We start from the raw sequence: 71,939 nt of genomic DNA, 5'->3' as shown, positions 1-71,939 counted from the left end.
GGAACTAACCTAGTCATTCAACCGTGGGGGGTTGGTGAAATAAGACAGAAACATGAAGGGGAAGCTCGGAATCTGGTAAAACCTCACTGTAGAAAAGCATTGAATGGCATGAATAAAGACTCACAATGTTTTGAGTTTGTATTTTTCACAGAGCTGGTTACAAATCATGGCCCAAAAACTCTTTATGTTTGTAAACAAGCACTCCACATTTGGCAGGTGTGGACTGGACGGCGCATCTTGGCCATGTCAAGGGAGGAATAGTGGGTCATGCTGGTGTCTCATTGCCTGTATTTTCATAGTGTATGTGTGTTACTTCTCTGATGAAATTACATGACAGAAAGCTCCATACTATTCTCACCTCGCAATATTGTTCTGAGAGCCAACAGAGAGAGACCGTATGAAAATATCTACAAAATTCCAACCGTGACAGGAGTGTGCAACACAACCACACATGCCTCAAAATAGCAGTGCTTCTAGGACTTGGTGAATACTAAGCTCATCCATGTCCACATGAGGTTCTCATCTGAGAGATTTTGCTCAATCCCAGGGAAACTTTTAACTGGTGAACTCCTACTCATCTCACAAGGCCCAGCTCACTGAACTGGCCTTCTTCAGGGAAGTCTCCCTCCCCACCATGCCTGGAATAGAAACAGAGGACTCCTTTCTTTGCTCTCTAAAAGCATTAACTCATTCTTAAATTGGAAAGTTCATCTATTCTGTTCCTTCTACACCAGTCTGAGTCCTCTGGAAGGCTGGGATTGTGATATTTTCCTCTGAGTCCCAGGTTCCTGGTACACACTAGGTGCTCAATAATTGCTCTTTGAAAAGGTACATGAATGAATGACGTGCATACCAGCTCCCTTTATTCAAGCAAGACCTTCCAAAAGCATGTGTGTATTTCCAAGCTATAAATTGATTGGTATTTTTAAACACACTAGGAGAACTTGCTATTTAAAGGAATCCTGATGTAAATCCTTTTTATAAAACGAAGACATCTTGAGGAATGTGAATAATTGCTCCTTGACATATCTATTTATAAACTGAGACTTTTAAGGATCAGGAAGGACTGGTATATTTTTTAAAAGAATTCATTTGACATTCTCTATGCCAGGCTTTGTGTTGGAGTGGGCATGATTTCAGGGGGGTCCCGAACCTTAAGGATGCACAAGCCCAGTTATAACTCATTGGTAAAGTTGTCTTCGGGGCTAAATGAAAATCCTGCCTACCTGCCTTCCAGCTGCGTGTCCCCGGGGCACGCACTTAGTCTCTCTGAGCATCAGCTCCCGCGTGTGTCAGCTGAGGTTGATGAAAGTACCTCCCTCTTGCCAGTCAGGATGGTGAACAGGGGAGGCGTGCCACAACTGCTTGAAAGATTTCCTGGTCCAAAACCCTTTCACTTTTATCATTAGAAGGCAAATTGAAGCTGGGCTTGGCAGTGCCTGTAATCTAGGGGGCTGAGGCAGGAAGGATCCACATGTTCCATCCAGCCCAGGCAATTTAACTACCTAACAAGACCCTGTCTCAAAATAAAAAATAAAAAAAGCGCTGGGGAATTCCCAGTACTACAAAAGAGTTTTTTTTAAAAGCCAAGTTAGGAAAATATCTGTTGTGCACTCCATGGGAGATCTTTGGCCACTAAAGGCTGAGATCTAGGCAGCTCTACTTCATCAGACCAGCAGAGATCCTGTGCCTCAGTTTCCCCATCTGCAAAATCAAGGTTATAAAACCTATGTAATGAAGACCAGACATGTTGAACTCAAAAAAGCAAGGAATGACAAACACATGAGATAATCTAAGGAGTGATCTTGCTTCTTGTCTCTGCAGTCAAAAGATCATTAGCGGATGGCTATTCCCCTCTGCCCCTCGGCTCCTTACTCGCCGCCCACAGGGAGGACTTCTGGGTGCTTGGAGTCCTATGTCCCAGAGTGACAGAAGTGCATGCTGGGTGCACAGAGGGCCCAAGGGGTAGAGGTGGCTTCTTAGCAGCGGTGCTCATGGGAGACAACCAGGCTGCTGCCTGGCCCTTGTGTGAGGGTTTCAGACACTGATGGCAATCTTTTGCCTCCATCTTGTGGACGGGGAAACTGAGGCTTGAAATCTCACAGTTGTGCCAAAGAAGCAAAGCTGCACCCCTCTGCGATACTTGGGAAGTAGCTCGGACAGCGCAGGTTTCTCTTTATAAAACCTTGGCTCTCAGGGGAGCAGGGCCTTGCAGGACATAGAGAGCCTGTATTTTCCAGTTGCTGCCTTCCAAGAGAGCAGAGGGCAGGACTGGGGTTAGATTGGACACTGGGGCTCCCACCTGCTGGTCCTCTCTGCACCCCTGAAGGCTGGACACGGCACCTGTGGGAAATTTAGGCCCTGTTCCTATATTTGCTTAACGAACAAGGTGGATCACCTGACTCTTCTAGATTTTCTCCAGGTACTCGCTCATGTCATCCTAGTTGGAGCGACCACGGTGACACATGCCTGTCATTGCAGCACTCTGGGAGGCTAAGACAAGAGGGTCACAAGTTGGAGCTCAGCCTGCCAACTTAGCAGGACCCTATCTCAAAATTTTAAATAATAATAATAATAATATTAATAATAAAGCAGAGGATGCAGTGTAGGGCAAAGACCCTGGGTTCAATTGTTAGTATAGGAACATCACAAAAAATTATGGACCATTATTGTTCCCATTTCACGGATGTGTTAACTGAGGCACAGGGAGTTATGTCTTTGGTCAAGGTCACACGCAGAGTGGTCCGGGGTCTCCGCTCCTCACAGCTGCACCATGCCACACGGCCTGTCCTGAGCAGGCACGCGCTCCCTGTTGCCTTCTCTCCCACGGTCTTCTGGCTTCACCCTCTTGGTGCAGCCTGTGTCTAACCCCTCCCCAGTGCTCACTAACATTTTTTAACAAAGAGAGTGGGCCTCAGGCTCATTGCCTTCCTGGCAGCAGCTGTGCTTCAGAGTTTGTGTTTCTAAGGTTTGGAATTTAGTCCGGGGCCAAGTTTGGGCAATGCTGCTCTTGCTAGAAACCGATTCCAGGGCATTCAGATGCTTGCTCAAGGTTCTCACAGCAAGCAGGTCACTCGGCAATGACTAAAAAAAATTGATCTTTTGACCGCCTGCCATCTCCAGCTCTTCCAAACCAATGCAGTTCAAAACCCATTCAACAAACAAACAGCTTAAGAGCGACTGGCAAGAGGCTTCACGCATATGGGACGCAGAGGACCGCCAACATTACATGGATGGGACGTGTCGTGATTTTATTATTTTTTATTTGGGGAGATTATTCCTTTAGATCTACTTCTTTTCCCTCAGACATGGTATCCTGGAAAGGGTTACAATCTCCAAAAAAGCTTTTTCGTAAGCACAAAGAACTGATATTAGCAGATTGGGCTTTCTGTAAATATTCATTGTAATCTGTGACTTGGTGAGCATCGAATTCCACCCTCCCGAAAGCTGCACATTTATAACTTGTGAATTCATAAATATTTACGAATTCACACAATCATCACTGACAAATTATTTCATCTGACAGTTCCACACAGGCTCTGCCCGGCTTTGTGCAATTCTGATCAAATCTTGCGTAAACTTCCCGGGTGACAGGCAGAGACAGAACACAGCTAAAATCATAACCAGATCCCACAGATTCTAACGGGTCAGTCACTGTATTTATAACAACAACAGCAACCCGAGTAAGGGAGACTTTGTTATATGGTGGGTTGCCAGATGTTCCCAACAACTGTACATGTATGTACAGCAACGTATCTTTGAGGGTGTCAAAAACAGGCCTCGTCAGGTGGAGGGACATGAGTGTGTTATGGAAAAGGGTGGCACTCGGGAGAAGGACAGGTGAGCCTTGAATCCAGAGGATCAGCATGGCTTTTTTCCACAGGATTCCTCCCTGAACTTCAGTTTCCTAGTTTTGAATTTGATAAAATGAAAACATCGTTATCATTGTAACAATGACAGCTGCTGCTGTTGAAGTCCCCAGTTCAGGGTCGGCCCCATAGTCAGTGGTTCAACAAATCTTGGTTTTTCTAATACTGTTGTGAGTAGCTGCCTGGATAATCACGATCTCCAATGTGACTAGGCTCCTGGGTTCTTGAATGTTCATAGAGAAGGAGCCCTTTTCCTATGTTTCTATTTGGTTTTCATTACTGGGCCCTAAGAAAGAAGCCATCTGCCTCCCCCTCCCCAAACTTAGTCACCCCAAGGTCCACCTACCCATTGGGACTATTCTGCCATCCATGCCTACATGCAGGACAAGGAATAACTTGCCTTTTTTTCACTTTCTTTTTCCATTTTGAGGACTGGATGTTATGCTGGTGAATAGGACCTTGTCTCCATATGAGCTGGAATAAACTCCTGCTGCTGCTGATCAGGGTTGAATCAGACATCACCACTGTAGGTGGAGGAGGGAACCCCACTTTGGAGATGGGCTGGGCCAGTCCATCCTTCAGCTGTTCAGCCAGATGGATGGAGGCTGTCCAATGTATCCAGTGATTACAGTTGAGTTTAGATCTGTCATGAAACAGGGCTCCTGCCGGGTGGTCATAAAGGCTAAACCAGCCCGTGTTATTTCTTGGCTTAAAATACTGTAGCAATTTCCCAGAGCTCCTCAAGACAGCACTAGAATCCTTCTATTTGTTGACCAACTCTGTTTGGCTGTGCCTCAGGGCTCTTGCCCTTGCTGTGGCCTCTGCCTGGAAGGCCCTTCTCTCCTGAGTCTATCCAAACTGGCCTGGTCCTGCCACCCAGTTCTCCTGTGCCATCTCCTCGGAGACCCTTTCCTGAGCCTTGACCCTCTCTCTATATAACACCCCCCTCACCACTTGCACTTCTTTTTCTTACTCTCATGTAATTTTCTTCATATGCATAATTTTCATATATAAGTGGTACTGAAGATTGAACCCAGGGCCTTCAGACTGTGCCACATGCCCAGCCTTTTTTCAGTATTTTTTTTTGTTGAGACACAATCTTGCTAGGTTGCTAAGTTACCTGGGCTGAGCTCAATCTTGCTATCCTCCTGCCTCAGCCTCTCAGAGTTCTGGGATTACAGGTGAATGACACTATACTCAGCTTCTTTTTTTTTAAATTTTCCATCTTCATTCACAAAGACGGGGTCTTGGCTGTCTTACACACTGGGTATAACTTCTGCCTAGACCAGCAACAGGCATATACTAGGTGCTCAATAAATATTTATTTGCTTGAACAAATGAATGAGACAAAAGCAGGATTCAAATAGAAGATAGGGAGAGTCTGGACTCTACCCTTGCTTTGCTTTGTGACCTTGGGCAACCTCATCTGTAAAAAAAAGCGGGGGGGGGGGGATGGAAAGGAGTCATAAATGGACTCAGTCTCATTGGTTGCATCATGAGACGTGAGGCCCCAGACCCTTAAAGTACCCAGCATAGGCCCAGGCTCGGAGGAGTCATATATGGTTGGTGACTTCATACTGGGATCAAAAGGAACCCCGGGTTTGGGCGTCCATGTTATAGGGGCTTAACTGTGGCACTGTATGAATCCTCTGGCCTTTTCTTCCACCCTTTTCCTCCCCGCAACTTCTGAGGCTGTTTCTGGAGAAACCTGCATGTATTTCAGGGAAACACCCTTGTAAATCCCTTGGCAGTGACAGGGCTCCCACCATGGGAGGGCCTTGGGCCTGAAGGCGCTCAGATGTCACCAGTGGTGCTGACTGCCAGGTTGAAGAGGCGCCAGCACTCGGGAGAGGGATCAACCACTGGCTTGAAGTTTTGCGTAGTGACCTTTTGCAGCTGTGGACAAAGCCCATGATCATTCCGTGTGTGTGTGTGTGTGTGTGTGTGTGTGTGTGTGTGTAGCAGTGGCACATCTATGCACAAACGTGTGTCCAGAGCTTACACACACACACGTGGTACCTAAAGTTGCTTTTAGCAAAAAATTAAAGCAAAAAGATTTGCTTCTTCCTAAACCTTTGCAATTTAGGTATCTGCCCATCTGAGTAAATTTGACAAGCACTATCTCTTTTGTCTTCTCTCTCCTGTATGCCCCACCCTCCTCCAAACCCAGAAATTCCACGCAGTGTTTTTAAGAGTGCTAACCGACAAGTGTACACATGCCGTCCAGAGCCAGGGAGCGAGCAGCGCAGTCGCTAACTTGTTAGACAGGAGTTAGATTACAATCATAAATAAATGATTTGCTGTCTCCTCGCATTCAGACTTGTAGCTTTTAAAGTGTGCCTGTCATCGCCGAATCAGATTTAGTCAAATGCTGTGTAACTGCAAAATTATCCTCTTCTTACCTTTTTATTCTCCTTATAATGGACAGTTAAATTGGATTTTCAAATTTGAAGTGCATATGTTTTTCAAATCCCCAGAGGCTGTCTATTTTTTCATTTCTAAAGCAACTCACTAATGTTTATCATTACCACACAGAAATATTACAATTCTTAAGGGGCGCCTTACAAAATCAGCGCAGGAGAAATGTGCTTTATCGTCTCAAAATGAAACCAATTTCTCAGCTGATTTGCAATTTATTTACATGTTAGCATTTGATTTCCGGCTGATTTATAACCCCACATGGCTCTGTCTCGGGGTTTATTTAGAAAGCAGACAACGGTGGTTGGGAAGGCGGCAGAGCACCGCGCGCTACAGGATGTCGGTTTTCCCGGGCTGGAATTGGTACTCCGGACTTGAGTCTTCCACTTTAGTCTGATGGTCAGAGAATGCAAGCCCCCCACCCTTGCAGACACACAGGATGCCAGGCCCGGCTGCTGTCATGTGGAGAAGGGTGCTGGTGGGCAGCCTTGCACCAGGGCTGGAGTGCTAGATCCTCAGAGTGGGCAGGGAGAGGGTGGAGGAAGTGGAGACGCTGGGATATGTGGGGCTCATGCATGAACTTAACAACTTGTGTGATGCCTGGACTGAGGGAAGTATAGGAAAGACAGTGAAGAATCTATTGTGGCTTATTTCCTCGTTTACTGGTTCACTGATCCATTCGTCCAGCATCCTTCTGGCTTCCTTCCATCCTAACAATGCATCCTCCATATTTTCCTCCTCCGATCCATCCATCCATCCGTTTTCCACCACCTGTCCACCTATTTACCTATCAATTCTTTCATCTAATCACCCAACTACAGATCCATCCGTTCATCCACCCACCCATTTTCCTACCTACTTACCCAGCTATTCACCTTTCAACCTATTCCCCTACCCACTCATCCAGCGAACTTCCAATCCATCTATTCATCCACACATATTCCCAATCTGCTCACCCACCCATCTACCTACCAATCCATTCCCCCCACCACCCATTCAACTGTCCATCCATCCAACCATCCATCCATCCAACATACTAATATAGGCCTTGGGATTGAGCACTAGGGATTTAGAAATCACCATGAATCTTACATGATATTTACAAAGCTCATGGTTAAGTGAAGGAGACAAACACATACCTCTCAGGGTCATTGTGAAGCCCAAATAACTTATTTCACATTACAGTGGTTAATAAAGTGCCAACCCCCCTAGAAATATATCATCAGTATGGAATATGTCATAGGTCTGAGCATAGGCTTCTTTCCGGCCAGCTCACTTACTTCTCACTCTGGGGCACAAACAAGCAACCATCTCACTGGGGCTTCAGCTCCCCATCTGGAAAGTGGGATACTAAGAATTTTGATGCCTTTTTGCAGAGACATTGGGAGAATTTGATGAGATTATTCAGACAAAGTGCTTAGTGCAGAGCTGAAGCCATAGTCAGCACTTCTAAGCATCCTGCTTCTTCTACTTACTATTTTTGATTGTTGCTTTAATTATAGGGACAAAGGAGAAAAGAGCAATTATATCAGACTGTGGAGATGAGAAGTGATGCAGCAGAGGAAGTGACTTCTCGATGGGATTTATAGAAAAAGGACACTTTCCCCCGGTGTCCGAGAGACCAGCATATTCAACAGAGAAGCTGCTTGTACAAGATCTGCAGCCTTAAGCATTGTACAACAGCTGGGGGTGAGGCTGGAGTGTGGGACCCATGGGGACTGAGAGGCAGAGGAAGGCCTGCTGAGGTTACTCTCAGGGCCTCAAACATGAGGCTAGGGAGCCCTTGTTTGGGCTTGGGGACCACAGAAAGCCATAGGAAGGGCTTAATCAAGGCCATGGTCTCATCTAAGTGGCATTTAGGAAGCTCTGCCATACAGGGCACAAACATGGAAGCAGGATCCTGCTACCGGGCTGGAGAAATAGCTCTCCTGAAAGGCAGGACCCAGAATGACCCTGCAGGGCTCACAAAATGACTAATTCAAGAGATGGATTTTTAAGTAGAGTCAGCCAAGGACTTGGGGACCTATTGGTAAGGAGGAGGAGGAGTAAGGAGGCCTTTGCCGGCATCTCCAGAAGCACCTTATCAGAGGCCAAATCCCCAAGACTGAGATGAATTTTTCTCCTCACTTTGCTTATATCTGCCCATGCCACGCAGAGCTGCTGTGAATAAATTTGCATGTATTTATGCTGCAGGCAGCCAGCGCTAAAAGGAGCATCTCTCCCTCTCTCTGCTCTCTCTGAATGTGAACTCACATCCAGCTCGATTCCTCTGCTGGAAGCCAGGAACTCCTGGGACTTCCCAGGGAACTTGGACATGTCCTTTACTCTCTCAGGCTCTAGGATCTTAACTCTAGCCCAGTGAGAGGAGAAGCTGGCAGATATCTGCTCCCCTGATTTATAACTAGCACATCAACTTGTGTTCCAAAGATCAGGGAACATGATTCAGATTGGGTTTGAAGTAAAGGGTCTGGGCCCATGTACCGTAAAAGCAAAAGGTTTCCACTATCAGGTGAGGCTGGGTCCAGCAGCTCCATGACTTCCATTGAGGATACATTATTTTCTGTGTCATTGTTTCCTGGGTGTCAGCTTCATTCTAAGTCTGGTTTCTTTCATGGCAGCGTCCTATCCATTGCATAGCTTCTAACCACCTGCTTCTGTGTTCCTACAGAGCTGGGAGGAAAGGGAGGGTCTCAATCTGAGCACTACAGAAAGCCTCAAGATCCACTCTGGTTGGACCACTCATTTCCGGTGTACTCTTCTGTCTCTGTGGTCAGAGGTGGATATGCTCATAGACTTCTGAAAGCTCGTGCCTCCAACACATGAATCAGGACTTTCTACTTTCTTTGTTTCAAGGAAAGAGGAGGCAGCTTCAAAACCAGACACAGTCTCTGGGAAAACTTCCTGGTCCTTCATATAAAGTGGATGGGAAAAGTCAAGGGATAAGTAGTGCTCGGCTCAGGGACTCTAAGTGTACAAGGGCCCACAAGGAAGTCAGGATAGTCAGTATCCTCCCAGAAGTCTCTTGCCTTGTGGTGTCCACTTGATGACCCAGCCCAGGCTGCTGGGACCCTTATTGGCCACAAGCATCAGCCATCATATTGCTGGAGATTTGGAGCAGCAGGCAGGAGCACAGTGGGGCTTAGAGGAGGTGGGTGGGATTCCAAGCTGGTTGCATTAGACAAGATTGGTCAGGTTATGCTGCAGTAACAAAAACTAAAACTAAAACCAAAACCAAAACCAAAAAAAACCAACTTCCCCAAATCTTAGTGGCTGAACAGAGTCAATGCTTACTTTTTATTTGCAGTTCACACTGAGTTTGAGTGACTCTCCAGGGAAGCTCTCCTTTGCTTGCAAGTCAACAAGCTAGGGAGATTTATATACATGTGCTTCTACAGCAGGGAAGGAAAGGAGATTGTGCCACAGCTGTTAATTTCTTCTGCCAGGAAGTGACACACGTCCTTTCTGCTTATGTGACCATGCTCAACATCAAGTAAACCTCTAGAGGTCCTCCCTGCAGGAGAGGAGAGTTGGAAATAGCAGGGTGAAGGAAGGGCATCTGCCTTGAGAGAGGGAAGCACTTGGCACCTAACTCATATCATTTGCTGTGTGTTCCATGTCCACCTCAAAGAAGAAATCATCTCTTTTTATCTGATCTCTACCTGGTGCTTGGATTAAGGGATGAACTGCCTTCTAGCAATTCACATTCAACATGGGGAAGCAGAGCCAAGGAAGGGATATTTTTTTGAACCTGCTTCTTGAGCTTTATGGGAGAATAAAAGGAGATGAAGCATCTGAAGCCATTGGCATGTTGCCCAGGAAGAATAAGAGTTCTATAAATATAAGGCGCTATTGCCATTTTACAGATGGTGCTACTGAGGCTCATGGTGGTAGAGTGAATCTCAAGGTCACCCAGGGATGGTGTTCCAGAGATTGGGTGCCCATGGAGCCCTCTGTGAGTGATACGACCCTTGACCTCATTTATGTTCTTGCATGTGAGGATTCTCTTTCTCTTGTAGCACTCATTCCTAGTCTGTTGGGATTTCCTGGCCAGCTCCATGCCCTGTAAATGACTCCAATGGTGGTGACTCTTTGCACCATGTCCCTAAATTAATATTGATGGCCACTGACCTTCATGGGTCCCAAAGTGAAATGTCCTGCTATTCACTTGCCCCTTTATCTAGGTCTGGGTCCTGTATTACCCTGAGCTGAGCCCTTCCTGTGTGTGTGTGGGGGGGTAGTCTGAAGGTAGCAGTTGCCATATCAAACTGAAGAGGGACACATCCCATTTCAGAATCACAATTCTGTGGGCAGTCAATGGAACTAAGATGTCAATATTCTAGAGTTACAAACCCAATATTTCTAAGATTCCACCATTGCTTGGCTCTAGAATTCTTGACTCAAATTCTAAGACTCTAGATGGGTACTGCCCAAAAGAAAGTTCCACTCTCCATGGGGGTGGTGTAGCACGGTTCCCACAAGCTGATGTGGCTATGCAGTATTGAAATGTGGCCAGTGTAAAGGAGGAACTGATTTTTAATTTTAGTTTGCAACCAATTGAGTCTAAGACCCTCTGGTCTAGAGTTACAAGAACTCTGGACCCTCTTGTCCCAGTTTTCATGATGGTTTGGATCCTGCTCACCTACATCGGCCATGACAGAAGAGTTTCTCAGCAGCACAACAGCCCCAATTTGGGTTTCTTGCTCTAGAATTTGTTGAAGAAATATGAATCTCCCATGTATCACTCAGGACAGAAGAGGTTACACTGTAGTAACAAGCAAACCTCCCAACTGGGGCTTGAGGCAACAAATGTTTGTTTCTTGCTCATGCTGTATATTCACGACAGATGGGCAGGAAGGTCTGCTCATCACAGTCACTTGGGTACCCAAACAGTAGATGGTCACCCTCTAGAAGCACTGAGTCCAAGGGCCAGAGGAGATGTGAGCTGTGACAGCCCTCACACTAGCTATTCTAGCTACCCAGCATGGACACACACTGGTTCTGCCAACTCCTGGGCCACGTCCTTCCCCCCTACAGGGGTCTGGGGTGTAGGAAGGGCATTCGGCATGAGGGGAGGGAAGAAAATCAGAAATATTTGATAATCTACACCAATGGCTGCACAGGATGCAAAGCCAAAGGCTGGGATCAGAGTGGAAGGAGAATGCCATGTCTGGGGGAAAGACAGCATAGCATGGGGTAGTTGAAAGGGTGCTGGACTTGGAGTTCACACATGGACGCCAGTCCTGAGTTTGCCATGGACTTTGTGATGATCCAATGCCCCTCCTTCTCCCTGGAGGGTCAGCTTCACTCTGAATCAAACTGCTGGGTTTAACCTTGTTGGTTATAGCACACCCACACCTATACACTTCTGTTACACAGCTGTACTTTTACACTCATTACCCTTCTTTGCCTGATTAAGGAAGAACCTCAGGAGTGTGGATTAGTCTTATGGTCTGGGCTACTATGGGTTACTCATATCCATTCATCTCTTCTTCATACCCAGAGACTATTTATTGGTGGTGAGGGTGAGTAATGTTTTAAAATTTAAAAATTATATTTTCCAGCCTTGCTAGCACAGGGGATGGCCATGTAACAGCTTCTGTCTACTAACTTGTAAGTAGGAATCATTAAGCACATCTTCCAGAAAAGCTTTCTTACAAAGGATGCAATGTGTATTAATACTTATCTCTTAATCACGTGCGCGCACACACACACACACACACACACACACACCCCTCTTCTTCTCTGGTAGGTAGATCTGATGGTTGGAGCCCTGGCAATTATTTTGAGGCCACTGGGATGCAGGTCACACTTTAAGGATGGTTGCCCAACAGTTCCAAAGGACCTAGGCCCCTGAGGGCATCATAGAACTACCAACCTTCTGCCTTCTTCTACATGAGGGAAAAGTGATTCTCTACATTGTTTAAATCATTTATTCTTGAATATTTGATTACACACATCTCATCCTTGATTAATATAACATTACGGAAAGTTGATGACTTTCCTCATGACCAAGAGAACCAGCTCTCTTGAGGGGTGAAAGGAGAATACACACATGGGAACTGTGCAGACCCGAGTTCTTATGCTGTTGTTTGCCACCCCTGTGACCTATGGGAAGGACTGAGCCCCTCTGAGCCCCTCATTTGTAGAACAGGATTAGGAAGCTTCCCAAGGGTGTCTGTGTGGAGTCCACAAGATGACAGCATGGGGTTCTTGGGGTTCCGTACACAGCAGGTGCTCAATAACAGCACTCAGGGCTGGGGGGGCTTCACACATCAACTCTCTTCGCAGGCACTGAGCCCTGGGATGGGACGGGGTGACCACCCCCAATTTCCAGGTGAGGAAACGCAAACGAGAGAGCCGTGACAACTTGAGCGCCATGCTGAGCACATTATACAGTGCACGAGGGGTCCTGAGCCCCGGTCCTTCTGCACTGTGCCTCCCTGGACTTCACCTTGCCTAGCACCTTCTCATGGTGACTGTTTCCTTAACAGTGTTTTTTCACTTCATTTTATATAGAATCATTTTTAAAAATCATATCTTCATTCTAAGCAATAAACTATGCCTGGAAAACCACCGTGTGTTCTGTATGTACTGCCTACTATATATACATTTGCTACAAGAACATATGGTGCAACCTATCAGAGCTGAACATGCGTTTATGCTCTATGTCTGTCTGCTTTAGGCCAGCGAGTCCAGCACTTGATACATCAAGTATGAAAATGTGCTACAATCACCAAAAGACACAAGAGCAAATTGCATAGCAGCTCTTTTCTGGGACAACTGGAAGCCAGCAATAGTGCAGAGGGTAAGTGCTTGGTGACATGTGCATGCCAGGCCTCAACTCTATGGCTCTGCAAACACCCAGCCTGCCTCCCTTTCCAGACCCATAATCCTGCAGCTCCATGGAGCTCAGCCTTTGCTTCTGTCCCATACTGAGTGCTAAGCAGACTTTGGTACTTGAGGGAAATTCTCTCCTTCACTGAGCCCAGGGGCTAGAGAGCAAAAGGAAGAAAGGGAAGATGGGGACAAGGAGACAGGGTCCCCATGAATGTCTGCTACTCTAGGGAGCCACCCGGTGGGAGGAATGGCCGTGCAGTCTGTGCGGCACCTCTTCCCGCACTGGGAGCCTCTGAGTCCTCCCAAGCTTCCATTTGCCCATTTCCAAAAGGGGAATAGAAACACCCACCCAATCGGTCTCATAAAGACGAGGGTCCCAGATTTTAAAGACATGGTGAATCTTAAATCACTGTACAATCAATCATCTGGATTTAAAGAATGAACAAAGAGAATCCTAAAGAAAACAAATGAATCTATCAGGGACTCTGAATTCTCCTTATGGGCAAATTATTTCAGTAGGGAAATCAACCAAGAGGGGAAATCAACTTTTAGGGGCAAAATCTAAGGTCAATAAAGAAGATGACTTTTAGAGTTTGGACCTTAAAAGTCCCCCAAGGGCTCCTGTGAGGGAGGCGTGGTCCCCAGCTTGGCACTGGGGGGAGGTAGGGCTCATGGGAGGTCTTAGGTCACTGGGGTGTCCTTGAAGGAGATGTGGGACTGTCTCTTCCCCTTCTCTCTCTTTATTTCATCCTGGCAATGAGGGGAGCAGTCTTGCTCCACCCCATGCTCCCATGAAAAGGCCTAAAAGCAAGGATCCCAGCTGATCCCAGGCTGGAACCTTCAAAACTGTGGGCCCGAAGAAACCTTTCCTCCTTAGACCTTGATATCCTGGGTATTTGTCAGAGCAGAGGAAAGCTAATTTGATGGTGAAATGCACATGCAGGATGGGGGAGGGCAAGCAGGAGTCCCTATCTCTTTTTTTAAAATTTCTGTTCACAGTTGTATTCTTAGGACCTATGTGAACCACTTGCACCTAGTAGGTGCTCAATAAATGTATGTAGACTAAATATTAAGTTGTAATAGTACCTAGCATTTTACTGAGCACCTGGTAGATAGCAGCGACTTCTTTCTTCAGGGCTCATCCATTCTTCACAATGACCACTTGTTTAGTTACATTTATTACCCCCATTTCACAGATGAGGAAACCTAGGGTCCAAGAGACAAAGCACCCTCCCACACTAACCTAGGTAGAGAGCGGCAGGGCCAGGATTTGTCGCTAGAAATTCCTGACTTCGGGGTTAGCCTCTACGCTTGATGCTCCTATTGCTTCCCTCTCCATAAAGGGACACAGAGGTAAGGAAGGGACTTGTGGTGGTGTGGCATTGCTCTAGCAGGTGTCACATCAGGACAAGAAGGCACCACCTTCTGGATGAGCCAAGGCATCCTGCCCTTTCCCAGTCTGCCAATAGCCCAACACCAGGCTGTACCAACTTGCGGCAAACTTTGCAGCTTAAAGCGAGACATCTATTCTCCCACAGTCCTGGGGCCAGAAGTAGACATGAAGACCACTAAGCCCACATCTCGGTGGTGTATTCCTGCCTGAGGGTCTGACAGGCACCTGTGACTGGCTTCCTGCTGCTGCTGGTGGCCTCCATGTCCCTTGGCTCAGGGCTGCACCCTCCAGTCTGCCTCAGGTCACCTGGCTTCTCCTTTGTGCCCACAGAGTCTCCCTTTGCCTGTCTCCCTCGGGCCCATGTAGATAACCCAGGACAATCTCCCCATCAGGTTCCTTCATCACACCTGTGCAGCCCTTTCTCCTTCTCAGCAGCACCACAGATTCCGGAGATGAAGACCCGATATCTCAGCCTTGTGCATGATACCAAAGTTTTATCTGGAATCCTCGTCATAGACAGTTCCTTCTTCTCCTGCCTGAAAAGGACCCTTCTTCCCTGTCATCTGGCCCCTGCGTTCTCCCATACCAGCAGCAGAGCTGGAGAGGAGACTGACCAGGCAGAGTCCCCCAACTTGTGTTGCATCTGTAACCTGCCCTGCACACAGCCTGATCACATTTAAGTCCAGGTTTGGGCCAAACGCCCAGAGAGGGCCCAGGTCTGACCAGAGACACACAGAAAACCCTGTCTTTACTCAACAAACCTTCAGGAGATCCCTTCTGTGTCAACCTTTGTTCTGGCTGCTGGAGACAGAGAGACAACCAAATCTCTCAGTGTCATTCCTGAATCTGCAGTCTAGTGAGATAGATAGAGAGAGAGAGAGAGGAAGTTAAGTTGGTCACACGTTTCTGAACACACATCGCTAATGTGAAAATATGGCAGAGGAGGCTGGTGGCTTGCAAGGAGAGTAATTCAGCCTTCAGGGCCTGGAAAGGGTCTAACCCCAGATATCCCAGGGGGAAGGTGGCACCTGGCCTGGGTAGGTTCACTAGGGGAGAAGGGACATCCCGGCAGAGGATGGAGTTCGTAGCTGAAAGCTGGGGTGTCCAAGAGAGTGAGGTTAGTAGAGGCCCTGTGTCTGGTGAGCCCATCTCACTGGGTCCTCCAGATGCTCCACGAACTGCCATTACTACCCCCGTTTCCAGATGGCAACACTGAGGCCTCTGCCACAGAGGAACTTGCCTAAGATCACATAGCTACCCAGACTCCTTGTGGGCTTCACACTTCCTTCCTCCCATCCAGAACTCATGATCTTGTCAGCCTTATGGTCTCACTCCATGCATTCTGGTCCTCCCCTCTCCCTCTCAAGGGTCCACTGCTCCCCCAGCTCCAGGAGCAGGAGACTCTCCCCCTCCTGTTCCAGGAGTGGCTCTGACGATATACATGCTGGTGGGAGCCACTTCGGTGGCTGCGTTAAGGTTGTATGCTCTGGGATTGATTAGCAATGTCTGCCTCAGACACTAGGTGAAGCAGCAGCAAGGACAGCTTGCTATGGATGCTCTAAGTCTGGCTTCACGGCTTCAATAAAGAATCCCATTTATCCCTGGGCTTTCAGAACAAAATCTTCTACCCCTGATTGACCTTCATTATGCAGTAAGGAAGTGGAGGTATTTTTACAAAGAAAGGTAACCTGGGAATCACAGAAGGACTGCTTTGCAACCCACTTGGGCCCTGATTTTGGAAGGTGCCTCAGGTCATCTAGCCGAGTCCCCTTCGCCAGGCTTGGAGGCTTTCTGATCCTGCTTAAGAGGAGCTTCTCCCCCACCCCACTGAGCGAGGTCCCAGCGCAGAAAGCCACTGGCCTGCCCCCTTCTAATGGGCATCAGGCCTGAAGGAAAAGGACAATACTTCCAGCCCGCCTCCTGCCTGTGCCCCTCCCCACGTCCTCTGGGTGATTTCTCCAAGGAAGGGGGAGCCTCCGAGAAAGCTGGCCTCGCTCTTCCCACGTCTGGCTCCATACCCCAAGTGGCAAACCAGCACACACCATCACAAAAAAATTCTAACAAGACATTAATAGATAAATAAAAATAGCTTCCACAAGAAACGATGAGGAGTCACGCAACAAAATGATTTCTTTCTGTGCGCATAAACTCATGAATAATCAAATACACAGTTCCCAAATGAGCTGAGTGCTGTGCTTGTCAGCCTCCTCCCAGTCTCCTCCTGGAAGGTCACCTCAAACCTTTGCAGCCTGGTGACTCTGCCCCTCAGGCTGGCGACTCTGCCCCTCAGGCTGGCTCCCCCACGCCCCTCCCAGGATCCCCCCCAACACACACACACGGAGGGGAGAAATTAATTCCTGGGTGCAATGGAGACAGACATGCATAATATCTGAATGGAAGGAGGCCAGGCCAGTGCTCCGGAATCACCAGGCAGGAAGGGAAGCTTGATAAAATATTGGGAAGGGGGGTCCCCAGGCCATGGCTTTGTGAGCTGAACCAGAGCCCTGGCTTCAAGTTTTTTTGCTGTCACATTTTAACCTAGCAGCTGCCTTGAGGAGCAAGATGATCGTCTCTGCCTTTCTTCTTCTTCTTCTTCTTCTTCTTCTTCCTTTAAAGATTATTTTTTTTATTTTTTTATTTTCCCTCATGTGCTCAGGGAGGAAACAGTGACAGGGACAAGTGACAGCTCGCTAATTATTCCCTTACTGCCACTGCTGTTCTGGCTTTGGACGCATTGCTCATTTCTCCCCGTCTTCGCACTGAATAATGCATGGGTCCCTATCTGTATTCACGCGGCACCTCGGGGACTGCAGCCTAACTAGCTGATAACTGATTCAGTTTGTAAGCAGGGCCGCTGGGAGTTGCAAGGAAAAGTAGCCAAGAACAAATTTAACACTTCTTTCTCATTTCTTGGGAACATCAAGGACAGGCCGGGTGGAAAGGGGGTGGAGGTACACACCTGGTCCTAGAAGGGCACTTGACCCCCAAGTAAGAAAGAAAGAATTCTGGCTGTGACTGGGGGAGTGGCTATAATGAAGACGATAATGACACAAAAATAATAAAAAGCGTGGTAAAGCAAGTGGGAGGCTTACAACAGTAACATATAGCTTAACGACAGGGTTATGATCTGAGAAATGCATCCTTACTTCATTTTGTCACTGTGTGAATGTGATAGATTATAGTGAAGATGGTTACAATGTGGCTAAGTGATGCAATCTTCTGAGACCACCCTCCCATGTGCCCGTCTATGACCAGAACACTGTTACATGGCACCCGACTGTGCATGCCTACCATTGTACTAGACAGGTGACATGCATAATCACTTTTAGCCATCCTAAGAAGCCCTGAGTGGCAGGACACTAGTGGATGTATCAGTTAGCTAATGGTGTGTAACAAATGTGCTATATGGTAGTGTAGTTGACCATAACACCTATTTATATTTTTTGCTCAGGGAAAGTCAGTCTTACACTGATTTCACCTGTGCCAAGCTGGGCTTGGCTGTGGGCTGCAGGTCTGGGCCAGGTTTCCCCCATGCATCTCACTAGGACCAGGCTGCAGGGCAGGGCTAGCTGAGGCAGAAGTGAGGCGTGCTTCCTTCCTCCACCTACACTGTGTCTGCTAAGGGGCTATTGGACAAGTCCAACATCAAGAGCTGGGGAAGTAGCTCTGCCCACCATGAGTCCAGGACAGGCTGGAGAATTCTCATACTATTACAGGGTGAAGAGTCAGAGACTAGGAAGGCGTTTGCAGAACAATCCCTTTCAGGAATCAGCACCCCTCACTACCCCACTACCAAAAAAGAAATGCAACTTTTGCCAAGAGACTTGTACCCTTTGATCTCAAGATTGTGCTGTTCATTAACGATGCCAGCTACAAATGGTCATGATATTCAGAATGGCAAATCCTTTCCCAGTGTCTACAGTGCCAAATACTATTCTAAGTGCTTTGCATGCATAGACTTATTTTCCTCTCCTAATACCCCCACAAGTTAGGCACTATTATTATCCCTGTTTCACAGATGACCAAACAGGCACAGAGAGGGAAGGTAATTTTCCTGAGGCCGCATAGCTGCTTAGAGCTCAAGCCAGAATTTGGACCCAGGCTGCCCTACAGAGCACGTTCTGGCCCACTATGGCTGACACTGGATTGTAATGCACACATTTCAATTTTGGATCCAGATGTACACTTCTGATACAAGAGTGCAGTCGGCTTTGAGAAATAGACTTGGGCAGGGGCAGGGTAGTGGCAGGGCTGGGCCTGACCAGTCTCTGAGGTTCTGGACATGCTGGAGAAGAGTCACCCTCTCTCGGGTTTACTCTGGGGACAGAGCCTCCTGCTCTCTCACCCGAGTCGCCTGAGATGCCTCAGCATACACTCTAGTTCCTGACAATGAGTGGCCCTTTCTGGAACCAGGCTTCAGTGGGAACCATAGGCCACCGTAGCACACCAGGCTTTCTACCACGAAGGGCTGCCCTGGCTCCATGGAGACTGGAGCCACCATGATCCTTTTCTTACTCTCTTTCCCCCCGAGGTCTAGGGGTGACATGCAGCAGCCACAAATCAGCCTCTTGCTTTAAGAACAAGCACAAGCCAGGGACGTAGCTCAGTGGTTCTGTGCCTGCCTGGTAAGGGCAAGGTCCCGAGTTTAATTTCTGGTACAAAACCCAAACAAACAAACAAATAAAAAAGAACAAGCACAAGAGTGGGTAACATTTGGCCTGTATTATTACAGTTATTATTATTATTACTATTGCTATTATGCTGGGGATGCATCCTAGGGCCTGTGCATGCTAGGAAGTGCTCCACTACTGGGCTGCACCCTCAGCCCACAAGATCAGTGGCCTGTAATGGTGTCCACTGTGAGAATGACCACTGTCCCGAGGCTCTACATGCCCATATGGCCTTGCTTTCCTAGAGTCTTGCATGTGTCTGGCACATAGTAGGTGCTCAGTGACCTGTGAATGAATGAATCCAGGTGAACAAATGCCGTATACCTGAGAAGCACATGCTGAGAGGAAAGAAGCAATGTAGCAAGGACCATTCCTCTTATCCTCTGCCTACTCACTGAGGACCTACTGTGTGCCATCCACTGTGCCAAGGCCTCTACCTGTGTCTGTGACAGGTAATCTTGTTTGTAAACTTAACTGGGTTGAGAGACACCTAGGGGGCCAAGTAAAGCACACTTCTTAGTGTGTCTGGGTGGGTCACAAGGGTGTAGCCTTGGGGACTACGTATATCTGGTCCCTCAACCCTTCCTCTCTGGACTTTTCCCTTGCTCTCTGCTTCCTGGTTGCCATGAGGTGAGCAGCTTTCCTCTGCCAGGCCCTTCCATCATGATGTTCCTGCCCTGGAGCCAGCTGACCATGGACTGAATTCCCTGAACCATGAGCCAAAATAACCCTTTCCTCCCTTAAGTCATGGGTGTCAGATATTTTGTTCCAGCAATGGAAAGGTAACTAATAATGGTTCGACAAATACTTAGTGCGATGTCAGGCAGTGTGACATAGAGCAGGATAAGGATAGGGCCATAGCAAAGGTGAGCAGTGGGCAGTGAGATGCCATCGCCCACCTCAGGCGCCTGCTCTGTGCCGGCACTGTGCTGACATCTCTCACTGCTGACCTCATGAGAGTCCCCCAGGGTCCGTGTGAGACCAGGCCCTGCTTTCCATTGTTGTGTCCACTGATCAGATGAGAACTGAGGCTCTCACTGTCACACTGTGAGGCAGTGGGGCCAGGGACCAGCATCCATGTCACAGGCTGGTGGAGTCCCTTGAGGCCCCTGGGGAGGCTGGTATTGGGGGAAGGAGGCAGGTGCTAGGGAGAGAGGGGAGTTCGGGGTCCTCACAGCTGTCACCTGCCTGGGATTGTGCCTGCATCCAGCCACCCAGCGCTGCCTGCTGGGGGACATTGGGCTCCCTGTCAGAGACACATGTCACAGAAGCGGCGGGGGCAGCAGGCAGGCTGTTGGCAGGAGGTTTAAAATAGCAACGTGGCATCCTCAAGGCGTCAGAAGCTGGTGCTGAAAGCCCCAAGACAGGAGACTCGGGAGGAGCCACCCCAGCACTGCAGCTGCCCCAATCTACTCCTCCGAGAGGGGAGGAGAGGAGTCTGGGCTGGGAAGACAGTGACACCTGCAGCCCCGGGTTGTCCTGCACGGCCCCTCCGCACTCTGCGCCCCTCACATGCCTGCCTCTGTTCACCCTTCTGCACTCAAAACTTGCTCAGCTGATGTTCCTTGTCCCTTGGCTGTGGCACTTTCAGCCACGTCCCCCACCTGGGAAATACATAGTAGACAGTAGGTGCTCAATGTGTGCCCATTGGATCCACATGCCCATCCATGTTGAACTCTTTCACGTCATTCTGCTCAGTTCCCTTCTCAGGACCCTGAGACTTCTAGGTCCCCCAGGAGAGGGATCTTTCCTTCCTCCAAGTCATGCAGCCCGTGTGACTCTCCATCCTGCCCACTAGCCTGGCGGGCTGCACCCCTACTCCAACAGGGCTGCCTGATAAGTGGCAGATATGGCTAATCAATCACAGCACCATTTCCCTCTAAGCTCTGGAGCCTGCAGGCAGCCACGAGCAATCTGCTGGAGTTGGCACCAAGGTGGTGCCCTCATGGGTCCTCTCTGCAATGCCACCAACTGCAGGCTGTAGATGAACGGCCTCCAGAAACCTGTCTCTGTGGCTGCTGTGCCTTCCACTTGGGAGGCTCTTCAGGGCATGGTAATGCATTTATTTAAGCCCCCACTTCATGGCACAGGGCCTGGTCCACACTGGGTGCTGGAAATCACAAGGGGTGCAGGAGTCTGGGAGCAGGGAGCCCGCCCGGGCTGTGCAGGCAGAAGCAGACAGCACACGGAGGCTCCTCCAGATGCTGCTTCCCAGTCCCAGAGAGGAAGTCAAGGCCTGAGAAGCCACACCAGGAACTCAGGCTGTTTCAGAGAAAACAGACAACACGATGGCTGGTGGCACGGACACAGGGGCAAGGTTAAGAGGCCGCAGCGCAGCCCAAGTGGTGAGAGACAGTGGGGCCCGGTGCCTGCCCCACCCTGAGCCTCAGCGAGGGCCTCATGAAGGATTCCTACCCCACGGGGCTGGCATGAGACGATTCAAGGAAGGCACGGACAGTCACTGATATCGCGTCCGCATCACAGCGCTCACAGGGCCTCCCGGGGAGGGAGAAAGCCTGGCCCCGGCTTTCCCTGATCCCCAACCCCTGCGGCCCCCATCCCTAGGTGAGGTCTCAGGAAGGAGGCAGGGTTCCCAGAAGAGCAGGGGGCCCTTCTCCTGGGGATGGCACCACTACATTATCACTCCTAGTCCCGTTTCACAAATGGGGAAACTGAGACCAGAGGAACAGGGAGGCTAGCTGGGCCTCATAGAGGAACAAGTGTGTGGATTTGATCCCACAGTCTGCTGGGCTTTGCATAGAGCCATCTACTTTGTTGGAGAATCTCCACATTGATCGCTTACTTACTCATTCACCCACTCTCTCTGGTTTCGCTGAGTATGCTCCAAAACAGTCCGCGGTTCAGTCATGGCAACAGGGTACGGGCTGACATACTGTTAGATTATTTCAGTATCATAGGAAGTGGGTTTGAGCTCAGTTTGGGGAAGATGTCACAGAACCTGTGTTGTGTAAGTTTTGCAGTGTGAATAGGAGTTCATTAGGTGGCAAAATACAAGAATAAGATTTCAACACCAACACATGGCTCCAACTCACACAAATTGAGCACCTACTGTATTCAATGTATTTTCCAGGTGGAGAAGGTGGCTGGGAGGCCTTGCTAGCCAGATCAGCTGCCACAAATGCAGAAGATGAGTGGGTAAAGCCAGGGCCTGGAGATCTTCCCATGGCCTTTGGCTTCTCCCTGTGGACAGGGAAATGCCAGGCTGGACCCAGTCCAGCTGCCCACACCCCTCGCCCTCAGCTTCCTGGCCCAGGATGCTCTCATCCTGGTCAAAGGAGACCCTGGGACGGGGTGGAAATAAGTATGTGCCACGCTGCTCCCCTGGAAATGATCATGCCTAACTTCCCATCCAGACTCAGAAGCGCAGAAGCCCACTGTTACAATGGCTTCACCTCGGGGTCCTGAAAGCCACGATCTGAATTACTTGGGAAACAAAGTGGCCAAGCCCCTAGCGTATCAGTCAGTTATTGCTTCAAAACAAACAGCCCCAAACTCAGTGGCTCCATCAACACTAACTTTTCCTTCCTTCCTCCCTTCCCTCCTTCCTTCCTTCCCTCCTTCCTTCCTTCCCTCCTTCCTTCCTTCCTTCCCTCCTTCCTTCCTTCTCTCCTTCCTTCTTTTCACCCTTCTCTTTTTTTTAGTGCTGAAGATTGAACCCAGGACCTTTGCACTGAACTGCATTCCCATCTTTTTTTTTTTTTTAATTTTGATGCAAGGTCTAAGTCATTAAGTTGCCCAGGCTAGGCTTGAACCTGAGATCCTCCTGCCTCAGTCTCCCAGAGTGCTGGGACTACATGCCTGGACCACCATACCCAGCTAACAGTACCAGCTGTTGGCTGTGCCTTGCTTCTGCACCAGCAACTCAACCAGAGGCCCTGGACATCCCCAGGGGTGTCAGGGTGGGCTCCATCCAGGGCCTCTGTCACTTCCTCTGGCCCAGCAGGCTGGACATCAGCAGTGGGGAAAGGCAGGAAGTGCAGAGTGCATGTGGCTGTGAGAAGCTACAGATCTGTACCCAGCTGTTTCCTCCATGGCTCCCTGGGACACGTGAAGGAGGGAGCTGACGGCCTCAGCCTGGGTCTGGACGAAGCATCCAGAGCAGCAGGCCACAGCCATGTCTGCGACAGTACCCACCCTCCTTTGGTCCAGCAACTCCTATTGTCCAGGGGAGGCTAGAGGCGGGGTCCACCTTGTCCAGTGGTCCACCCCCGGCGCAGCTCCACTTTGCTCAGACCCCACCCTCAGAGCATCTTTCCAAGGGTGCTCAGACCAGCCTGGGAACGAGTGAATGAGCGAGATCCCCCTCTTTGCTCAGTGGCAACCCCCTAGGGGAGGAGGGAGCAGCGAGCAGAACGGTGCTATTTACAAGCTTTCAAATGGGTTATTGAATCATAAACTGAAATCGCAGGCTGTAACCAAATCAGCAAGGACCAGATTCAATAAGGTGCGAAGGGAGACGGGGGATAAAAGTCCCTCCAGAAGCTTGTTAAGCTTCGCCTGCCTCTCTGGGCCCTGGTTTCTTGGCGTCTCATAGTTCCTGGTGAGTAAACTGGGCCTCGTCTGGTTTGACGCTGCTGCTCTTCATTCATCTGTGCCTTATGAGCAGAGGTAGCAAAGGCCACCAGCCAGTGCCCAAGGGCTGCACCTCGCTGGAGGGATCCGGTCGCCGGCACCAGTGCCTTGGCTGAGTCGCTGACACCTCTGACAAATTCCTGTTCCTGGAGAGGCGTGGGGGTGGCGCACACCCAGCCACCTGGAGGTGACCCAAGGCCTCCGTGCCCAGGCTCTGCCGCCTGCACAGGACCTGACTCTGCCTGTGAAGCTCCTCCGTGTGCTCTCTGACCCTGAGCTCAGAGCACCAGAACAGGGCCCACCCAAGGGGCTGCCAGCTCGGAGTGGTCCTACTCTTCCTGTTTCTGTTCCTATTCATTGCAGGCTGGCAGGACTGAACTTCCTGGGAGGCGGCAGTGAGGACACCGGAACTCAGACTTACCCATGGGCATCTGCGGGAGGAAGGCAGCTCTGGGAGCGACCTGAGAGGCTGGGCACCTCTCACTGTCACCTCTGAGGAATAAACTGAGGCCAGAGAGGTTTGGTGGCTGGGCCTCAGGGACACGTTGCCTTTTTCTGAGCTAACTTCACATGCTCTCACATCAGTGTTGGAAGGCTCTAGGAGCTGACCACCATGTCACTTCAAAGATGGGTAAACTGAGGCTCGGATTTACTAGTGCCTTGGCCAGGAGGTGGTCAGAGCTGGGATTTGAACCCATGGCTGCCTGTTTCTGGAACTTGTGTTCCAACTGCGGAAGAACAACTGAGGTACCTGACACAGCCAGTTCTGCTGGGGGAGGCTGACTGGGTCATTTCTCAGCTTGAAACTGGGTCCCCAGTCTGGAACCACCTGCCTGGAGCCTGGATCTCCAGGTTGAGATCACACGCAGTGTAGCAGACCAGCTATAAGTTCGGGACCCGGGCCTACCAGCCCCAGCCCTGCGCCTGTGGTTCTGTTGAAAGCTCTGGCTCCTTGCTCTTGAAAATAGAGATGATCACAGCCAGGCCCTTCCCGTGGGGTGAGAAGGGTGGCAGCATCCACACTCTGCTCATATTCAGTGAGCGCCCACCAAGGGCCATGTACTCTCCCCAGCGCTTGGCCTGTGTTGCTTCCCCTGATCCCAGCCACATCTCATTTTAGAAAGGAGAGAAGCAGGAGAGCAGGGTGGCATCAGGGTTCATTCCCAGGCGGGCGTGCTGCACGGCCCCACTGCTGCCCACCCTCCCCTGCCTCTTGGTCGAATGAGGTCATATAGGGAGAGTCAGCACGTAGGAGAAGCTATGAACACCATGTGCCTTTGGGATCCGGGTTGTAACCGTGCAAAGGAAGGCTCCTGTTAACAGAAGGAACATGAAAGACCACCACCAACAGAACTCATCTGATATTCTAGGAAGTGGGCTTCCAGTGGGCTGTGTGAGCACTAAGGTTCACTCTCCATAGCATGGCCCTCTGACTGGGGCTCCAGGTCAGCCCCACTTCCAGGAACTTCTGCTCCAGTCAAAGCACCACTTCTTTCATTCATGAATGCACTTTACTGCCCCAGGGCCTTTGCACATAGCTTCTCGAAGCTCAACTCTTTCTCTACCCTTTGGACTACCAGCAAACACTGAGAGAATGAACTAGAAAAGTAATTCCTTCCTGACCTTTCATTCTGCACAACACGGTTTTGGTTTTCTCGCTTTCCTGAAGCGGTAGCAAGTACAGTACGTGTGCTCCAGACTCAGCCATCACCCTGGCTGCCTGGCAGGTCTATGTGTCTGTCTCCCCCAGAACTACTGGAAGGAAGGGACAGGAACACACTCATCTAATCAAAGCGTGCTTACTGAGTAAACGGAAATGGACGTGTGAACCAATGAAGCTTCCTATTCCTGCTGGCCTCCAGCGACTGTCCCCGAGGCAGCCCCACAGGTCCCGGATCCCAGTCCTGCAGGGAGGGGCTCCCTCCACACCTTAGGGAGGTATGTTGCTGGGGGCGACTCAGTTTCCACCTCTGTCGTGACCAGGGTGGGGACTGCTGGCCCCCACGGGCATCGTGCGGCTGTGGGTCTTTCTCTCCTCACTCCTCCCAGCGTCCCTGTCTCGGGCCTGGGCCCCGTGAGCCATCCTGCACCCTCCTCCCCCTGCCCAGCCCTCATGACCAGCAGCTTCTGGATCTTCCCCTGCCTCCATGCTCTGGAACTGTCTCCTCTCCCTCAACCCCTTCTCCCTCATTCCTCTCCACTCCACCTCCCAAGCCCCGCCTTCCACTCCCCAGATCCACTGCACTCTCTGGATACACCCTGTCCTGGTCACCCTGCCAGGCCCCTTCCTCCTGTCCCCAGGGATGGAGCAGTGTCCTTCCTGTCTGGTGAGTGTGGCCCCAGCCCCGCACCCCACCCCACCCCACTCCGGCTGTCTTGGCTGCTCTGCTCTGCTGACCTCTGCTCTGTGATTGGTGCTACCCTGGTGGGGGCCCCATGTTTGCCATCCCCTTGGGGTTCCAGCTGCCTGGAAAATTTTCCACCCCAGCCCAGCCAGGTTTCAGCCCCACTGGGGAAGTATTAATCTGAGAGGGGCAGAGGGGCTGCTATGGTCTGCGTAAGCGGGGAGTGCAGCCCCCAGGGCTTCCTGTGTGGGATCCCCAAGGCAAAGAATTAAGAGGGTGGAGATTTAATGGGACTGTAGTGTCTAGAGGTGGGGGCTTTGGAGCGATTAGGGTTAGACAAAGTCATCAGGGTGGAGTCCTGGTGGCTTCTTGAGAAGAGGCAGGAACCAGGTAGATAGACACCTGCTCTGGCTCACCACGTGGTCCCTGAGCCACTCTGCCAGCAAGAAGCCCACTGCCTAAGGCAGATGCCACTGAGCTGCTTGTGGTTTCAGCCTATGTCAGGCAGCTGCCCCAACACTGACCAAACACCTGAGAGAAACAACTTAGGCAGGAAAGGTCTGACCTGACTCATGGTTTCCAAAGTCACAGTCCATGGCTGTTTAGCCCTGCAGCCACAAAGTACACGATGGATGGTGGGAGCAGGTGGCACAGGAGCCCCCTAACCTCATGGTGGCCAGAAACAGACAGAGAGGAAGAGGAAGAGGAAGGGGGCTCCCAGCCCCCTCCAAGGGCACAGCCCCAGTGCCCTGTCTGCCACCAGGCCCCACCTCCTCCTAAAGTGTCCACCACCTCTCGGTAGGGCCACTCTGAGGACCGGGCCTTGGACACGTGGGCCTTTGAACACATTCCAGATCCAAATGTGGCAACGTCTAAGGCTGTGGGCTAAATAAACCTCTTTTTTTCCTAGAGTTCCCCAGGTCAAAATGTGTACACACAGTACGGAAAGACACACAGAAGCCTTCTGGGGCCTCCCCAGTTAGCACAGCATCCCTACTCTGTCAGTCCAAGGCTCCTCTTTCTTATCTCCACAGTCTTATCCCGGTTCCCAATGTGCACTGCCTGGGTGGGCGTTTCTACACATTGGTCTCCATCCTGGAGCATGAGGCAGGTAAAGGTGAACTCCCTGAGAGAACTCCCCGGGTCCCCTTCTGCCCTGTCCCATCTCCAGCTCTCCGCCTTGTGTCCGGCAAGACGCTCACCTCGCACACACCCGGAGTAGGAGGCCATCTGCTTTCCAGCTCTGGGAAGTGGGCAATGGTCCATGGTCTGTGTCTGTTGCTTGGGCCTCAATTTCTCTACCTGGCCCGGGGTGTTGCATCCCTTGGGGTGACTCCAGGAAGATCTTGAGTAGAACAGGGCGCTCCTGAGTCGGCGAGGGGCCTCCGGTGCCAGGACGTCTGTGTCAGCCCCAGTGTGAGCAATGGTCTTTCCAGCCGAGAGCTGGCAGCAAGGGGTAGGTCCCCAGGTGCTGGGCAGGGTTTGGAGAACAAGGTGCTCAGAGGGACCTGCCAAGGGACAGAGCCTCCTCGCCGCGTCCTGACTGTGGCACTTGGAGGGGACACTGAGGGGCTGAGAAGAAACTGCAGAGGTTGTGGTTTGCCCCCAAGGTGGGCTCCATAGAGACTTTCCGGGAGAACTGTGGCTTTTCAAAGGGGGCCTCAGAAGCCAGGCTTTGTCCGTCCAGGGAGAACCCTCTCCTGGTCCCAGCCATTTAAGGAACCTCATATGTACGTGCTCATGTGTATCTGGGGTACTCCTGCATGGTCATCTCCTGAGTTGCTGTGGGCCCTGGGCTGGCCCGGGGGGTCCCCATGGACAGACAGGGCAGTGTCCCCTGCCAGGTTGGGAGAAGCCAAGATAGAGAAACAGGTGCTACTGGGGGCTGAGAGCGAAAAGGGAATCAGAGCCCATCTGGGCAACAGCTCATCTGGGGCTGTGCCAGGGGATCACAGACACCCCCATAAAGCAGTGATGCTTCTACTGTGATCAAAGAGACATGACAGGAAATTTACCTTCCTCGTCGTCAGATATGTCGATTCGGGAGGGGCGTTGAGTGCACGTGACTTTGTCGTGCCAGTACCTCCAGCACCCATCCACAGAACTCTTATGAAACAGTAGCTCCCCAGCCCCTGGGACTCCCATTCCCACTATTTCTGTGAGTTTGACTCTTCCGTGCACTAGTATGTAAGTGGAATCACGAAATAATTTGTCCTTTTGTGACTTTTTTCCCCAGCACCATCATGTTCTCAACTTTCATCCGTTTTGTAGCACTGGTCAAAATTCCTGTCATTTTTAAGGTTGCATAGTATTCCACTGTAAGGATATGTCATTGCTTGTCCATGGATCCATAGGCTGTGGCCACCTTTTGCCTTTGACATCTAAGCAGGACCCTGACACTTCAGAAGGAGACATTAACATTCACTGTAAAAAGGCAATGACATGTGGGAGAGGCTCTAGGATTAGACCCGGGTCTAAATCTTGCTATTGACACTTCCTGGCTGTGCAATCTCAGGTGAATCATTTGAGCTCTCTGAGCTTTCATTTCCTCATCTCTAAGCAGAGGGAGAAAGTAAGGTGTGGTTGTGCATACCCGTAATTCCAGCTACTTGGGAGGCTTAAGAGGAGAATTGCAAGTTTGTGGCCAGCCTGGGCAACTTAGCAAGACCTTGTTTCAAAATAAAAACTAAAAAGCGTGGAAATGTAGCTCAGTGGTAGAGGGTCCCTGGGTTCAACCCCCAGTACCAATAAGAAGAAGAGGAGGAAGGGGGGACCTCATTTTCATCATGTTGATCTGAAGTTCTGAGTCCCGAGGGCAGAGTAGGCACTCAGGAATGTACTGGGCAGGTCTACTCATTTGTGCTCCCGCCTGGAACTGCCCTGTGCAGTTACACGTGTTGTCCACTGTCCAAGGGCATCAGGTCTGGGTGCTCAATTTACCAATCTGAATCCAGGGCCCAGTTCCTGCCCAGAGGGGAGTTCTTGGTCCTAGCCACACAAAGGCACCTATGTGCTAGTGTGCCCTGCACCCCCGATCAAGGAGGATCATCAACCAGTCTAAGGCCACACAGCAGTCTCGAGATCCCTTGGGGATGAGTACCTGGCTGCAGGCCCAAAGAACGGAGCAAAATACACCGCCATGAGTCAGGAGCAGAGGAGAACCTGGGCACTGCCCTTCAGCCCTCCCCTCCTCCTGGCCCTCCAGTCCAGTCATAGTCAGGCTTCACTGTGGGGGAGGGGCCTCAGCGGCCGGACACAGGCCCCGTGCTGTGTACAGTGCCCCTCCTAGCCCTTCCAACCTTGCCCCTTCCATCCCTGGATTGTTTAGCAGACGGCCAGCCCACCAGACTATTTAGTCTGAGTTTGGTGACCCCGTGACTGGCAGCAGGAGCGCTCAGGTTTCCAGGCCTCCTGCTACAATCACTGGGCCCTCCACCCGCTGGCCTGGCGTCTTACACAAACACCCACCTTCAGGCCCACTTCCTGCCACGCCAGCTGCAGAGCTGTCAGCCGTTGGCTCCCAGGAGGCAGTGTGGACAACGGCTCACTATGTGTCCCTCGGGCTTGGGTCCTGTGGGCCCCTCATCCCTCTCACACCCCCCACACAGCTGGGTTACATTGTTTCCATCTCCCCAGACTCCACCCCTTAGGCCCTGAGGACTGGCCAGTGGAATTCGAGAAAAGAAAATAATCATACATATCACAGCGTGTTTCCACCAGTGGACACATGCTAGGTCTCTATGTCTTGGGTGGGGAAACTTGAGGCCCCAGAGAGGAAAAGGAACGGGCCCAAGTCCTCAAGGCGGCAAAGGCAGGAACTGAACTCAGATCTTTGGGCTGGGCACAGGCATGTCATCGCAGCTCTGATGCAATTCCATTTTATTCTCTTGTGCCTTCTCCATTCTGGGTTCTGGAGATGTCAGGAAATCTGGTCTCTGGAGGCTGGCGCTGCCGTATTTAGCGTCTTGCTTGGGTGCTGAGGAGTGCTGAGGGTGACGTTTGTGGCACTCGCTGCATCCTGGGGGCTTTGATGCTACCCAGGTCAAGTGTACTTAGCATCTCTCGAAAGGAACCGAGTGGATGGGTCCGCTCTGCCACCCTCACCACACACCAGGCACAACGCAGAGTCCTGTCCTGCCGCTGTCTCACGAGGTCGGGGGGCAGTGTTGCCTCTACCCTCCATCCCACAGTCAAAGATACTGAAGCCCCGGGTGGGCAAGAGACGCAGCAAAAGTCACACAGGGAGCCATCAAAGGAGCCGCCCTTCCCTGCCAGAGCTTTCCACTTCTGGGTCTGCCCTTGTGGGGGGAGAGGGAGGCCACAGGTCTTTTACATATTTCTGTATCAATCATTTTATTTTCATGAACGTGAACAATACCAAGACAAAACATGCAGCACCAAACATGACGATTCGTACGACACCCTTTCAACTTTCCTCACTTCCGCCTCCACGCGCACACCAGGGCCAGCTTTCCTTGATGGCTTGATGTGTGTTCTTGTGGATTTCCTTGCCTTTATCAAATGCTCATATATCCTAAGCCTTACATATTTTCAATAATTGATTTTTAAGAATCCATAACAAATGTATTGCTTTTGTGATTGGGGAAAGGATAAAGATATTAGAAATTGAACCAGAATCACATTTAAAAACATCCGCAGGTTGAGCATTTTGAAGTTGCAAAGTCAAAGTTCTATTCAGGAAAGTTCCGCACCAGCGAAGCTGGATTCCCCGCAGGGCTGCTGAGATCCGGCGGGCTGTTGTATTTGGCTGGAGGCAGGGAAGAAAGGAGGCCTCTAATTCCCACCAGCTCCATCGACACCCCCCTCCCCACATGTGCATTGTGCTGGGTTTGTCGACTCAGCAAAATAGGCTGCCCGCTCCCTGCCAGCTCGGATTGGAAGGTGATTGCCTACTAGCCAATTAATTCTGATTTAATTGCTCAGACTCTAAAATGCAGGCCTGAACAGCTAATCTGGTGGAGGGTGGTTAGGCTGGCAGATGCTGCCCTACCCACTCTAGGGAGATGCTGCGAGAGACAGGAAAAACAATGGTTCTCCAAAGGGCCCTTGGGTGTTCTAGGGGAAATGCTCCTTAGAACTACAGAGGACGTAGTCCAGAAAATGGGCCCAAGATGTGGCTACCAGGACTACTCAGAGAGCAGAGCGAGGGCTGGGTCTACACAGTCTCACTGCAGGCTCAAGTCACCGCCAGCCCTCAGCCTGCTGTTCCCCTCCTGGGAGTGGCCCTCCCCACCCCACTGTCAGCCGCTGAGGAAAGGCCTTGTGTCTGGCATAGAGTGGGTGCTGGCTAAATAGTGGTTGATTTCATGGATGTAGAATCCTTTCCTAGCCATCTTCAGCCTGCCACAGCTCAGGAAGGGCCATGAGAATTACAAGAGATGAATGGGAAATTGAGGCCGAGACAGGGCTTGGTTGACTCAGGCCAGTGCCTGGCTCTAACTGCTGTCCAACTTTGCTCCCTAGAAGCAGCCCTTTCCGGGGTGCTGCCTGATTCTCACTGAGGGAGGCCTTCGGGGAAGTGGGAGCAGGCTCACACAACACTTTCTTCCGTCATCGGCTCTGTGTTAAGCAGACCATCGACCTGGCAGCTGGCTCACCAAGTGCTGTTCTCCTCTCCTCTGTCTGCACCTGGGGGGCTACTCAGAAGTGGCTCTCCTGGGGATCAGCAGCTCCGACCCTGGAGAGGAAAATGATATGTATCTAAGCTCTGACCTTCCAAGGAGGACAGGAATTCATCAAGGATTCTAACGGAGGGGGGAGGCTGCTCACCTGGGGCCTCACCAGCCTCCATCCTCATCTCTGGTCACTCCTGGCTGCTACAGATGCTCTCCAGGGTGGTGGCCAGCAGGACAGGGGGCCACCAGGAGGAGGCAGGAGGGAGCCCAGACAAGAGCCAGGGAGGCAGGATGGGAAGGGCTGGGAGGGAAGATAATAGATAGGGGACAGCAGCCCACCGGAAGTTCAGGAGGGAACTGGAAAGGAAAAACAGAGACAGAAATAAAGGGGAAGAAGAAACTAAATAGAGCTTGCAGCAAAGCCAAGGAGGAAACAAAGGGTAAGGAAGAAAACAGGCAGAAGGAGATGCAGCAGCACAAACATGAGGGAGAAGGCTGAGGAAGTTTCTAGAATGTCAGCTGCTCTTCCTGAGGGGCAAGCTGGGCAAACAGCAGGGCCCCGGGCTTGCCCTAGTCTCTCAGCCCATCCCTAGTACCCACCTGCTCCCAGGAGCCTTTGGGGCAGACAGCCAGGCATACTCCTTCTTCCCCAACACTGACTGCTCTGACTGGCCAGTCCAGAAGGGCAGCAAGGTGAGCCACGCCCACCCATCTTTGCTGGGCAGAGGAGGCAGAAGCCCCAGAGAGTCTCAGGCTTCCTGAAGTGTTCCCAGCCACCCCAAGTTCTCCCTCCCCCTCCTTCCCCACCACCTAGAAAGCTGTCCAAGTGGAACAGCCTGCAGCTATTACAATAAACACCTCAGCCGCAACCTGTCTCTCATTTGCATATTAGCAGCCTTAATTCTGATGAAATATGCAAATGTATGCAAAATGAAATTCATCTCATAATGACACAAGGCGATTAAACAATTTTTATGCTTAAATATTCTGTTTAATGAAATCAAACAGACCTGCACGTGTGACAAATTCTCCACAGCATGGAGAAATTAGTGGGAATATATGTATGCCTGTGTGCAACATATATATGTGTGTATATATATATATATATATATATATATATATATATATATATGAATGAATATCAAGTCTCTAGCACCCTCAGAATATCCTAGATCTGCTTTCTTTTTGGTAAGAAGAGAGAAAAACAGTGTGTTTTTGATAACCAAATGAACTGAAAATTATATTACTGAAAACTGCTAAAATAAGTTAGAAGCAATATGCCTTTGTTTCCAGCTCCTGCCAGGATACGGGCTCCGCCCTGCCTCAGCACAGCCTGCCAGAAGGTATCTCTGCGCCTCCCATTGCTCCGGGCCAGGGTTGTGGGCAGCGGGGGAGGCTGTTCAGCCACAACCTCAGGCCGGAAATGGAGCGAGGAGCCCTCTGTGTGCTGTCCCCAGGGGTGGCTGGCCTGCGGTGTCCCTCTGCCCCACTTGCTTGTTCTGCTCACGCGGGCAGAACGTGTTCTTGCCTTGGCCAGTGGGAGAGAGAGAGTCTGAGGGCATTTTCGCCCTTAGCCATGCTGTGGTAAAATTGATTCCCATTCTTACCTAGAAGAGGAGGAAGAGGAAGGAGACAGAGGAGGGGGAGAAAAAGGAAGGAGAGTAGGTAGAAGAGAAAAGAAAGGGATGAAGGGAAAGAAGCGTAAGAGAGTGAAGACAGCAGGAAGTATAGACAAGAGCTGTAGACAGATGAAAGTGAAAGGGCAAAGGAAAATATGAACGAAGGCTAGCATTTTCCAGACAAGGCTATGTGCCTTTTCCGGTATAATCTCTCCGAGGCGTCTACAAGGCATCAGGAATTGCTCCTTCTTTGTCTTATCTCTCCACTCAGGGGCAAAGGCTCCTTGAAAGTGCCTGCAAATGCTCCCCCGAGAGTCTCTGTGTGTACCCCGTTCCTGGAGGAGGAAGGGCTGAGCTGGGCTGGTTATGGAGGATGACACATCTTCTTTCCAGAAAAAATAGCAGGTGACAGCTGACAGCCCTGGCCCCTGTGGGGCAGAAAGGTGTAGGAGAAGAATCCCCAGGCTCAGAGGTGAGGCTGGGGCCAAGGAGCCTTTAATTTATATGGACTTTCCCACAAATGACCTCAGCACACTGACCCTCAGTTTGCCCAGCTGAACAATGGGAAGAATGTCTTCCCGTGATTCTTAGGATCTCTTTTGGTTCTAATATGTTAACACCTTATATCTAAATCCCCAACAAATAGACAACTTTCAAAAAGATAATACAGGCAACAAATACACTAACTATAGCTACGATGTACCTTGCACTCCCTATTTGTCTGTCACTGTCCTACAAGCTGGTTCAGCTGTATGATTTCATTGACTCCTCAAAATCTGGTGAAGTAGGAATTATTAGTACCTCCTTTTGCAACCTAGGGAACAGACTCAGAAATATGAGGTCACCCAGCTGTGTCAGGGGCAAGGACAGAATTGAAACCCAGACAATCTGGCCCCAGATCCTCTAATAATAATAACGACGACACAACTGCTGTAACTTGCAGCATGAGTGCCGGGAACCCTCTTGGAGCAGCCTGTAAGGGCCATAGCACACTTACTTCCAGGTTATTGCTGGGGAAAGGAGCATAGAGGTGGCAATGGATGAGCCCAAGGTCACGCAGCAAGTCACTGGCTGTGAGATAAGCATCCAGGTATGCTGGCTGGAGGCCAACGACTGGAAGCCTGGAAGCCACCCCGAATCCTCTAAGCAATCTCTAGGGATTCTTGGCCATTTGTCATCTCAGCCTCTTTCTGGTTCTAAGGTTGAAGGATTTTGAGACAAGGGCATTTCATTAGAAAATTAGGAGAAGTATTTATAATTAATACTTCAATTAGGAAAGATATCATGGAGAGGCTATCAGCTTCATCATGCCCCCAGTGACAACTCAAGGAAGAGAGGGCACAAGGTTTTCTGGAAGAAGGAGCATAGGGTGAGCCCCTTCCTTCTGCCTCATGGGGGTCCTGTGCAGCTGGAACAGAACAGAGCGCTGTGATCTGGGACCCGCACTGAGCACCACTGTGCTGGGCCCTGGTACCCACCTGTCTGTGCTCAGTGGTAGAACAGTTTAGTGTCATGGTTGCCATTGCAGCAAGGAGTTAGAATTCTACAAATGCAAAGTCATCCATTCACTCTTTCGACTCATATTTACTTGCACGAAGCTCTCAGGAAGCTGTGCGAATGGGACCTCACTCGCTGCCACCTGAAAGTATGCAAGGGGAGTGGAGGGGACACCAGGAGATGCAGCATTAAATGTAAAGGGCACAAATCCAGGGTGGCACCCAAAAAGAGTGAGAAGGCAACCAGAAGGACATCAGAGCTAGGTCTGAAAGTACAAGTGGGGACTTGACAGCAAGGGAAGGCACTTCCGAGGAGAGACCACAGGCTGGGGACAGTGTGGAGGTGGGCAAGGGTGGGCTATGGGGTCAGCAGGGGTTACAACGAGGCCAGGGGAGGGAGTGGAAATGTTCCAGGAAGGAGAAGGAAGGCCAGATCTGGCGAGGTTCCTGGGACCCTGAAGAGGTCCCTGCAACTCCCAGAGCCTTGGTTTGCTCAGATTTGCAAACGAGGCAGGATACAGCCCCCAGCTGTCACCTGTGAGGAGAATCCTTCCCCTGGACACCCTGGCCTTGTGTAATTGGGTGGCTCTGATACTAATTAGGAGATGATCATCAGAGACAAAAACAGTGAGGAGAAAATTATCCCCTATTTGAGCATCCAGATGCCAGTTGCTTTTGCAGGTACCAGAGGCAGTGGCACCAGGTGAACATGGGAGCCCTGTGCCCTCCTCCTCAGCCCAGCCCTCACTTCTCCTGGTTTGGTTTACAAACCCCCAGACCACACTTTATCCCCTGAAGCTCCAGGGCCATGAGCAGAGAATCTGCCTACTGTGGGCACAGCCAGTCCACTCTGGGCACAGCGCTGGGCCCTGGGGAGTGGGAGGTGGCCTTAGGGGTGGGTCCTGCCACCCTCTGAGCTATGGCATGGATTCCAGCCATTGGCTATGGGGGTGTGAGGGCCCCTAGGTGCATCCTCCTGCCGCACACAACTTCTCCACAGAACTCCTTCTTAGTGAAGACCCCGAGGGACAGGGGACACTAGACACTGTCTCTTCCTTGTGGGACCAGCTAGTCCAGAGGCACCAAAGGATGACTCTTCCTTTCTTCCTTCTGCTTTGTAATGGTCTGTTCTTCCTTCTCTTCCTCCCTCCTTCCCTTTTGTTTTCTTATACAATTGAAAAGCATTGATTTTACCAAGAAAAATAACCAAGCTCTTTCCAAAAACAAAATCAATCAATCATCACCACACACTGGGACTAATTTATTTATTTATTTAGCAAACTTCCATCTCCTGCTAGTGAAGAGCTGTCTGGACCATGGTTTCCGGGGCTGGACAGCACCCCAGCCAGATGCGAGACTCTCGTTCCTGACCCTTGGCTGTTAGAGGCAGCTCACACTTCCCTGCCTCATGATCCTCTCTGAACCCCAAGCCTTCAAGATGATCCCACTCCCAACAGAACTGATTGGTTTTACGCGAGGGAGTGTGGATGGAGACCCTTTTCACTGGGCTCCCTTAGTCTAAGTCCTTCATTTCTGTTCAGCGGAGAGTCAGTGTTTCCTCTGGAACAGACCAAAATATGTGAGACGAAAATCCCCAGCTAACCTCCAGCTCCCAACCACCAGCACAATGCTGCTTCTCCATGGCAACGACAAGCAGAGAAATCTGATCCCCGTGCTTGCAGGCCAAGCTAACCCCGTGTGGATCATGTGGATTGCCATCGAGGAAGCTGGACCCCAGGCTGAGCTCTGGCCAGCAGAGCAGGGCGTAATGACTTGTGCAGATTCACGCATTCCAGCGAGTCAGGAACACCATGCAGATTCTGGAAGGCTGGAAGGCTCCCACCTCGTCTGTCCCCCTGGGTGTTTCTTGCATTCTTTGCTGTTGTGGGTCCTCCCTTCTCTCCCTGTGATACCCAAGAAGCATGAGAAAGTCTGGGCTTGACATAATCACTTTCCCAGGCCTTGATGGATTTGGTGTTATTGGCTGATGGGCTGGAGGTGCGACTCAGTCTATCAGTGACACCTGGTCTCTGCAAGCTGCCCAGGCCAGACTTGAACTTCCAGTCCTCCTGTTTCAGCCTCCCGAAGTGCTAGGATTACAAGTATATACAATCACACTAGTGTAGGCTCTACTGTTATAAGTTTTACCACCTCCCTACATCAGTACATTGAGGGCCAGCCTTCCGACACATGCCACACACACCCCTGGCTCAGTGGAGAGAGGAACTACAGCAGCCTCACAGGCCTGGGGCCACCTCCAGCTGACAGCCAGCAAAAGGCCTGAGCCTTCACTCAGGTGAACTCCCAAGAAGTGAACTCTGCCAATAACCTCATTGGGCTTGGAGACCAACTGTTCCCCAGCTGAGCCTTCAGGTGAGAACACAGCCCACTCAACACCCCGAAAGCAGCCTGGGCAGAACAATGCTACTGAGTCCCCCACAGCTTCTCAGCCTATGTGCACTGCTGAGCTGTTCAATGTGCAGTATTTGTTAAGTGATGGCACATAAATATCTAACCTTATCTTACTGGTCCTCTGTTACCCTTCATCTTCTTTCATGCCACCTGGTTTGGTTTCCTCAATGCACTTGCCACTCTCTGTTAGCATCTTATTTACATGGGAGTTTACGTGCTCATCTTCTGTCTTTCCCCCACATGCTGAGTTCCGGAAGGGAAGAGGCTTACCTGTCTTGTTTAGCCCTCAATTCCTGCAGATGGCAGGTGTGTAATGAATTTAGGTGAGTAAATGAATGAAGAAATATATAATCCAGAAATCATAAAAGAAAATATTGATACCTCCAACTAGATAAGAAGATCTACGTAGCGAAATCTATGGCAAAAGAAAGACAAACTTAGGAAAACATTTAAAATCTCTATCACTGATAGGGTCTGATTATTTTACTCGGTAAGCAGTGGTACAAATTGAGATGAAAATGTTCCTGCAGCAGGTGGAAAGATGCTCAACCACACCTGTCATAAGAGAAATGCAAAGGAGAACTACAGTCGGGGGCTGTGTTTGTTTTCTTGGTATCCAGGCAAAGATCAACAGTGCGATGATGCCATTTGGCAAGGGTGCAAGGAGCAGCCCCAGTCACCTGGAGAAGCAAGTGCTGTGACAGTGCTGGCCCAGGAAGGAAATAAAAAGTGCTGGGCAGGCAGAGGCTCCATCCTCACTGCCCAGTGCCAGCCCCTGCCCGAGGTCCCTGCATCCCTCTCGGCCTGTGTGGTGCTCCCTTCTTCTGAACGAAAACAATTCTGGCCTCCTAACAGCCCAGTACAGTGAGCAAATCAGGGGCCCCGGTACTGCCCACCAGTCATTTTGGTTATGAACCACCAGCCCTTGACTGTAGAGCAGAGAGGCGAGGTGCAGTGGTGGCTGAATAACTGACCAACAGTGCAGTGGACCAGCAGGTGAGGTGCTTGCCCTTGCCAGTGGTTGGTTATGTATAAGATGAGAGTGTAGAGTGTGGGGCTCTCAGCCTCTAGCAAGCTGTGATGATGCTGCTGTTATCTGAGAGCATCTGGAGACCACTCTGGGACAGAAGCAGACACAGTGGGAAGGGGGTCAATGCAAGCCAGCTGCTGATCAAGGGCATGGGGATGGACTCTGGGGCGGCAGAAAGGTGGGGGATGATCTCCAGGATGGACTCTTGGATTGGCCACCAACTACTGGAATAAAGCACCTACTGTGTGCCAGACACATGCTGTGTCTGTGTGCCATGGCTTGGTCACCCAGGCAGCGACAATGCCTACCCCTCCTCCCATACCCTCTAGCTTGACTGCAGCCTCCAGATGGGGCCCCTGTGTCTTCCCTCGCTTCCTCAGTCTGTACTTGTGACATCAGCCAGTAGGAACTCTTGAGAACACGTCAGACCTCATAATTTTTGTGCTCAAAATCCTCCATGGCTCCCATCTCGCTCAGAGCAAAATTCAAAGCCTTTACAATGGCTCAAAGGCCCTGTACATCTGACCACTACTTCCCTGACCCCATCCCTGGCATCCCACCTCCACAAAGCCCGCCCCCCCACACCCCAAGGCCTTTGTACTGGCTGCTGTAACCCCACTGCACCACTGTCACCCCTGATGATTCCATCCCTTGCTCCCTCACTGCCCTCACTGCTCTCAACTCTCAACTCAGAGCTCACTGTATAAGTTAACTTTTTTGCTGTTGCTTGTCACAATTTAAAGCAGGAGAGATCCATTTTCATGGAGTTCATGGAGTCAGAGGCTCCAGTCCATGGTTAGCTGGCTCCAAGGCAGAAACATCATGGTGGAGGGGCATGGCCATGAGGACCACTGCTCACTTCATGGCACCCAGGAGGCAGAGAGCAGGGGAGGAGTCCAAGAGGAAGGGGCCAGGGAGCAGACATGGTCCCCAAGGTCACACCCCGTGACTCACTTTGTCCAGTTAGTCGCTCCCCATCCTAACAGCCTGTTCAGCTATGATCTCACCAAGGGTGAACCCCCTGGGGAGTTAAGGCCCTCACACCCAGGTACCTCTCCAGGAGTCTCAGTGCAGTCAAGTAGGTAGGCACAACCAGCTGGCAGAGTCTCCTCCCTGAGCCGTCTCCCGGCCACCCTCCCAAGATTCCAGCCTCCCAACACTCCCTGAGTCCCTTGCCTACTTCATGCCCCTCAGAGCACTTCTCTTGTTACGTTGCTGCATCCCCATCTCCTCTCACCTGGCTGGCCCTCCCACTTGCTCGGGACTCCCCAAGAGCCGGTTTGTTGCCTGCTCCATCGCAGTGCCAAGAATGGTGACCCATACTCAGCAGGTACTCAGGAAGCATTTGGGAACTGCCGATCAGTCGCTCCTTACCCCAATAAGCCTTCCCCCTGCCAGGCCTGGTGCCATGTGCTTTTCATCCCGTATTTCTTCTAGTCCCCAAAACACCAAAGATGTAGGTACTTGCTGGATTGATTACCTTATTTAAAAATGAGAAAACTGAGGCCCAGAGAGGCTACCCCTGGCAACACATCCAGTGCCACAGGATGGATAACTAGGGACACAGTTTGGAACCTGGCCAAGTGACACTCCTGAGCCTGGCCCTGCTCCTTGGGGACATGCTCTGTTGGTTTTGACAAAGCTCTGCTCAACTAGCAGTGCTTCCAATTGGTTCCATCCAATACTCCCCACAGTGCTTACTTTCATGGTATAAATAGGGAAAATGAGGACCCAGAGAAGCTGCTCAGGGACCCGGGTCTCTGACTCCCAGTCAGGGCTGTGTCTCTGCTGTGCTTTTGCCCTACCCATGGGACATCCACATGCCTGCAGCATCCTGCCCTGGACCCAGAGGCTTGTGGCTCCACTGAGGTAACTCACCTCTTAGTCAGTTTTCCCTGACTGTAACCAGCACCTGAGAGCAATCAGCTCAACAAGAGGAAAGATTTATGTAACTCACAGCTTGGGAGAGTGCAGTCCAGGGCTGATTGGCCCTTCTGTTTGGGACCTTTGGTGCACAGTACATCATGGCAGGGCACATGGTAGAGGAAGCCTGTTCACCTTATAACTGGTAGAAAAGAGAAGAGAGAAAAGGGCCTGGGTCCCTTCAACCAGGAAGTAATCCTTTACTTCCTCTCACATGCTATTGGCCAGAACAAGTCACATGACACTCTCCACCAAGGAGGCTGAGAAATGCCATCTCCTTTTGTGCCTGGAAGTGCAATCTGGAGCATAGGTGACCTGTTTCTTTCACATTATTTCCAAACTCAAAGGTGCCTGATAGAAGAAAGTAAATCAGCCTTTTTGACCTCAGGTGAAAAGATTTAGGAAAGTGAATAAAAGCCTAGATTTTGGAGCCACAGACCTGGACTTGAATCTAGCTCAGCCCCTGACCAGTTATATTAGACTGAACTTAGTGTCTCTAAAGTGGAGAATGATCAGGGCATTTACAGTCACGTAACATGGCCTCTGGCACAGAACAGGCATTTGAAGTCTCGTTGAGTGACTTCAGAAATATAATTCATGAGGATTGAAGATTAGGAGGCAGGAGAATCACATAACACTGGCAGGACACATAGAGCTCTCACCGCCAACGTGCCGTCCCAGAGCTGCTGGCTTCCTAGGGCAGTGGGAAGTGACAGTATCCAGCAGGGAAAGCAATCTGCTAGTGAGGCCGCATTTTGTGGTGCAAAAACAAGGATGAGGGCTATCACTCTGATTTGTGAATTTCTTTATGTGCAACATCTTACATAGGGATAAAACTGACATCGTATGTAGTTATTCATTTCTCAAATGGCCTTTATAGAAAAGAATACGACCATGCGGCAGCCTGGGAAAGGCCGACTCCACTCATTGCTGCTGATGGAGACCCTGTCTCTGCCAGGAGGATCTTGTCCTGGGGACACCCCTCCTGGGGTCCCCTCCCCAGGATAAATGTGCCCTTGGTGGTGGGCAAGACGTCATAGCCTAGTGGAATCAGGAGGCAGAGGTTAGGCAAGGTCTCAGGGGACTGCATGCCTGGGGGAGCCATCCCCCAGCCCCCAGCTGTGGTCCTAGATGTGTTACTAACTTCTCTGGGCCTCAGTGTCTTCAACAGTAAAATGGAGACAGCAGTGGAACTGACCTCACAGGCTCCTCATGAGAATTATATTGAGTTACTATTGGTGAGGAATCTAGTATAGGACCTGAAACACAGAGGCCCTCAGAGAAGGTAATTATTATTACAGGAGGGTGAATCCTTTTGATGGAACATTCATTCAGTAATCATGAATAAAACAACGACTCTGTGCTGGTTACCAAGGTGAACAAGACAGGTGCGGTCCCTGAGTGCATAACCTGGACACATGGATGGACATGGGAAGGATGGATGCCTCTTTAACAGCAACTCCAGGAAAAGTCTGGGGTGAGAAGTGGCTAGGGTCCCTGGGGTCCCCCGTCCGGTGATGCAGGGCTCTTTGTCCTGGGACCTTATGAGCATTTCAAAAGGTCTTCTCCTGCCCGTTGTGTGCAGGAGACACCAGACTAAAGACCCCAGGTGGGGATGCCACAGGTCCCAAGTCGGCAGACACATGGGCAAACAGCAGAGGCTGGGTGGCAGGGACTGGATGGAGGCTCCAGGCCACCAGCCCTGAGTGAAGTCCTGCCTCCTGTCCAGAGGTGCTCACAGTCAAGGCCCTGGGGCCACTGACTCTGCTTCCCCAGGCCAGCTGCTGTGGTTGTATCTGGAATGGCCGTCGAAGGCCAAGTGTTCAATGCTTGGCCCCCTCCCACGTTGTTGGGAGGTGGTGGAACCTTTAAGAGGCGGAGCCTGACATGGTAGAGTCCCAGCAAGGAAGGGATATGGATCCTAGTGTCCCCTCTTAGAGATCCCACTTGCATCAGGTATGACCTGGCTAAGAACTTGATGTCAGTTAGGGTCAGTTATTAAGATTTAGGCTTCCCGAGACTGGAGTGATTGCCTGGCTTGGCTACTAAGAATGATATTTCTAAGAAGGTTGGCAAACTGGGATGGGAAGTCCCCTTGCCACTGGGGTCCCTCTGCTGAGACTCACTTGCTCCTCTGTGTACCTGCCTGTTGGCTGAAGTTTCCCTTCACCTTCCAGTCCCTTCTCCATGACCCTCTTGGCTCTGCTCCATGCCGGAGGGCCCATGCCAGTGGGCTGCATGGCTCAGGTCCCTTGCCCTCCAGCTTCTGGCTGAGCAGAGTCAATGCATGGTGCCAGGAGGCAATAAGAAAGAGAAGAGTGAGATTGTCCCCTTCTCCCTCCTGGTGGCTCTGGCAGTGGCTGGACTTTTCTGCGTATAGCTGCAGCTCCTGACTAGCCCCAGTGCAGTCTCCAGGAACACTTCTTCCTCCTTTCCCTGCACAAGGGCATCAGGGCTGACACAATACTACTCTGTTGCTCATTCCTATGTGACTCAACATCTCATGTTGGCTCTCCAAACTACCCATTTATTCTCCACTGAGTCTCTGATATACCATCCATCCATGCATCTATCCACCATCCATTCATCAATGTATTCATTCATTCAAGTCTCCATCCACCCATCCGCTCATCAATACAGCTGTCCACCTGTCCGCCCATCCACAATCTCTACTTATCGATACATGAATCCATTTCTGTATCCATCTGTCCATCCATCCATCCACTTACCTGTCCACATTCCAACTCACATGTCCATATTACCTAGGCAACGTGGTAAGAGCTATATCTAGTCACCTGGTTGAAGTCTGAAGTTAGTGCTGTTATTATCCCTGTTTCGCTCTCAAGCGCTACTTCTGCAAAGCTATGTCCTTGACCTCAAACCTTATGCAGCACCTTTTCCCTTGCTTTCATGTTCTTCGCATTTATCATATTATTGTCAGTGTCTATTCACTGACACATTTGGCATCGGTCTCGTACACTAAGTGGGCAGGGACTTGTTCATCTTATCCCCTGCTGGATCTCCAGTATCCAGGGTGGCTCCTTATGCCCGGTGAGAATTCAGTAAAATATTGGGTAGAATAAGGACACGAAGTGGGAGACAGAGTCTCAATTAGGGAGACTTGCTTTGTTTCTCACTGACAGGTTTAGAATCCAGATCTGCCTGAGCCCTGACTCCAGAGCCCAGGCCACTAAGCAGCCTGGACCACCTTCCAGGTCCCTTCTGAGGTCTGAGCCCTTGCTCAGGTGAACACAGCCTCAGGTTGGGAGTCTGGCTCTAGGCCCTGCAGCTCCTGAGCCCCCAGTTTGTGGGAACTGAGCGCTGGTTGTCTCCAGAGCCCAAGCCTTGACTGCTGTGCTGTGCTTCACCCTGGGGGTCTAGATATGGTGGGAGAAGTTGTTAATTAATGAAAGCAGAGCAGCTTCCTGGCATTGGGCATTCCCTGGGGTCCAGCCAGAGTGTCCTACATTTCATAGACACTTATTATAGCCATCTTTCACAGATAGGGAAACTGAAGCTCTATTTTGATCCTGGCAGGTGGCACAGCTACTGGGTGGGCAGTAGGGACAGCTTCTGCCCTGTCTTCCCCAGGCGGCTGCCATTACTCCCACCACCCTCTTCCGGGCCAGCTGCTTCCAGGACACAGTTCTGCCCTGGCTGTGGGCAGAGGACCTCAGCAGTGGCCACAGACCATGTCCACTTCTGGTGCACGAGAAACCCAAGTGCCATTTCCACCTGATAATAAATATGTGTCAGAGAGGACTCATCTATGTGACCTCGGTTATGGGGGCACCAGACCGTGAAAAGCCTTAGACAAAACCTTTTTGCCTCAAGAGGCTGAATCCAAATTACAGCCAATTATGGACACTTGGCCTGATGTCCCCACTTGGACTTTTTTTCCTCGAGCTCAGAATGGCTGTTTTGTTAGGGAGGATTCCGGCTGCGTCTGGGGATGGACACTTTAACCCCCGTGGCAGGTCTGCTTCTTGAAGAGGTAGAGGTGAACACCAGATGGTCCTAGGAGCTCCTCAGATAATCATGGCTGGTGACCCCACTAGCACTTAGCAATGCCCCCCCCCCCCGCCCAGTGACATGGACCTGGAAGTTAGCATGGACTGCAAGCCAGGCACCCACTTGGTAAGGAAGATATTTACTGTACCCATTTCTCAGTGGGAAAAAACTGAGGCATGGGGTATATAATCAGGGTGGGCAAACTTTTCCTCCAAAGGGCCAGGCAGAAAGTATTGTACACTTTGCAAACCATATGGGCTCTCTGTCAACCATTCAGCTCAGCCATCACTGTGGGAAAGCCATACACGTGACCAGGTGCAACTGTGAGCCAATAAAACTTTATTGACAAAAAAGAGAGCCAGACCACATTTGATTCTTAAGCTGCAATTTGCCAACCTGCCCGAGTCCCTTTAGTATAGAAATGGCAGAAGCATTCACCATCAAGTCTTGAGAATATGGTACTCTCCTCCCTGCTAATTTTATTTCATCTATTATATGTGGTTAATGTGTGTGTGTGTGTGTGTGTGTGTTACTAGGGACTGGACACAGAGCCTTCACACTGAGCTACATCTCCAGCCCTTTTTATTTTTTGTTTTGAGACAGGGACTCACTAAATTGCAAGTTGCCCAGGCTAGGCTCAAACTTGTGATCCTCCTGCCTCAGTTTCCCAGAGTGCTGGGATTACAGGTGTGAGCCACTACTCCCAGTTAATATGTAGTTAATTTGATTTGGCTACCAGGTGCCCAGATGTTTAGTCAAACATTATTTCTGGCTGTGTGTACCAGTGTGTTTCTGGATGGGGTTAACATCAGCATCAGTGGCTAAGCAGAGCAGACGATCCTCCCTCAGGGCATCCCCTTCTGTTTGTTGAAGCCCTGAATGAAATAAAAGGCTGAGTGAGGAAGAATCCTTCCTCTCTGCCTGTCTTCAAGCTGGAACATGGGTCTTCTGCCTTTGGATTTGGACATGAACTTGAACCACACCATGGGCTCTCCTCATCTCCAGCTTGCTGATCTGAGGCTTCTTAGCCTCCATAATCCATGAGCCAATTCCTCTTCATAAATCCCTTTCTCTGTCTGTAGATTATTTCTGGGGAGAGCCAGAATGGAGTCACATTATCCTCTGCAGGAGCGTGCTGCTTTGCAGGTGGGTAGCAGAGGCTCTGGTCACTGGAGGGACTTTCATGTACTCATGATGACGTTAGGACTCATGCAGACTGCACAGAGCCCCGGAATCCACCCTGGGTCGCCCAGGGTCAGAGGTGGGGATGGGGGCGTTCAAGAGCACTTCTACCAAGGAAGGCATCTTGGTATGGCTGTCCAGGTGTTCCTCACAGTGGCCTCAAGTGGCCGCTCCTGACTCCATCATCCCACACCCTCTGGACACAGTCTGTCGCCCTAGCTCCTATAGGTCCCACTCTGCAGCCACCATCACTTCCCTCCACAGCTGCACAGTGCATGGCCCCTCTCTGCGCTTACCCTGTGGTCCAGGATACCAGGTGGACCCTCCTCCTCCTCTCCGAGAGTGAGTGGCTTCTGGCCCCAGGAACCCCTTTCCCAGAAGCCCTTGCTGGCCCGCCCCCTAGCTGGTTTGCTGGTGCTAAAGCTGCTCCCCTCTGGTTCCCTGATGCTGCTTTCAAAGAATTGGACCCCTCATCCGTCCCCTCTTCCCTCTCTGTGGGGTGGGGACATCTGGGAAGAGCAGGCATGTGTCCTTCACACAGGAAAGAAGGGACAGGTGAAGAGCAAGCCGGCTCAGGGAGTGCACTGTGACACCTGCCCTGGCAGAGCCTGTTAGAGGGGGGCGCAGAGACAGCAGGTTGGGCTCACAGGGTGCACAGAGCCCCATGAGTCCTGCTTCTGCAGAGACCCTGTCCCTGTCTCTTCTCTTCTGCCCACTGGTCTCAGGGAAGAGGCGATCAGGGGCCCCATGGTGTTGAGCATCACAGAAAGGGGCAGGGCAGAGGCCTGAAGCAGAAGTATAAGAAGCTCTGCATTCATCAGAGTGCTTAACCAGGATAAGAAGGACGTAACCAGGGCCCGAGATTTAGCTCAGTGGCGCTGCACCTGCCTAGCAAGTCCAAGGTCCTGAGTTCGATCCTCAAGAGAGGACCGAAAAAAAAAAAACAAAGAAGGATATAACCAGTGAGAGAGATTGTTAACAAGAGATTGTGTGTGCAGCAGGGAGAGTCGGGCAGAGACAGGCAGAAGAAGCAGACACTGATTTTGGCCAAACCTGTCCATTGCCCCTCTGCCTCCAGTGTCCCAGGTAGGGAGACAATCGGCCGCAGCACCTGGGATACTGAGGCCAGGACAAAGAAGCTCAGCAGAAGAGAAGGGCAGAGAAGGGCTGTTTCTTGGGCCCCCATGCCTGTCCCTGTGTCCCCAGCTCTCCAGCATCCCCGACAGACTTCAAGGATGCCTACCACTGATGGGGAGTTGTCCTCCCCTGGCCTGCCTGGCCCCTGCCTCGGGGGAGGCTGTGCCCTCCCTGGTGCAGATGAGGGGCTGAGACTTCCCAGGCCTGGTGGAAGCAGAGCCGCCTGACCCAACTGGCTGCCGCCTGTGACCCGGGGAGGGGCCGGGTCCAGGAGACCCATCAGGGGAGCCGGGCAGGGCTCCTCGGACCTTGGCTCAGGGCCAGCTGGGCAGAGGTCCCAGGCTCTTGGCTCACAGGGTGGCCTGTGACCTCGGCTGCTCCCGGGGCTCCTGCCCTGCTGGGCAGACTTGGGCCGTCTCCATGGAGACCATCTCCTGGCTGCCTGGGGACCAGGTGTACTCGCAGAAAGTGGGCAGAGCCTCCAAGAGTGACACTTCCTTCTCATAGAGATGAGGCAGCTATGGCCTGAAAGCAGAGGCTCCAAGGGCAGGTGAGTCTGGGCTGGGGTGCAGACCCTGTGTTTGTCCTCCAATTTCAGTATATGTCTGCTGAAGCAAGCACCACATGTTTGTGCTCCTAAGAGGAGATGGCTCCCTCTGCCCAGCATCCCAGCACTGCCATGGGGCTAACTCTGGGTTAACATAAGGATCTCATCACTTGTCCTCCTTCTCATCCTGTTAAAATGCTATTATTATCCCCATAGATGGTTGAAGACTCTGGAGCTCAGAGACGCTAAGTATCTTGCTTAAGGTCACACAGCCAGATAGAGGCAAAGCTGCAGTTTGAACCAGAGTCCATGCTTTCATCTCTTGTGCATGTGGTGTTCCCACTGCTGGTAGAGTAATCTTTTCCAGGCATGGGTGGAACCAGGCTGTGAGCTGAGCATTCCTTGGGGAGCTCAGGGCCAGGGGCAGTGACCGCTGATCAGTGCTTATATTCATATCCAATAGTCCTACAACTTCCAGGACAGCACAGTTAGACTGCTGCCCACTGCCTCAGGCTGAGCTTGTTCCCTGCAGTTCCACCCCAGCCTCATGTTCATTCACCAGCAAGAGCTTGTCCCTGCCCCAGTCTTGCAGGGGGGGTCACAGTGGGCCTCTGGGACCCACCTGCCTGGATCTGCTTTTCACCAGCTGTGTGACCTTGAGTGATTCACTTAACCTCTCTGGTGTTTTTTTTCTCATCTGTAAACTGGGGGTAATAACTGTCCTCACCAGAGAAGCTCCAAGCAGACCAACAAGGGGTGGACTATGATCTGGGTGGGCTTCCTGGAGGACAGACCTGGAGGACAGATCTGGAGGACAGGTTGGACTCGGTCAGAGGAAGGTGAATGGGGACAGCACTGCAGGTGGAATAATCAGCACATGGAATCAAACAAGGCCTAAGGGCTTTTGAGGACCAGGGTGCATCTTCCTAGAACTAAAGACCGGAGTAGGGTGGGCTGGGCTGGTGAGTCTAGGAGGAGCGGGATAGGGGATTATAGAGCAAGAAAACAAAGAGGTCAGATCTTCCAGCCAAAAAGGGGTGGACTGACCTTGCGGGCACTAGTGAGCCATGGAAGGTTGTAGGCAGAAGAAGGATGTGGGATTGCGGGTTTGAGAGAGATGGTGCAGTATGGAGAAAAGACTGAGGTTGCAGGTGGCCATCTCTTTCAGAATAAATAGGAATGAACAGGAGAATAAACAGGAGAGGGCCGGGGGGTGTCTGCTGGGGCTTTCCTTATTTCTGAGCAGGGATCCTTGTCCCTGAAGCTCATGGTATCTTTGACGAGCCCCCCCCCAACTCTCTAGACACTTGAACCTTGCACCCAGGGAGGGGTGAAGTCAGAGCTGTCTGGAGCTCGAGTCACTGCCGGTTTCTGAGGTCCTTGTGAGGCCACAGCAGCAGGGGTGGGAGAGAGCGGCTGAGAGGCTTCCTGCTTCCTCTCGTGCAGCGCTGTGCGAGAATGCCGGGCACCTGAGGCCACTTATCTCTCCCGGTCTGCAGTGCCTGGGCCCCAGAGGCTGTCTGTCCAGATGGGATCTAAATCAGCGTGCTCTTCCTCCTCCACCAGTCTGCGTAGAGCTGGGTCCTCGCCAGCCCCAAACCCCAGCAGCCAGACTGACCTCAGGCCCCCCACATACCTGCCCCTGTGCCCCGGCCTCCCTCTCCTCAGCCCATAGATGGGGTCTGCTTTGCATTCAGACCACCTGGCTGGGAGACCTGCCTCAGTCTCCTCCTCGCTGAAATGGGACTATTAATAGGACTCACCCGCTCTGGCAGAGGCAAGGACTAAAGGAGGCAATGGATGTGGCTGCTTGCGATCAAGCCTGGCTAGCACATTCCCCTCCCTCTTCCTCTCTCTTTTTCTGTCTCTCATTAAATGCACATACTTGCAAGCTGTAAAGCTTGTTTTGTGGGATCAATGCAATTACCCATATATAGCTTTGGACAGAATCCACTTCTGGGTTAATGTCTCCAGATTATTCCATAAACAGCTCCCAGCATATTCTCTTAATGCGTTTGTATTGCTTTCCTGGTTCTGCAGGAACCTGTTTATTTTGAGATTGGCTTCTGGGGCAGCACATGGGTCAAGAGGAAGACCCCCAGTTCGCGAGGTACAGTACAGCTCTCCCCTTCCTTGCAGCCTGGTTTCCTGGCCCTCGGAAGGCAGCCGTTATAAATAACACACTGTAGAATCTGTTGGAAGGTGATACGTGCTATGGGAAAGAACCAAGTGGAGGCAGGCGAGGGAGACTGGGCGTCCGGGGGTGGGAGGGGCTGTGAGAATTTTAATAGAACTTCTATATATAGTTTAGCTCTTCCTCTAAAATCTGCCATTTTTGCATCTGTTTTATAATGTATATAATCTGTGATCACAGTAGTAGATGATCATGATTTATGAGCATGCTTATGTTTATAGATATGCGCATCCACGTGTATATATGTATGTATACTTCTGTGTGCATGAATGTATTTATTAGGGTGTGAGTTTGAATAGTCTGCATACCCTTGGGTTACACACACACACACACACACACACACACACAGTGTAAATCCTGAGAAAGGGGGAGTCAGGCTATTAACTGATTCCCAGCATGGTTTTGATCTCAGCTCTCTTGCTTCAAATCCTTCATCAGGATTCAGCAGGCTCAGTTCTGCGACCCTCTTCATTCACTGATGGGGAAACTGAGGCTCCAAGAGGAGCCGTGGCCAGCCAGAGGCACATGGGTGTGAATACCATGGCAGGTGGATACTAACCCAGCCCTGGGACTTCCAGCCATCTTTCCCCAGTACCAGAACCCCTGAACGCTCTTCAGCAGCCTGGGCCACAAGCAAGGTGGTGGAAATCCAGGAAGACGGGGCTAGGCTTGAATTTTTCTTCTGGTCCCCTGCCCAAGAGGCCACTTAAGCAGCGCGTAACTGCCCTGTGATGTATTGAACCCTCTCTGTGCACATAAGCACAGCAGGTCAACCGCCAGCCAGAAATGCCACATCTATTTCCTTCCATTAGATGAAATATGCCCCTAATTTGGCTGGGGTTTTGTTTTATTAGACCTGTGGCAGTGAGGGGGCCCTGCTGCTGCATAACCTCCTCCTGATCGCTCAGTTCTCTCTCGAGAATGCTGAGGGCCCGGGAAAAGGGGAAAAGAAATGTCTTGGCCTATTATTTTTCAGCCACACTCCCAGAACAAAGATCTTCCCCGGCCAGGAGCCACAGTGTGCAGCATGTCAGGGAGGCCCATCCTGGAAGAATGTCCTCAGGGTCAGGAGCTGGGAGACCACACTCCAGTGTCTACCTCTCATTTATTTATAAATGGGAGACTTGGGCATCTTGCCTCTCCTCTTTGGGCCTCCGTTTCTCCATCTGTTAAATGGGGCTCCAAATGGAACCTCCCTCGTAGAGTTGCTGCAAGAAAGAAGTAAAATAGAACACACAGTGCTCAGCCTTGCAACCCAGTGTGGTACTTAATGTCCCTTCACTGCTAAGGCCATTTCTCCAAAGAGAAGTGTCTTCCTTGATCCCCATGTAAGGCCATATTGGCGAATTCTGCTGGGCTGAAACAGTGCTGTTTTCCGTGGTCCCTTAAGAGCGACCTTGTGCTTGTACTCACACAAGACTGACTATCTTAGAGCCACTTTATATCAGAGCCATCTGTGTCAAGACTGGGGGGTGCTCTTCCCTTCATCCAACATTAGCACGCTGGGGCTGAGGAAATTGGCCACCGTTCCTTTCTTTCCCCCAGTGGGCCCCACCCTTTCTCTGCACATGATAGTAATCTGGGGAACTGTAAAATCTACATGCTCCAAACCCAGAGTAATTAAGATGGACTCTCTGCTCCTGGGAAAGGAGGGGACCCTGGTAGTTAAAGCTCCCGAGGGACTCTAGTGAATGGCTAGGCTGAGACTAACATCCTAGCCCTTCTAATGCAGTCAAGGAGCCTGATCCTTGATCTGGTTTTCATTCCTGCAAAGGGTTAAAGGGGAGGCTTAAGAGCAGACTGGGCTTGGGTTTAAGTCTTGCCCTGTGTAGCTTCCCACCTGCCCCCTCACCTCCCTGCACCTGGCAGTCACATCTGCACCGGCACAGTGCTAACTCTGTCTTTCAGGGTGCAGGGGAGCTAAACCTCACCCTGCACAGACCCTGGCACCCCACAAGTGTGTAAGAAGCAGTGGGGTCTTTCCTATTATTGTGGAGTAAGCTGTAAATTAGGACCAGTTAGTAACGACTTCCAGTTTTTCGGGCCTAGAGGTCAACTCCGCCACAGCCACCCCAAAGGCCCAGATACTATGCAAATGAGCAGGCTCGGTTGTGATTCTAAAGAAACTGGTTCACCAAGGCAGGTGGCAGGTTGGGGTTGGCTCTTGGGCTGCAGACAGCTGGCCTAGGGCAGAGATCTAGTAGACCTTAGATAAAGGATCCCTCAAGAGCAATTACTTATTTGTCCCCTACTGACGGGGGCCCATTCTGAGAAATGCATTGTTAGGTGATGTATTGTTATGCTAGCGTCACAGGTCAGACTAACAGAACAGACATGGCCATGGCATCACCAGGAGGCACAGCCTCACAGGACCACTGTTGTGTGTGGCCCATCACCATGCTCAACACCTGCCATGTGTCCTTCCTCATCTTGTTTAATTCTCATAGCCACCTACAGACACATCCTCCCTGTCATCCTTCCCATCCAGGGAACCCTAGAGAGGGAATTTGAGCCTGTCTGTCCCAGCCCAGGGTGAGTGCCTTGCCTGCCCTCTTTCCTGCTGCAGAGAGCCCAGCAGGTGGGGGTGGATGAGCCCTGGAGACCAGGATGCACTGTCCTCCAGGCAGCTCTTTCATTGCTAAGATGGAAGGAGGATACAGGAAAGGAGCAGGCAGCCTGGGGACAAAGCCTATCTCATCCTTTTGAGGGTCCATGAGACGTGCTCAGCACGGCTGCACACAGCTGGGCTTTCCCGTGGTTATCCATGAGCATCTTCTCTGCAGACTGGGGAGGGAATTGCTCTTCAGAGTTCTCTCTTCACCAGCCCAGATCACCTCTGCTTGTCAAGATCCTTGTGCAACCCGAATGTGGAGGGAGATGCCGTCCATCCGTCAGCAGAAGGCCCCCTGCCTGCCTGCTATGTCTTGTTTCCCACAGTGATGGGGAAGCAATTCAGACAGATATTTCTACTTCATGCAATTCCATTTTTGTCTCAACTTATCTGATCCTCTAATTCTGCTAGGGACTTTATTTCCTTGTGATGTGAAAGCCTTGGAGTTCAGAGTCCTTTTTCTTTTAAGCTGAAGACCCTATTCAGGGCTGAGCCAGATAGCCATCGGCCCTGGCGGAAGAGAATTATCGCAGGAGCCATCACACTTGCTTACAAATCCGCTGGCGAGGTGGCTTGCCTTTTTTTCTTTTAAGGAGCTGGCTGACAGATAACAACCAAAGAGGGGCGATGCATCCTAGGGGAATGAGTTTGGAGACTGGGACCCCACCTGGGGGTTCACTGCCTATCAGTGTCTGACCTTGGAGACATCATCGGACTGCTGGGCCTCAGCTTCCCCTGTTCTGAATCTCCAGTCTCTCTTGCCCTCATTCCCTGAAAATAGGAAGGCTTCTCAGCCTCACCTCAGGACACCAGATACTTGAAGGCAATGACAATCTTGGCCTCCTTGGGCCCCACCATTCCCAAGCCTTGCCCATCTGGGTAAACAGCACAGCCTGTAACCCTTTGCTTGTCTGCACCCCCACATTTAACTCTTCTGCAGTTGGTAGATTTTACCTTGACCCGCATTGCCAATGCATCTCATCTCCCCCAGGCCAGCTGCCACCCTCTGTCCAGGGCCCCTGTATTCTTCCTCCTGGATGCCAGGCAGCCTTCAACGGGGTCTCTGTCCTTCCACCACTGCCCCCTGCCCCAGTCCATTCTCCAGATGGAAGAAATCCTTCCCCTTTGCTCTCAGCACTCCCCTACCTAAAACTTTCTAATAATTTCTCGATACACTTAGAACAGCCTGTAGAGAAAATCCAGCCAGTGCCTGTTTTTGTAAACAAAGTGCTATTAGAACAGTTACCCTCAATTGTTCATGGTGTGTTTTTTTTTTTTTTTTTTGTGGCTGTTTTTGCATGGCAAGAGCAAGGTCAAATAGTTGCAATGGAGAATTTATGACCTATAAAATCTGAACTACTTATTGTCTGACCTTCTTTGGAAAAAGTCTGCAGAGTCCTGGCCTAAACTGATATTCAAACTCCTCATGGTGTCCTGTTAATCAGGGGACCATATTTGCTAAAGGTTTCACTTTTGCATGTGTGTCAATTCATCCCACTCCTTGCAGTGTGCCTCTGGAGCTGTCCCCATCAAGAGGTGGCTCTGTTTCCCCAGCCTTGAATCTGAAATGACTGTGTGACTCACTTTGATCAACAGAACATGGCAGAAGCAACACGGTGTCAGTTTCAAGCCTAGGACAAAGGGGCCTTGTACCTTTCTGATAGAACTGTTTAAATCCATTTTCTGCTGCTGTAACCGAACACCTAAGGCTGGGTAATTTATGAACCATAGAAGTTTATTTGGCTCACAGTTCTGGAGCTGGGGACATTCACGATCAAGGGGCCACAGCTGATGAGCGTCTTCTTGCTGCATTGTAATGAGGTAGAAGGCATCACATGTCCAGAGAACAAGTGTATGAGGGAGGAAAGGGATTGAACATCATCCCAATCCCAAGATAACCTAATCTGGAGATAACTAACCCACTCCCAAGATAACAGAATTAACCCATTTATGAGGGTGGAGGCCTCTTCACACTCAACCCACCCCCTTACTATCCCGCTCCTAATACCATCACAATGGCAATTAAACTCCAACATGCATTTTGGAGGAGACAGCCAAACCACAGCAAGAACTCTATCGCTGCCATAAGAGCCAGCCTGAGTTAGCCTGCTGGAGGATGAGAGGCACATGGCATGCCCTGTCTGCTCTCCACTCTACCCGAGACCAGGAGAACAGCAGCCTAGCTGACCTGCAACTGATCACAGACCTATCAGGGAGCCTAGCACAGGTTGGCAGAAACCCCACCAGTGCCACAGACTGTTGAGTTGACTAAGAACTTGTCATTTTAAACCTCTTCACCTTAAGGGTGATTTGTTACATAACAGTAACTAACTGATACACAATATAGTTTATCATTCCAGTTAAGTTACTTCTGAACATAAAAGAGGGCACTATTAATTTTATCGGGCCATCTCAGGCAAATAAGGAGGTAAATTCACCCTCCTTCTAATTCCTGGCCCTGATTGATCTGGTTTATTCTCCCCACTCAGCTTCATGGCAAACCAGGGACTCCCTTGCCCCCCAGCCTGAGGTCAGCTCCTAGACTCTCCTAAGCTCTTTCCTCCTCACTGTGAGCACCGATCCACACCACCCCCACTCTGGCCATGATCCAGCCCCTGCATTGATTTTCCTTTTGGTACTTTGCCCAACCTGAAGTCATTTTCTGAATCTTTCAGTAAATAAACGATCCCCCATTTACAGTGTTTAAACTCACTGTTTTTTTTTTACTTTATGATGATGGGCAAGTGATACCAGTTCCAGAGACACTGCATTTAGCAGTTTGAAGTTTGAAGCGTTCTCACACAAGCATGTGGTCTGATCCTCTCTTGTGATAAAGGCAGCAGCAGCCAGCAATGGCTCCCCATCAACCACTCTCATGAGGGAGTGGCATAATGGGTAGTTAGTTGTGTGCTTGGTTAAAATCAGAAATAGGGTCCTGCAAAGCCAGGCCAAACTGAGTTCAAATCCAGCTTCTGGTTCTTTCTAGTTTTGAGATCACAGGCATGTTACTCAAATGTTCTGAGTTCCATTGTCTTCATCTGTAAACTTGAGCTACAGATGGGGGCGAGGGCGGACTTGAAATGTCTAGCACAAGGGTTAGCACACAGTAGGTCCTTGGAAATTGGTACTCCCAACTATTTTCACTATGGTTGGTTGAAAATACCCAGCCTGGGTCCTTTTTACTAAGTCACTCTATTTATCTCTCTTATTTAGGAAGGAGGCCATTCTTTGGTTTTTGACCTTGGGAGATGGACAGATTTGTATTCTTTAGCTATGAATCAGGACCTACAGAACTCATGTCAGAAGGAGGTGAAGGGTTCACTCCAGAGTTGAAGAGATGGGTATGCTCAGAGAAGATCTGGAAGCAGGATTTGGGCATGCTCACCCTTATTCTGATGTTGAGGTGAATAAACAGACCTGCTATATGGAGATAAACTTCAAGGAAATTGGCATCTGAACTGTAAGTGTGATAAACACTGATTTTTCGAGGAGCTATCACTTGTTTTTGACCAAAGGTATCATTTTGGGAACTGCATAACCTCCCCTAGGCCTCACTATTCCACCTCTGCTCATTCTTCAAAATCTGTGCTCTCCTATTTCCATAGTAACAGTATCCATGAATTTAGTTAGATATATCATTGCCCAGAATAAGGACTACAATTCCCAATGTCCCTTGCAGCAAATTGTGACCATGTGACTATATAAGGGCCAATAGGGTGCAACTTTGGATCTTTCATGGCAGTTTATATAAAGCTTTTCTAAATGGCAGCAGGAACACACAACTTACCTTTGTGTTTTTCTTTACTTTGCTGTCATGTGAACTTGGACACATCAGCTCATGTCTCCAAACCTCAGTTGTTCATATGTAGAACAGGAACACAATCTACTTTGAGGAGTTTGGGGGTAAAGATGAGGAGAGGTAATAAATATAAGGTGTTTTTAATGAGATAATAAATATAAAATGCTTTCTAGTGGCTGGTTCATAGTAGATATTAAACAAATGTTTCTCTTACTTATCCATGCAAACTCAGAAAAATCCCTTAAATTTGAGTCTCAGAGTTTTTCTCTGCCATAGAACTAAGATGGTTTTCATACCAGATTTAAATCTAAAATAAGAAATATAAGTGTAAAAAATAACAAAATCATACAAACACTAGGAGAAAACATGGATAGATTCCTGGATGACTGAAGTATGAGCAAAGCCATTCTGCAATTCAAAATATAATAAAAGAGTCTGTTAAATCTGAATGCACAAAAATTATACTGCAACAAATTTCAGAGTGAAGTCAAAAGAGAAACTGAAAGGAAATATTTGCAAGCTAGGTCACAGATAAGCAGTTGATGTCTTTCATATATAAAGAGCTCTTAAAAATCAAACATAAAGAACCCAAATTAAATCTTTAATGATCTGCAAAAGACACAAGTAAGTGATTTACAGACAGAGTTATATAAATGGACATTAAAAATAGAGAAAGATTTTTGACTTCACATATACGAGAAATGCAATTGAAACTACCCAAAAATAGTGTTCCACACCTATTACACCGACAAAAATTCAAAAGCTTAATAACACATTCTATTGGGACCTGGGGAAACAGACTCATACACTGTTGGTGGGGATGCAGAGAGAGGTACTGACAATATTGAATGATACAACACATACACTGAACTGTTAGCTCTTCAATCCACCTTTTGGGATTTGCCCAAAGAAAACTTTGACAAGTCAAGAACTACAAATGCATCTAGTTATTCATTCCAGTGTTATTTGTGATAGCAAAGTATTAGGAGCAACCTAAGTGCCTTCTCAGAGGAGACTGATTGAAAGCACTATGGCTCTTTCACATAAGAAAGTCCTATGCAGTGATTAAAAATAAGGATAATTTCTGTGAGCAGAAGTGAAATGATTTATAATATGAATTAAAAATGGAAAAGCAAAGAGCAAAAATATCTATTGTGTGTTCTCTTTCATCCAAGAATTATGAGGAAATAAGAAAAATACAAGAATATACACATAGAAAAGGAAAAAGAGGTAGAGTTCACTTAGGGCTAGAAGTGAATATCAGAGATGCACAGGAATACTAGGGAAAGAATGTGGATAGGAATTAGACTTCTCTTCAGACTTCTTTTCATAGAATTTATGTTCTCAAAATATATAAATATTTTACACATTCAAAGATAAAATTCAACTAAAGATGTTGAAGAGAACAAATCCTAAAAGGGAATGCAAAGAGAAAGAAAAGAACCTAACGATATATCAAATTAGTAACTCAGGTGGACAGACATCTAAAGGGGCTCCCAACGATGCTCAACTCTTGGTACTGAGGTTCACGTCAGCCTCTGCCCTGGAACATGGGCTGGACCTAGTGGTTGGCTTTTACTGCACAGAACATGGCAAAAGCGATGGGCATCACTCCTGAGAAAAGGCACAGAAGACAGTGACTCCATCTTGCTGCCAGTCTCTCCTCCTAGCTCTTCTCATGAGCTTGCCTCAGTGGACAAGGACATGTGGCAGGGAACCACATCGGGACCACAACTGAGGAACTGATCCCTACAGTCCAGCAGCCCTGCAGGAACTGAGTCCTGCCAACAGCCACATGAGCGATCCCAGAAGCAGACCCCAAGCCCACCCTCTGTGACACCTTGACTGAATCCTGGGAGAGACCTTGAGGTGGAGCACCTAGTAAGTCAACTGGATCCACAGAATCAATGAGCTAAGTGCCGCCTTTGTAAGGCACTAAATTTTAGGGTCATTTGCTAAACAATAGGGAGTACAATAATAATCCTGGCAAAAGGGAATTAGTGTAAGTGACCTTGGACCAACGTGTCTACATAACAGGCTATACTCTAAGGGCAACAAGAACTTCATACAAGCCTTGAACCTTAGTAAATAGGTTGCCATGGGTGGTGGAGGCAGTGGAATTCTGAGTCTTATTGAGCAAATGTACTGATATTTGGGGAAAAGGAGCTCTCCCAGCCAGATCAGATCGGAGTAAGGAAGAGGAGATACAGGAAGAACCCTGAGATGTTGACCTTGAACTGGAGAAGCCAGGAGGAATGCATCTTCTGTTCTCTGGGAGATCTGGAAACAGTGATGCCATGACAGTAATTTGCACATGTAGAATGCGTATCATGGCCCTTATATGGCACTGCCCACTGGAAGGAACCAGAATGCTTTGGAGAAGTGGCTGATTCCAGGGTTGGGACAAGGAAATCACGGGGTGAGCTGGGGACATTCTATTGTGTCAGAAGGCAAGGAAGTCCTAAAGCACAAAGACGGCACAAGACTGCAAGCGCCCACAGGCCAAATCTGGGGCAATTTGAGCACTGTGAAAATGCAAGTGGATAACGTGAAATGAACCAGGGGACAGGGAGCAGTTGGAGACATTTCTTTACCAAAGAAGGTCAACTCCTAAATATGAAAGAAGACTGATACATTTTTTAAACCTCCGTGCTGCAACCGTCACATTTGACCTCCCAAGGATCACTAATGGATTCCAAAACTCCTGGTGGGAAGTTTGCCAGAGAAAGGGATATTTGTACCCTTCCCAAGAGTCACCCTGCAGTTTGCGTATTCCTCACACAGGGCAAAGGGCTCTTTAACACGGCAAGACCTGGAGGGTCCCACTTTAAGCATCCATGACACAACTGGCCATGGAATTACCTTGAATCTGATCTGAAGACACAGCTGAACAAACGCAGTTCTTGGGGCATTCAAAATACAACCAGTCAGACCTCCTCAGAAATGTCAATGTTCATCACAAAGGACAAGGAGAGGGGAGGAATGTTCTGGATGAATGCAGAGGAGAAAGACACAAGCACACCTGCAGTGGGCATACCTGGGCCGGACCCGTGGCTTAGCAAATGGATAAAGCCTGAAAGGATGTGTTGGGGATGGTTGGGGACAGTTGAAAGCCTACTCTACATTAGGTTATATTTCATGCCTACAGACCCAGCCCTCAGGAGGCCAAGGCAGGAAGATTATGAGTTCATGGATATCCTGGGGTATATAGCAAATTCCAGGCTAGCCTGGGGCACATAGTGAGACCTTGTGTCAAAAAGAGATAACATTATTACATCAGTGGTAAATTTCTTGGGTATGATCACAATGGTGTGATTATGAGAAAAAGCCCAAGTTTTTGGCAATATATATTAATATCTGTGATTTTCTTTTAAATGGAAAGAGGGACAAAGGGAAGGAGTGGAAGAGAAGAAGGGGAAAGAAGAAGACAGAGGCAGAGCAGAGGCAGGGAGGAGGAGAAGGAGGGAAAGGAGAGGGAAGAAAGTAGAGGAAAAAACAAAGATGGAAGGAGGGGAAAGGGAAGGAGGAAGTGGAAGGAGGGACAGGGAAGAAAGAAAAAGCAAATGTGACAACTAACGTAAGAACGATTGTGAGTCTAAGCGAGGGATGAACATGCCTGTTCTTATAACTCTTTTGTGAGCTTGCTCTTTGTATAATCTAACATTTGTCCCAGCACATAGGAGGCTGAGGCAGGAAGTCCAAGTTCAAGGCCAGCCTGGACTGTACAGTGAAACCCTGTCTCGAACAACTGAAAACCAAAACTACCCACCAAATCCCTAACATCTAAGGAAGGGTGGTATTGGCGCCTCCATCTCTGGAATTTAAGGGGCTCCGTGAAGACCCACCGAGCAGATTTGCTTGGGAGCTCAAGGCTGGTTGAAAGCTCACTGCCACTTTCCAGCTGTGTGACCACCATGGGTTGGTGACTGCACTGCCGAGTCCCTGGCCCGAGTACTTTTACTGTGGGGGCTGAGGGTCAGGGGGCGCAAAGAGATGGGTGCATGTGACATGTTGAGCTGGGGACCGACACTCTCTGAGCCGAGAGACCATGGACCTTTGTGTTATGCGCTGTAGGTGTCGGGAAACGTCCCTCAGCCTCCCGCTGCTCTGGGTGCAGGGTGGGCTGCCACGTCCAAAGCCACTTCCTGTCACCCCGTGGTCCCCAGCCAGGATGTGCTCCCATGAGAACTGTTGGAGGCGCACGTCCCTGTGAAGGGCACAGGCTGCTCTCTGGAACTCTGGGCTCTAGCCCTGTGTGCAGGACCACCCTGCCCACCCAAATCGGGGAGCTGAGGTTGGAGGAGGAGCTTGGGAAGCTATTGGCTGCACTCTCCCTGGACACGCCCTCCTTCCGGCCACCCGCCCTGACTTCCTGGCAAGCCTTGGCTGTCCCTGCCTGTGGAATTTCTGGAATCCCACGGCCTCCTGCCCGACTTCTCGCCCTCCCACACAGCGTTCCTGCTGTTGGGAGACGGAGACGGGTGGGTGGTGGACGGTCGGGCCATGACCAGGGCCCCAGCACCTCCCTGGTGTGCACCATGGGCCTCCCCTGTCCTCTACCTCTCAGCGTCCAGTCTCTGGCTCCTGCTTCATTTTCTCTCTCCTTGTGTCTGTCTGCTTCAAGATTTCTCTTTCCCAACTCTCTTCCCTCTTCCAGGCCACCTTCCTCGGTGGTTGCACCCCTCAGTTCCTCTCTGGATGCGCCCCATTTCTCTCTCCCACTCTGGCTCTGCAGCTCTCCCTCTTTGCCTTTTTGTCTTCAGTGGCACCCCAATCTCTCCATCTGTTCGATGCAACCTTGCCTCTGGGGATATGAGGACTGTTGTCTCCTTTGCACCCGATTGCCTGGCGCAGATCTGAGCTCTAGACTCATAGGAGCAATGTGACGTTCCTTATCTCTCTTGACCTCAGTGTCTGTCTTCCCACGGAGAGAACACACCCCTAGGACCTCCCACACAAGGGTTTCGGGAGTCCGAAGTGGCTCAGGCAAGCGCCCCATGAATCTCTGGTGAGTTAGAATCCACACTGTGTGCCTGGGTCTGCAGGGCCTGCTGCCTCCTCCAGCCTCAGCTCCAGGCTCTCGCCCGCCTCCTCATCCCGGAGTTCACCAGCTCACCTACCCCAGGGCTTTGTCCTCTCCCTCTAGGCTTGGACACTGTCCCCTTGCCATGTCGTGCTGCAGGCACTCGCTGTGGTTTTAAAAAGTCCTCACGTTCTGTGACCGTGTTCTCTTCATGGCCTGCGCCTGTGGGATGTCTGGACTTGCTCCTGAGGAATAGGTTGTGGCAGGAGGAACAGTGTGGGTGGGATCTCCAAGACAGGGTCTTAGTGATACTGGCACTTCTCTCTTGGTCCTCTTGGATCTCTCACCTGGGAGAAGTCCCACCGTGTCCCAAGGATGGGCACGTGGACAGGGACTGACTTGCCGGGTGTGTCTGTGAGCTCCCTGGGGCCAGGCCTCCGGGTGAGACAGCAGCCCTGGCTGTTCCTTTGCCTGCACCCTCCTGGGAGACCCTCAGCCAGAGCGAGGAACAGTGCTACCGGGTCAAGCAGTTCCTTGCAGGGAAGTGGATAAATCACACAGCCTCTCCTCCTTCATCTGGACCCGTACTGTTTTTGTCTACTGACTTTTGGCTCCCTCCATCTAGGTGGTATGTTGGAGAGGCCAGTGGCCATGTCTGTAGGCCTGACCCTGTGTCCCCACGCTGGGTTCGCGGGGCTTACCAGGTACCTCCAGGCTCAGTCTGGGACCCTCTCCAGAGGCTCTTGGTCTCCTCAAGAAAGCAGGAAAGCTGGCCCAGCTCCCCTTGCTGTCTTTCTGTATTTGGTTTCTTGTGCATTCTGTGGCTTCTGCTTGGGTTCGTTCCTGGCTGCCTGACAGAGACTGGGTTTGTGAAGCTAAAGGGGCACCTCAGGGAGGAGGGGCTCTGTGTGCTTTCTCCTCTAACAAGCTGCATCCAAAAAATAACTCCTTCCACAGCGGGGACAAAAATAGCCCAGCTGCAGGGTTCTGTTGGGGGTGGGAGATGGTGCAGGGAACCGTGCAGCTCTGTCCCTGCAGACTAGGCCCTCCTGGTCACTCACCCCACAGAGACCACCACCTGCTTACACATTTCTCCACCCCACCACGCAGCCAGCTATTGTTACGTCTCTATCTATTATTACTTACCTCTTTATATCTACATTAATTCATTTTCCATCCTTTATGTTTATAGTTGTTAATCCATCCACCCACACAGCCATCCACAGATCCACCTACTTATCCTGCCATCCATCCAACTACACATCTATCCATGCATCCATCCACCCATTGATCCATTCATCCATCCACATATTCACTACCCATCCATCCATCCATCCATATATCTTATCTACACATCTGTCCATGTATCCATTCATTCTTTCTTCTTTCCCTCTTTTTATTTTTCTTCTTCCTATTGGTTCAGCCCATCTTTCCATCTATCAGTTTTTCCTTCAATCCATTTGTCCATCAATTCATCTTACACTATCTTTCCATCTATCCATCCATTCATCATCTCTGCATCCAACCATCCATCCAGTTACCCACCCACCCTGCATTCATTTGTTACCCATCCATATACTTTTCATTTCATCCATGCATCCGATGCCCTTATGTTAACTAACAGATCTATTCACTTAATCATGTATACTTTTATTCACTAATTCAGTCACTAATTCACTACACTTTCAATTCAGTTCAAACTCCCAAATGACTACAAGTGTTACTGTCCCATGCCAGATGCTGTTCTAAGCTCTGTGATTAGGAAATGAAGGAGACAGACCTGGTCTTTACCTGTGTGCAAGTCATGCAAGTCACTTCTGGGATCAGGTGAGGAGCTCATTCCAGGAGACCCCAGGTGAGGACAACATCCCTGTTCTCTGGAGACTGATGTGATGGGGCTGTAGCAGGGTAAACACAGTGCTGAATCATGGACCTGATTCCAGGTCCATTACCTAAATTACCAACTGTTCAGAGCCTCAATTTCCTCTTCTGGGAAATGGGGACAAGGCTGCTAATCTGCCTGCATGAGCCCCATGTGAATGTGTGCTGTGACTGTGTGTAGGTATGTCCGTCCATGTGTGTATGTGCGCTGTGTGCCCACATGCAGGGTTTCTTTGGGATTCCTGTCACCCAGGTTTCCCCCTCCAGCAGCCCCACAATCCTTGCAGCTGAGGGTCATCTCTGACATTTTGCTGGTAACCAGGCAGCCCTTGGCTACTGTGAACACACTGGGCAGGTCCCGGGGGCTGAATGCTGGCTGTGAGTCCAGGGGCCCACAGGGAGCTGGAGTCCTTCCTTGTGGGAGAGAGGAAATTCCTGTCTGAGTCCCTCTAGCAGAATGAGTTAAATATTCTTATTAAACAGCCCCTCACCACCTCCCACAGCCTCAGGTTGCCAAGGTAAAGTGCATCTCCAAGTTCCTGAATCAAGACGCTCTATGCCTCAGGTGTTGCTGGAGCAACACAAGCCTGGCTTCTAAACCCTGCTAAACCCCATGTGCTGTGTGACCCCAGGCAGGTCACTTCACTTCCCTGAACCCCATTCCTTCACCTGTGGAGTGCAGCTTAGAAACACTCCCCAGGCAGTGGGTGGGAACCTCACAGGGGCAGTGTGAGCACCTGTAAGTGCCCACAGTGCACCCCTTGAGTGGCAGGGGAGGAAGCCCGTGCTCCCCCAGAGCCCGCGAGGGCCCAGATGAGCTGCTGTCTCTCAGTATTGGGGCACAGGCCCAGTGCTTGGTGGGTTCACTCCTCACAATACATGCCTTTAGGCTACTCCCTCCCCTCAGCCTTGCCGTGTGCAAGGAAGGCTCTGGCTTCCTCCTTTTTAGTCTCACCCTGTGTGAGCTATGTGTGTGTGTGTGTGTGTGTGTGTGTGTGCGCGCGCACACGTGCACATGCGTGTGTGCCAGAGCTCTAGCATTAGCGCAGGCAGTGCTCCCTGAGCCCGAGCACTCAGGGTCCCCAGTCTGATGCTTGGATCAGGGAGGATACTTGGTGATGCTGCAGAGAGGCCAGCGGGATGTGTGGGGCTCAGTGCCCTCTGGATGGAGCCTGAGAAGTTTGGTGGCATTCATGACCCTTCAGGACCAATCCTATCCTGTCCCTTCTTCATCCCCTGTTTCATTCCAAGCCACCCTGAACCCTGTGCATGACCCAGACTTTCCCCGACTGCCCAGGGCCTTTGTCCAAGCTTCTGTCATTCCTGAAATGTCCCTGCCCTTGCTTTGCACCCTCAAAATCCTAGTCGTCTTTCCCAATGCCATTCTGGGAAGGCCTATAGCCCTGTGCATGGATGGAGTGGGGCACACCTCCTCCGTGGCCCCTCAGACCCCTCTCCCCACCTAAGCCCACACTGGGAGGTCCCTGGGGACTCACACCTGTCCTCTCCATGTCCTTAGTCCCTGGGGCTCAGATAGCATACAGATGCTCACAGGCATTGATGGTGGATGGGAGGAGGGAAGGAAAGGAGAGGGGGAACAAGAAAGAAGGGGAGAGAGAGAGAGATTCTTCCCCCGAAGTGTGGTTTTTCTAACACCGTCCAAAAGCACCTCAGAGAAAGGCTTTTGCCCCAGGGCCCCGCAGATGAGATCAGGGCCCAGCTTGGTGCTGTTACCCTGTCAAATACAGCAGTGCACAAGTGGCATGAGAAGCACCCTGGCTGTGCTCTGGAGTCTAGAGACCTGGCACAAAGCTCAGAGAGGCCTGCTCCTGGCCCCTGGGCCTCTCTGTCTGAATCTGTAAAGTCGGGATCCCCTGCTGCGCTGCTCAGTGCCCCAAACCCAGAGGGCAGCCTGTCTGGGAAGGGCTGCATCCAGGCCTGGCAGCAAGGAATAGAGACCCAACCTCAGCTAGAGAGGGAGAGGGAAGCCCAGAATCCCATCTCCTTGACCTTGAGCTTTCCCCTCGGCAGGTGCCTGGTCCACTGCTCCAGATTGGAGAGTGCCGTCTCCCCGGCCGTGAGTGGAGACAGTCTCTGGCCCCACCCCGGCTCCTCCGCCAGCCAGGCCTCAGGCTCAGTTCACAGGAGGTGAAAGACTTGGACACGGGAAAGCATTAAGTCATGGGTGGATCCCCCCTTTCCACTTGGTTTGTTTGTTTCCTGCAGGGTTACCTGACACCAGCCAGCCATGAATTTGGTCCTGTTCTGTCTGCTGCAGCTGGGAACGAGAGTGCCCGGGGCAGATGATCTGCCCAGGAGCTGGGAATAGCATTGTGCACATGGAAGGCTCCCTCAAAAATGAAGGCAGACCCCTCAAAACACCAACAGGCTGTATCCCATCCTGATGTGCCAGAGCAGCCTCGGGCCCCTGTGTGCTGCAGCCAACACAGGCAAAGGAGGGAGCGAGGCTGGGGACTGTGAGCCCTGGCTGTCACCTGCCCCAGCCTCCAGAGTCCTCTGAGCTCTTCGCACCTGTGTCTTCTCATCTCTCAGGGTGCCCTTCTGGGTGCCCAGCTTAGCAAGTGAGAACATGAGTCCCCAGGGAGATTTGGGGTTCAGATAAACAATGAATAACACTTTCAGAACAAGTGTGTTCCATGCAGTATTCGAGACATATTTATGCTGAAAATTCTTTGTTGCTCTGAAGTTCAAGTGTAGTGGGCTTCCTGTATTTGATCTGGCACCAGCACTTGTTGAAACAACAATGTGAGGTAAGGTGCACATAAGCTTCCTAACATGCCGGAGCCCATTCACAGTGATTGAGCCTGGCAGTCAGTGCTATTAGAGTCAGACTAAGAATGCTAGCTATTAAATACTACACCAATTAGTAAATAATAACTATGTCATTAATATTAATGAATGGATAACAACCCATTTTTTGTCTGTAGTCTTGGGGACTGAACTCAGCCCTGAGCTACATCTCCAGCCCTTTTTACTTTTTATTTTGAGACAAGGTCTTGCTAAGTCACTAAGTTGTCAAAATTGGGCTGGCACTTGCAATCCGCCTCCCAGTGGGCCGGGATTGCAGGTGTGTGCAACCCCACCCAGCAGTCAGCCCTAATATTAAAACCCGTCATTTACTGAGCAGCTGCTTTGATCCAGGCATGTCCTTTGCCTGGCTTCATTGCCATCGTACCACTCCACGTGGCAGCATCACTGTGCTCCTGCGCTATGTGTCACAGTATTTGCTCAGCAAAGTGAACCCCTGCAAAAGCTGTGACCTGCATTTTTGGGGGAGGAGCACTGTTTCCAGAACTTTGCAGGAGTCACCTCCCTGAACAGCCTCCTCACTCTGTGAGTAGACATTTACCATTAAGATCGTCTCAGTTCCGCTCACTGGGGGAAGGAGAAACCAAGGCTGAGACTTGCCGCAGTTCACACGCTGAAGGCTCTGAGCTCAGGCAGGAGGCTTCAGTCTCTCCCCCGCTGGGCTCCACCCTATCCTGGGCTGCTTTCTGGGCCACACACAGGGAGAAGGAGAGCAGTGGCAGTGTCCCCAGAGGGTGAGACGCAGGGCCACTGAGCTGGGGCAGCAGCGCAAGCCAGCTCCTGGCCAGCCGGGTCCCTTCCCACCCCTCATCGCCCTGTGAACAAATGTGTCATCCTGCCCATTTCTGATGGGGCAGAGACTTCCCGCTGTGTCAGTGAGGCAGGTCAGAACACATGTCCCGAGAATCCCAGAGCTGCGTGGGAGCGGGATCCGGGCTAACCCACGAGTCCTCTCTAACGCCAGTGAGAAGCTCTGTGTGACCTTGGGCAAGTTACTCGGCCTCTCTGGGCCACCACCTCTTTGCTTATGAAATGGAAATTATGACAATCTCTTCCTGTAGGACTCAGTCCAGGAAGAGCACTTAGCATGGGGCCCTGTCACCTGGCAACTGTAGGTAACCATGACAGATTATGCTGCAGTCAGCATTAGCCTAAATTGAGGTTTTCCCATGGCAGAGCTGGAGAGCAGCACATGGGGCCATGATATCTTTGGGAGGAGAACTCAGGAAGCCCAAGTAGGGGAGTGCCAGGTGGCAGGGAAGGAGGAAACTCTGGCAGGGTGTGTTCACAGCAGACACTTAGGGTGCCCGGAGCAGGGCAGGGCCCATGCTGAGGCCAGAGAGTGAGCGCAGGGCCTCCTGGGAGAACCTAGGCCTGTCAGGCAGTCACCAACTGGGGGTCCATGAGCGTGGGAGCCGCAAGTGACAGCATTTCCGGAAGAGTTAACTTACTCTTCAAGGATCCTTCTGCTACAGTAGCAAAGATAACAACAGTAGCAGCAGCAGCAATAATGCTAAAACCAAGACTGAAAACCAGGGTCATGGATCTAGACTCCAAGAACAATGCTTTCTCTGAGGCTGATGTCTAAAGGGCTCCCAACAACACTCAATTCTTGGTACTGAGACTCATGTCAGCCTTTGCCCTGGCTGTATGGAGAAGGCCCTCAGACCCCCCTGTGCCAAGGAGGATGAGGGGTGGCCGTCCGGGAGCTGCAAGCTGGTGGCCCCGAGGGATGGGGACTGCATGGGTCCTTCAGGCCCATGGATCTGCTCCCCCTGGGGAGAGTCACTGTCTAGATGGCTACTCAGAGAGCCCCTGGATCTTCTCTCTCACCCTCCCACCTGGCCACCGGAGACTGGGAATTATAATTTTTGTGTCCAGCTTAGAGATGAGAGAAGGGACTTAGAGAAGGAAAGCAACTCACCCAGGGACACACAGCAAGGAATGGTCAGAGCTGGGAGGAGTCCAGCTTGTGCTGGGCAGTAAGCAGCCCTCTCCCAACACAGGCTGTGGGAATAAAAGCTGCGTAGGGACTCGTTGGGAGGAAGTAAAGGTCAGTGGTTAGCTTGGGCCGCTGGAACTCTATCACCTGCTTTATTTCCAGGCACCATAACTTTAGTCTACAAAGTAAACTGTCTGGAATCAGTTTCCTTGTCTGTATAATGGGGGCATCAGTAGCACTGGCTTTCCAGGATTGCTTTATGGACTGAATGATGTCGAGTCTTAGAGTAACAACATGTTCCATGAGCATTCCAGTACCTTAATGGGGGGATTTGTAGTTTTCAGGGGGCTCCAGGAAGCAGAAAAAATAAAGAGCTTCCAGTGGAGGGAGCTGGGCTGCTCCGCAGGTCAGACAGGAGAGCCCAGGTGACCCGTTTGCACAGGTGCACACCTCTTCTCCATGCTCTTCAGGGTTGAGTGTGCTCAGTGGTACATTTGCTTGGCATGCACAGGCCCTGGATTCCATCTCCAGAACTGAAAGAAAAAAAAAAAAAGGAGAAGAAGAAGCCCAACCCTTCAGAGGCCATTTGGAGGAAATCCCAAGTAGGCTCTGAGCAAGGCAATGGCCAGCATCCTCAGCATCGAGTTTTCTGGGGCTCTCAACACCTGGCCCACAGGTTCTGGCACTACTTGCCCCATTGTACGGAACCTTAACTACAGTCCATTGTACAGATGAGTAAGCTGAGGTCACAGAAGCAAGTTTTTGCTGGAATCACACCACTCTTCAGCACCAGAGCAGAGGGTGGAGCCCAGAATCACCCTATTCCAGAGCTGGGGTCTGCCACCGTCAGCCGAGCTAAGAGGCTTGAATTTCTTCCTGAAAATGGCCAGGGAAAGCTCCAAAGGTGGACAGAGGCCTCACAGCCCTGCCTGGTCATGGCTGGACAGCTGGACCAGAGATTTCCTCATTTCCTGCTGGACACCAGAGTCTCAGTGGACCCCAAGCCCATGGGCTTCACTTTCCCCAGAGCCTCTGGCCTGGTCACTCTGCTCCTCCCCAGAACAGCTGCTTCCCTATGTGGAACAGCCCATCTCCAGGAACCACCACCCTGCTGCTCCAGAGCTCTGGACACTCAGGAAGTCATCTGCATCTTAATAAAAAGAAAGAAGGAAAGAAAAGGAAAAAAGCAAGAAGGAAAAAGAACAAAACCAAGTGACTTCACTCTGGACACCAGGCCATGTTAGCTCATGGCCCATTTCTCTGGGTCAGGGCCTGGGGGTACATGAGACTGTTATGCAAGACACTTGGCAGTGGAGAAAGCCGAGTTCCTAAAGATTATTATTTTAGCACACCCAGCTTTGACGTGTCCAAAGGATCAGGAGGATCTGGGGGGTTCTCCAAGAAAGCGTGTGTTTCTCGGGGTTATTATTTCAGAGTCAAGTTCAGGGAGGGGGCCTGTTTTGCTCAACTCATGTTTCTGGAAAAACAGGCCCTTGGGAAGAGTTGGCTGAGGCGGGCAGGATGTGGAATGGGGAGCCCGTGGGCCTGGGGAGGAGGTGCTGGGGCAGTCGGGGGGAGAAGGGCTGCCTCTCTTGCTCCCTCTCTCCGCACACTGGGACCCCGGGACCCTGGCTTCTATCCAAAGAGGAAGCTGCCGGAAGATGAGACTGGGTTATGTTCCCGTTGCCCCATCCCGCCACCCCTTCCCACATGCAGCAGGGCTGGTGGCAGAGGACAGAGGGCCAGGCCCTGCCACCATCTTGATTAGCTTTGTGAGGCTGGGGCTCAGGACTGATTGCCATCCAGTGTAGCCTGGATGAGCTGGCCAACTGCGTGTCTCAGTTTCTCCACTGAGACCAAGAGCCTTGGAAGTTGCAGTCATTCCTGTCCCTCAGCTCCACCCCACACTGGGTGTCAAAGGCAGCATCCTTCTCTCAGACCCCTGGAGGGTCCCTGGAGGGTCCCTGCATCCTCAGGGCCTTTCCTTCTGCATGGAGCCCACCTCTTGGCTCCCAGCCTGCACCTGTGTCACCCTTTCACTCTCTGGGTGCCACCTCAATACTCCCTCCCAGGCAGTCGGGGCTCTCCCTTTTAAATCTTGCTAGTTTTCTGCATTTCTTTGGCGCACATTTCACAACACAATCCCATAACACCTTGTCCAGCATCTGCCTCCCCCACTAACCCTGAGGCTCATGAGAAGAGGAACCACCTTCTTCTTGTTCAAGGTGGTGCACCTGGCACATAGTAGGTGTGCAGTAGGCAAATGGGAACATCTGCCAAACAAGGCTCACAGCAATATGTGTCTTGGCCCAAAGGCAAGCGCAGAGCTCAGGCTTGGGTTGCTGGAGCCCGTGGCCCCAGGCAGACACCAGACAGACTGTTAGACAGATGGAGACTCCTTCTTCCACAGCTTCTCTTAAGGATCGACCTTAAGAGGGATCCATCCCGCCCAGTTTCATAACTGGTGTCCACCAGTGGATAAAAGCCATTTGCTATAAAAGAAAGAGCTTTGTATGGTCAATGGAAACCCGCCATTCCATCCCTGCTCCCTCTCAGCCCCATTTCCTCTGTCCCCTGGCTTCCTCCCAGGCATCTCCTGAATCCATGCACAGAAACTTCCCTGCGAACTCTTGGCAGGGTCCTGCCACGCAGGTCTCACTCCTCCCTGCTGTGCAGCCAGGCTTTCCTCTTGGGACCAGTTGTTCTTTGGAGCCCAGAGGTGAGTCATTCACACATCACGTGCCTCGGTGGATGTCAAGTGTCTCCTCCTTCGAGTCTAGCGCCCTGGACTTTGTTTTATGGGGTTTGGCTGTCTAGGACCGCCGACGATTTCATCCATCAACTCAGGATCGCTCCAACACTAATGCTGAATTTATAGAAGTGGTTAAACAAAGTGTTGACAATATGGACGGCATGTTTCTGATTAACACGGCGATTCTGAGGGAAACTGCCAACTGCAGGGAAGTCAGTAAAACACAGCAGCCATTTCCCAGGCTCACTGAGTCGGGCTTTGACATCACAGGATTAACAGATGTTGTGCAAGGAACTTGCAAAGCATTTGGAGGCATCGTTTGACAGAGAAAGGCAAGCTCATGTACAAACCAGAGCTGTTCCTTTCTTTTTCCCCTTCTTTCTTTTCAATTTTTCTTTTCTTGAGAGATTATATCTGAATTCGCTGTCAGCCTTGAGAGTTTCCATCAGGAAATTCAGTTAACTCCAGGGATGCTCTCCAAATCCTATCCTTAGCTTGTCCCCTCCCAGAGCTGAACTATAACATCTACCCAAGACTTCCTGGGTGTAGATACTTTATACACACCATCTAATGTCAGCCACATGGTCAGTTATGGACACATTTTAAAAATAACTTTTTAGTTTGAAATGGTTTAAGACTCACAAAGAATTGCAAAAATAACACAGAGTCCTCATGTATCCTGCCCCCAGCACACCCAAATGATGATATTATCTGACAATGTCAAAGCTGGGAAACTCATTGTCAAAGCTGGGAAACTGACTTTGGTTCAGTGCCACATACCTTATACAGATTTTATCACTCAGTATGTGCACTTTTTGAAAAAATAGTTCTATGGCTTTTTAGGACAAGTTTAGATTAGAGCAACCCTTGCCACATCAAAATACAGAACTTTTCCATCCCCACAATGAAATCCCTTTGGGTTACCCCATAATAGTTCACATCTCCTTTCATCTCTAACCCCTGAAAACCACTAATCTGTCTTCCATCACTGTAATTTTGCCACTTTCAGAATGTTGCATAAAGGGAATCATTTAGTACAGAACCTTTAAGATCAATCTTTCTACTTGGCATTTCAAGTCCATCGAGAGCCATTTATGTGGCTGCAAGACTCAACAGTCCCTTTCTTTTCCTTGCTCAGTACTATTCTACTGTGGGAGTGTACCACAGTATCTTCTTTCACCCGCTGAAAGAACATTTTCAGTCTGAGACTATTATGCAGCCGGTACCATGAACACTTATGTACCGCCTCCTCTGGGATTATCTACGTGCAGCAGCTGAGGCAACAGAGAGCCAAAGTGAGTTGAGCAAGGTCATATAGCCGACAGCTGGAGTCAGACTTGAACTCTGGTAGTAACTCCAGAGACTTCCTGCTTCACCACCTACAAGACTGAAAATCTTATAGTTCAGAATTAACCTTGAAAAGTTAATTAACACGCCAAGAAGATACGTTGTGTTCATCAGAGGTTTTGTGCTCCCCCAAGAGAACTCTGCCTGTCCCTGGTGGTGCTGTGAGATCCAGGTAAAGATCCAAACCCACAGAGGCAAAGTCCTGGGCCTGGCTTGGTAGGCAGGGATCTTCCAACTCAGCCTCTACTTCCCCGTGTCCCCCCTCCTTCCACCATCTCCTGCTGATCAGGACACTGAGTGCTCTTTCCCCTTGAGTAGCTGCTGAGTGTGTCCCTCTCATCTGTTCTCACACAGTGCCTTCTGAGCCCCCTTCTGCTAGCAGCTACCTCCATAGAGAGGCTGCTTCCTCCTCTCCCAACCCAGAGCCACCCAGGTTCTCAGCT

This window comes from Heterocephalus glaber, unplaced genomic scaffold (assembly GCF_053883595.1).
Source record: "Heterocephalus glaber isolate CG9 unplaced genomic scaffold, H.glaber_assembly_v1.0 deba00001687, whole genome shotgun sequence".
Taxonomy (NCBI): domain Eukaryota; kingdom Metazoa; phylum Chordata; class Mammalia; order Rodentia; family Bathyergidae; genus Heterocephalus; species Heterocephalus glaber.
This window is presented reverse-complemented; position numbering follows the sequence as displayed.